The 72,089-nt window shown below is 40.4% G+C and overlaps 3 protein-coding genes across 5 annotated transcripts in view; all 3 read left to right on the top strand.

The window, feature by feature from the left end:
* The first annotated feature begins 650 nt into the window (after positions 1–650).
* Positions 651–7,446, top strand: LOC101390962 (serpin B4-like). Of its 2 annotated transcripts, none has more exons than XM_087438841.1 (7): positions 651–837; positions 1,438–1,494; positions 2,741–2,869; positions 3,637–3,754; positions 4,868–5,007; positions 5,364–5,456; positions 7,042–7,446. In XM_087438841.1, exons 1-7 carry the CDS (start codon positions 673–675, stop codon positions 7,444–7,446), a joined length of 1,107 nt encoding a protein of 368 aa, XP_087294967.1. In that variant the 5' UTR covers positions 651–672. The 2 variants fall into 2 exon arrangements, with proteins under 2 accessions (XP_087294967.1, XP_004422673.1); XM_004422616.3 differs by having other exon boundaries at positions 5,301–5,456.
* Positions 7,447–35,946: 28,500 nt separating this feature from the next.
* Positions 35,947–43,104, top strand: LOC101390716 (serpin B3-like). Its single transcript, XM_004422615.3, has 7 exons — positions 35,947–36,165; positions 36,767–36,823; positions 38,328–38,456; positions 39,229–39,346; positions 40,459–40,598; positions 40,900–41,055; positions 42,613–43,104. The coding sequence occupies exons 1-7, from the start codon at positions 36,001–36,003 to the stop codon at positions 43,015–43,017; spliced, it is 1,170 nt and encodes a 389-aa protein (XP_004422672.2). The 5' UTR covers positions 35,947–36,000; the 3' UTR covers positions 43,018–43,104.
* A 26,419-nt stretch (positions 43,105–69,523) lies between these two features.
* The window catches only part of LOC101389948 (serpin B3-like), a 7,173-nt gene continuing 4,607 nt past the window's right edge, over positions 69,524–72,089 (top strand). For both annotated transcript variants that reach the window (XM_087438839.1, XM_004422612.3), the window contains exons 1-3: positions 69,524–69,791; positions 70,392–70,448; positions 71,712–71,840. In XM_087438839.1, the coding sequence (XP_087294965.1) occupies positions 69,627–69,791; positions 70,392–70,448; positions 71,712–71,840 (351 nt within the window). In that variant the 5' untranslated portion in view covers positions 69,524–69,626. The remainder of the gene's footprint in view (positions 69,792–70,391; positions 70,449–71,711; positions 71,841–72,089) is intronic.

The raw sequence follows: 72,089 nt of genomic DNA, 5'->3' as shown, positions 1-72,089 counted from the left end.
CAGGCTCCCTGCTCACCTCTGCATCCTCTAGGAACACAGGTAAGTGCTTCACCTACTCAAGCTTAACAATATGAAGCATTTCTGAAAATTATAACAATGATTCCTTTTACATCGTGTACCTATGCATTCTGTATGATTGTATTTTACTTATTCTGCCCGGGCAAAATTGAAACACCCTCTTCATCTGATTTATCTTTTATCTGATATATTTCCTTCTGAGGAAGCAAATGCTCCTTTAGGAGCTCGTGTGGTGGAGAGGAGGCTGTCTGGCACCCATGGAGCACTGAAGGCAAAGGCAGAGAGGTGCCTCATGGAAGCCAGCTTGATGTTATCCACATGGATCATGGTCTAGCTATCTGTTATAAAACATTTTTTACTCACACCTAGGACAGCCAGTGAGGAAGGAAAGATGAAGACGTTCCATTAATTTTCTGCAAAAGTTTCTTTCAATAGCAATTTTGATAAGTTTCTAATTACGAATATTATACAAGTATATTGAAAAAGGCTTGAAAATGAAAAAGATGAAAAACTTTAGTTGCCAGAATCCCACAACCCAAATATAAGTCATTTCTTCTAAGAAAATTTCATTACACGCTAACCTTCCCTTCAGTAAAGTCATTCTTAAATGAACCTGATGCTTTTCCAGGAGTTCCAGATCACACCAAGGCCACCATGAATTCACTCAGTGAAGCAAACACCCACTTTGCAGTTGATCTGTTCCAACAGCTCAAAAAATCAGAGAAGGACAACATCTTCTACTCCCCTCTCAGCATCTCATTAGCGTTAGCCATGACCTACTCAGGGGCCCAAGGGAACACCGCACTCCAAATCGGCAAGGTAGGTGTCAGCTCCCTTTACGTTGACCAGTTTAGACTGAATTCTCTGTTGGCCTGTGTGCAGATGCTCACAGATCTGGCCGTCCCAGGGGTAGCACAGGAGGCTGAGCAAGATTCCCATGACCAGGTGAGCACAGGGCTGTGGGGGGCATACATCCTCTCCCAGTGCTCTACCCCGTCTGATTCCCTGTGCCTAGACTTCCTTTGGGAGCTGGGATGAACGCCTACAATTGCCCAACAATCAGAGGCGAGGCTTAAATGCAAGAGCACTGGGAGAAGAGATGCACTGATTTAGCTCCATGGGAAACACCTTCACTTGACTCCTCAGCCGTGAATCAGTAATGAATCAGGATTCTTTGCAGTGGCTGGTGACCCACCAGCTTTGCTGTAGTTTTTCAAGGAGGAAATGCTTACACTCAAGTTTCTTTCTTCTTTTTCCTTTGCTTCTATATTGTTTTTTTTAATTTTGGGTTTGTTTGGGGGTTTTGATTTGTTCATTAGTTTGGGTTTATTTCTGTTTTTCTTTCTTTATTTTGTTTTCCTCTAATGGAGACAGATCTTTTGAGTAAAGTTTTCTTGTCCCACTTCCTGTTCCTTCCAGGTCCTCCACTTTAATGACGTCACAGACAGCACAAGAGGAAGAGCCTCAACAGCTCACGTGAGTCATGGAGCACTGGGGTCTAGAAGGAGAGTCACATGTCCAAGAGGGTCACGGTTTAAACTGGGAATTTCAGTGAAAAGTCCATTTTTAGGGGAAATTTTGGGCAAAATACACTGGACAGGCAGAGTTGTTTCTCATTTCATGTTACGTACTTAATTACTTCATATTGTTGAGAGGAGATCAGGATAGTGATTAAGAGCATAGCTTCTAGAAGCAGAAGACTAGCTTCAAATGCCCGCGCTGCTGTTCATGAACAGGGAACATGGGCAGGCACAACTGCTCTGAGACACAGTGACCTCATGCCAGTAAACGGGCAATAATAGATCTGCCCCAATACATGCAAGTACATGCAAAACCTCACTACAGTGTTCAGATTACTGGATACCCTGTCACATGTTATGTATTAGTATCATAGAATAACAATATATAGTAATAACAATAAAGTTGATAAAATTATATAATTTTAACTAACTCATTGATGGGATTAAAAGGAATAAGTGTACATCCAAATACATTTTGCAAGATAATTGCATGAACTATATAGTTTATAGCCGTAATAGCATAAGTGTTAGCTAGCAAGTGGAAGGTTATGGATTCAGGCAGGCCTAGGTTCAAAAATTGGCTCTGCTACCTTGTGTCTCCTTGGTGAAGTTATTTAATTCTCTGAGCTTCCTTGTTTTCATCTGAATAGACTAAAGACTTAGAGATACCTATGAAAAGCCATAGAGGTGTACTAGGAACACACTATTCCTACACTTGGAGTATGACCATCATGAGTGAGGAGACAGATCACACTCAACAGTCTCACAAGAGAAAACCACCTAGGAGTGTACAGGGCTTCATGTCATAACCTTATTGAAATACACAAATTCAACATTCTCATACCACAGACAGCTATTAAAATGAAAATGTTTCTAGCCCTTAAGGACCTTATGTTTAGCTGGGAAGCTTAACCTAACCATACATACCAATTAGCAGACTTTCCAATGGTGGAATGGTGCTGCATCTGTACCTCAGAAGAGAAAACACTGGATTATTTAGAGCAGAGACAAAGAACTGTCTGGAAGAAATTAAATGTAAAACTTTTGAAGAATATTTGAGGCAAAATATACCAATATCAGGGAATAACAACAAATGTCATTCATGGGGTTACTAAACTTTAGAGATGACTCTAACAGAGTTACTTGGGTTTAGTATTTACATTGACAGAGAATGCAATGAGCTCACTTTTTGATATTTGAAGGTTGAAAAGTTGAGAAATGTTCATCAGCAATTTCAAAAGCTTCTGACTGAATTAAAGAAACCCACTGATGCCTATGACCTGAGCATTGCCAACAGGCTCTATGGAGAAAAGGAGTTTCAATTTCATCAGGTAAGTTTCACGGTCCTGCCACACCTTTCATCTGCATCCCAGGTCATCTGTTTGCCAATCACCAAATGGAGGAGAGTGAGCAGATGAGCCTGGCTGACCCACATGGGGAGCATTTTCCCAGGTGCAAGGATCCCTTGCCACAACTACACCCAATGGAGTGTCCTGAAGCCTGACAATCCACCAAGAAAGTGTGGGTTTAGGGGTTACTTTATGACCAAAGGGCAGATTCATTAGCAGAGTAACTCATGAGGTGCCCCTAATGATCTGACACCATTCAGTCACACGGTGTAAATTTTGGTGGGCAGTGACCCAGGAAATGTATGGTGAATGAGATACAGATGGCATAGGCAAGCTTGATGAGTCCCTGGGGAAAGCTGGGTAAGTACCAGGGAATACTGAATGCCAGGATGGAAGATATAAGCCAAGGTGAGAAGCTGAAGCATGGGTATTACTGGAGAGGAGTATGAGCACACCATCTCTTTCGGGGCATCAAGCTTTGCAGTTTGCAACCCACAGCGTCTTCTCCTCCAGGCTTTGTCAGGTGGTATTGCCCTTCAGAGACCTCATTCTTGCGCCAGCCTGTACTTGCCATTCACATTACCCCCGTAGGAGCTGTATAAAAATGCACAGGGGCAAGAAAATGTAGATTTCTTTAGAGTCTGGATTCCTGTGCTATATTTTGTTAAGATTGAAAACAACTCACTTGGGAATACATAGTTAATAAGAAATTACTCTTAATTCCTCCTTTCTTCCTTCCCATGTCAAAGGAATACATGGAAAACGTTAAGAAATTTTACCTTGCCAGTGTGGAATCAGCTGATTTTAGAAATGCTCCAGAAGAAAGCCGCAAGAAGATTAATTCCTGGGTGGAAAGCCAAACAAAAGGTAGAGTAAGAGGGATGGCCCATAAAGAAACACATTGAGTCCCCGCTGTGCGTGAACCCTGTGCTTGACACTGCATGGGGTGCTGGGAGAGGGAGATGACATGAGTTTTCAGAGAGGACAGAGGAGGGCACTGCAGATGGCGGAATGATCCAAGTCAATGTGGAGAGAAACAAGGGGAACCCGAGAGGGGGAACAGGACCAGCTACCAGGAATCACAGCTGTAGATCTGTGTTTGCTCATGGCCATGGATGACAGGATCTTTGTGGAACCCAAGTGTCTGCTCAGATGCCATTCTGGGTTCCCATGCTTTACTTTAAATCAGAGCCTTAACTTCTGTATGTGGTTCCCTAAGAGAAACATTAGAAAAGCTTCCCATCTCCTTTGTTAATTGGCAAACAAGAAGCTCTCCTGTAAACTACCCTCCTGGCCACCTGCAGCTGGAGCTGCCTGCCCACTTCTCCACCACCACATCCCGAGGGGTGATCTCAGCTGTCGTCCCCATCCAGGGCAGAGAGCTTGACAAAGTCTCCATCCTATGAACCCCTACCCTACCTCCCACGCCCATTATAGCCCAAACCTATAGCAATTCAAAGTGGAGAGTGAAGAGGAAGACCCCCCAGGGAATGGTTTCTGATAGCACAGGGAATGTGTTTCTGATCATAGAGTTCAAGCCATTTGTCCTAAAGAATTATCAAGGCCTCTTTCCTCTGAGTAGTGAGCCCAAAGGTAAAAAAAAAAAACAGAAAAGAAGGAAGGGAGGGAGGAGCGAGGCCTGGAGGTATGGAGAACTGCGGGAGGGAGGGAGCGAGGGAACTGATTATGTTGAAAGAGTAGCTGAAATCCATTTATTCATATCCAGTGTGAGATGGCTGAAGTCACCCACAGACAGAGACTCTGAGCACCTTTCCAGTGACAAGAAGGGGCATCCCCGTCAGGGGTAACTCCATCAGGCTGGTGCCATGAGGAAAGCTGCATCTCGTGAACTATTGGCCCTAGAGTCCCTGAAGTGGTGACTTGTGTGAATAATTAATGATTAGTTGTAACTTTCAAAGCACCTTCCAGACAAACCACTTGTACTTTTATTACGGACTTTTGTTTTTCTTTCTTTTGCAGGAAAAATCAAGGATCTGTTGCCCCCTGACTCTCTTGAGTCCGCCATCCTGGTTCTGGTGAACGCAGTCTATTTCAAAGGGTTATGGGATAAGAAATTTGATACAAAAAGTACTGGAGAGGAAAAATTTTGGCTGAACAAGGTATTGTTTATAATTTATTTATGATAATGTATTTATATATGGAGTGTTAAATTTAAACTCATATCTGATAGTTGTAAAACTGCAGATAGACATTAGGATTTGTCATGGCTGTATTTTCTTATTTTCATTTTTTTGACTTCATTTAGTTGGGAATACTCGAGGAAACTTTCCCTCCAATTCACAAATTTCCCAGATCATCTCTCAGAAAGAGGATGTGTTTGGTATCTCAACACTATTACCGTTTTTTGACTTATGCCTCACTTGGCATTTCTTTGCCACATTAATTACTGCAGGATATGAGCAAATCCGTGCAAATGATGAGACAAACCAGTTCCTTTAATTTCGCTGCACTGGAGGACATGCAAGCCAAGATCCTGGAAATACCATACAAATGCAAAGATCTAAGCATGATGTTGCTGCTGCCAAATGAAGTAGATGGTCTGAAGAAGGTGAAATCTTATACCTTCAATTATTCTTAGTATTGCCTGATTTCCTAGTAGTACAATGCTTTTATGGGCTGTTCATGGAAATGGTGCTCACAGATTGTTGGTGATGTGTGGCAAAGCTCAAGAACACAGTACTTTTCTTCTCTACATACAACCTAGAGGAGAATTCTTAAGGAGAACCTGACAACATGTTGCATTCCAAAAAACAAATATCTTAAGTAGCACAGTGTGATATGAAAGAATATATAGAAAATCTTAACATCATAGGTCCCATTGATATTCTGATGAAACTGTGAATTGACACTTCAGAAAAAATTATACTTAGGCACATACACTATATTTTGTGACCATAAGAACCTCTGATATATTCCAGTGTATTCATTTGAAGACAAGGAACTTAAGACTCAGATGAACGTGGCACACTGAAAATATATACAAATTCACTCATAAACAAGACCAAGCATATTAAAACAACGATGGGTACCATTTTGCATATTAAATTACAGTGGGTTTGTGGACAGTGGAAAAATAGATTTGTCTTGATGTGTACTTTTCAATATAGAAGTATTTAGCCCGTAGGAGCTCAAAAGCCATTTGGAGCCTCATTCCTGGGAGAAAAAAAGAAAAAAGGAATTTTCCCCTTAGCACTGTTATAATGGTTAAAGTTAATGTGAACAATACTAGTACCAATGTCTGGCATTTTAAGGACATTCCAAAAATGGCCATCTGCAATTACTATAATAGTTGATGATGATGCTGAAGTTGCAGTAAATGTGCCACAGTCAAAATATATATTGTGCTAATACTGGGACCTGGAGATCCTCAGGGAAAGTAATATGGCAATATATGTGAAGGGCCATCACATTATTAGTACTCCAGCTCAGCAATCCCCGTCATCAATGACCTCAGGAACCCCAGTCCTGGGATTTTATCCTAAGCTAACTGATGTAAACAAGGCAAAAGCTTTTGGACAGAAGCAGCTCAAAATAATGAAAAATTCAAAACAAAGAACAAGACTGCATCTTTGTATTGCCAATAGTTTAGCTTAGGGACTGGCACACAGTGAATGCTTAAACACTATCAAGTAAAGATATACACATTGAATATCAATTTAATGGTAGTGTTGTGGAATGATTTAAATTGATAAAGAAATACATATCTAGGTGGGGAAAGTTTACAAATAGGTCAAGCAAGAAAAAGGAATAAAAATAAGTTGTATGCTATAATTTCAGTATGTAAAAAATTATGTACAAAAGGACATTAACAAGAAAAGACTATTAAAAAATGAGACATGCAGTGGGCTGGCAGCTTAAGAAATGGAGATATATAGTTCATCTTTTATAAACTAATTTTATTTAAAAGTTCTTCTGTTTTATATATGTGTTTTATATGTATAATTATATATTACAGAAGATTCCATTGGTTCTATAGGTATAATACAGAAGACTCAGTTTATTATATAAATATAAATCTTCTGTATTTACAGTTACTGTTAACATAAAAGTTTCCATGTGATTCAATCCAACATTAAGCTGTGTTCAATGTCCACTGAGAATCACTTCATTGTTCCTTTTGTCCATTGTCACAGCTTGAAGATAAACTCACAGCTGAGAAATTAATAGAGTGGACAAGCTCACAGAATATGAGAGAGACACTCGTGGATTTATATTTACCTCGGTTCAAAGTGGAAGAGAGCTATGACCTCAAAGACACAATGATATCCATGGGGATGGTGGATGCCTTCAGTCCACAGGACGCCAACTTCTTGGGCATGGCAGATAGTCAGCGTCTCTTAGTGTCAAAAATTGTACACAAGTCCTTTGTGGAGGTGAATGAGGAAGGCACGGAAGCCACAGCTGCTACAGGCGTAGTAGTTGTTGAAAGAACATCACCCATTTATGAAACTTTCCATTGCGATCACCCTTTCCTGTTCTTCATCAAGCATAATAAGACCAACAGCATCCTCTTCTTGGGCAGAGTCTCTTCCCCTTAGATGCAGCTAACTAAGGGGGAAGTTCACAGTTGTTCCAATACGTTGATGGCTAGAAATAGCAGGTTCTCTTTACCTCTTTTTCCTTTCCAATCTCATACTCATCACTAAAAATGTAATGGTTGAAATAGCATGTTTGTCTATCTCTTTCTAAAAACACATGTAAACCCACTTTATTTCCCCATGATGATTTCCCACAGGACAAAATGTTCAAGATAAGATCAAAAGATATTTCAACACTCTATCTTCTCCCAAATTTGAAATATCCTTTCTGCTATCTCAAAAACCATATCTACAAATCAAACTTATTAACCTAGACACCCACATTTATTTGAATTTAGGTGATATCTGGAACCTTTATATGGCTAAACTTTTTAATTCTTTGACATACATTATCAATAAAGCAATGACTTTCTCGTACTGTTTCTTGATTTTACTTTTTTTTCTTTGTCTTCAATGAAGTATAAGTGGCCCACCACACATAGGAAAGGTAATTCAGAAATATATTATCACGTATAAAGAAAATTCAAAATAGGAGTAGGGCATGATGAGGCTGAAGTGTAGGTTGCTACCTGAATATAAAAGGTTTTGCAGCTCACGTTAAGAACTTCCAATTTTATCCTAAAATAAATGGAAAACCACTACAGCTTTTGTTTATATGTTGTGCAAAGAAGAGACTGAGAGCATCATTTGCACATCTCTAAAATACACCTCTGGCTATTATGGTGTAAAATGACTAGAGGAAAGAACAGTGCGGATATGGGGAGTAAATTAATTAGTAAACTATTACAGTGTCAGGAGTGGAGATTGAGAGAAACAGATATCTGTGAGAATTATTTAGGAAGAAAAATCCACAGAATTCTGGCAACACATGTGGCAGAAAGGTGAGATAGAAGCCAAGAATGATGCCCAAGTTTCTGGCCTAACGAACCGGTTGGATGGAAATAATTTTGTTTTGGAGAAGAGAAAAGACCTTGGATTTAGATTTCCACTTGTTGAATTTTCACTTCTTTTGAGACATGCAAATGGAATTGTCCAGTAAACACTTGAATATATGAATCTAGAGCTCAGCTACAGGATATGATCTGAAGCTCTAAACATGTGATGCTCAAAATGAAAGATTTAGAGTTACTGAATAAATATGCTAACTGTAAAAAATGGTAAAAAGAAAAAAAAAAGTGGCTAAAAGCAAGAATGGATCCTAGGGAGAGAGTATAAAGAGATAAGAAAGGAGCATCTAGAATTGACATTGAAGTATGTCAAGATATAAAGGTCAGGAATTGACAATTTTTATTTTCTAGAACACAGCTTTTCTTAGGGGACCATATTCATTACAAATCCTTTCCAGTCCTGAACCCAGCTGATTTCAGAAACCATGAAGTTTGGAGGATTTGAGCAAGATCTAAATTTTCTTCACCAGAATTCAGCAGCCCAAGAACAGAGCAAAGAGATGTTTCACCATATACATGTGAGACTTGGTCAAGGGATCTGACAGACTGGCAAAGAGTAGGTAACATGAGTAAACCATGCAGTGAACAGACTGAGAAGTGATGGTAAGGCAAGAGGCAGTGACCTTGTTGAATAGAGAAGCAATGGGGTACTTAATGAGGCTGAAGAACAGAAATGATGGGAATCAGTCTGTGAGACACATGAAAGGATCAGAAGTTTGGCCCAGGACCTGGGATTTGAAGTGTATTTTAAAATAAAAAATTTTAGGTAATAAACAAGCTCAGAGTGTCACTATGGTGTGAATTAATTTCTAATGGTTCAATGAAGTTGAAGCTGGTACAGAGTCTAGGGGATTTGAAGAATTGATTGTTAGAATGCCTTTAGACCATAAATTTCAACTACTTGTTAATTTACTTGGGTTTTCAAAAGGAGCTTTATAAAAGCAAACAAGTTAAGATAAAGGCTCATAAGCATTTGAGTCATATCAGGTAGAGGAGCTGGTTGACATCTAGTTCTGAGAACTGAGAAGCTTTGCCTATATTCTAGGTCAGTCAGAGAACCAACTACCCCTGCATTGTGGCCGCATGTAAGAGAAATTGAAGGCAAATTCAAATCTTGTATTTTTATTTTTAAAGTAATAGATTATAATTCATTGAATAACACAGAATACAATGAGCCCATACTGGCATAAAATAAATAAATGACTACGTTAAAAGTTTTAAAAGAAATGCATATTTAGGTGTTTTTAAAGCTCCTCTCCAAAGAATATCTCCTCACACTTGTTAGAGTGGCCACAATTATAACTAAAGAGACTGGCCACATAAGCGCTGGAGAGAGTGTGGAGCAACGAGAACTCTCAGACACCACTGCTGGGAATACGAAGGGTGCAAACAGCTGGGAAATCACTTTGGCAATTTCTTATAAAACTAAACCTTTACTTACTATATGATCTGGCAATTCCACTCCTTCATATTTTCCCAGGAGAATTGAAAATATGTGTCTCCAGAAGGACTTATATACAAAAGTTCACAGTAGCTTTATTCACAATGGTCAAACATGGAAATGAATCAGATTTGCATAAGCAAGGGAATGGATAGAAAAACAATGGAATAGTACTCAGCAATGAAAAGGAGGAAACTACTGATTCCTGCAGCACCACGGATGAACCTCTCAAACACTACTCTGTGCAAAAGAAGCTGGGCAGAAAGAGCACGTGTTATGTATCGCCACACATACGAAGTCCAGCCTGTGGGGACAGAAAGCTGAGTAGGGCTTTCCTGGGGCTGGAGTTGGGGGAGGAAATTGACTGTGACAGAGTCCAAGGGAAATTTCTGGTTGAAGTGAAGGCTCTAGAACTTGATTAGTTGGTGGTTACACAGGTGTTTGCATTTGAAAAGAGCCATGGACCTGTTCACTTACAATGTGTGAATTTGTTTTATGTAAATTATGTGTCAATAAAGTGGACAGAGATGTTGGAAGAGGAGGGAGAGAAAGAGAATAGTGCAAACGGACATCATTATTTTGCCTCTGGAAATATATGAGCACGTTGTCACAAATGGCTGGATTTCATCGTTTCTTATGGCTGAGTAGTATTCCATTGTGTATATATACCACATCTTCTTTATCCATTCATCCCTCGATGGGCACTTAGGTTGCTTCCAAGTCTTGGCTATTGTGAATAACGCTGCAATGATGCAAAGTGAAATAAGTCAGAGGGAGAAGGTCAAATACCGTATGATTTCCTTCATTAAGTAGTAGATAACAACAACAATAAACAAACACATAGGGACAGAGATTGGATTGGTGGTTACCAGAGGGGAAGGGGGGAGGGAGGAGGGTGAAAGGGATAATTCGGTACATATGTGTGGTGATGGGTTGTAATTAGTATTTGGGTGGTGAACATGATGTAATCTATGCAGAAATAGAAGTACAATGATGTACACCTGAAATTTTTACAATGTTATAAACCAATGTTACTGCAATAAACAAAAAATTAAAAAAAAAAAAGAAATATATGAGCAAAGAAAACTTCTTGATTAAATATGTTTTTAACAACTTCATTCTAACGAACTTCTCTCCAGTCTTTAATGTATTCATATAGATTTAAGCACATTTAATAATAGGCCAATATCCCTGTCACATGGAGGAAGAAGCATCATGAAATTGCAAGTTAGAAAATAAAGTTCTGTGATTTGGGATCTATCAACTTGTCTTTATCGATCAGGAGGTTAAAAATGACTATACTTAGGGGCCAGCCTGTTGGTGTAGTGGTTAAGTTCACAGGTTCCACTTCAGTGGTCCAGGGTTCGTGAGTTTGGATCCAGGGCACGGACCTACATCACTCATCAACCCACACTGTGGTGAGGTCCCATATACAAAATGAAGGAAGATTGGCACAAATGTTAGCTCAGGGCCAATCTTCCTCAAGCAAAAAGAAGAGGATTGGCGACAGATGTTAGGTGAAGGTGAATCTTCCTCACCAAAAATTAAAAAAATCTTTTTAAAAAATGACTATTTAAAATTTAGTTTGAAATTTGGAAGTGTTTAACAAGAAAATTCATTGCCAGATACTTTTCCATTAAATGTCATTGGACAAAATATGGTATTGAAAGCTATTTTTATGTCAATTTTGTATACAATTTTCAATAGTCAAAGATGAAAGTCAAGCATCACAAACTACTTATGTCATATAAATGGAAGGATAGATACCTTCTTCCCTTGGGAAAGGATATTTCCCTCTTCTGGGAAAAACCCTTAGTGTTTAATCTGGTTGGCTCCATCAGACCACAGCTCTGTCAGGATTATCTCTGTTGTGTACCTAGAGCACACAGGTTGTCAGCAACTATATGACGAATGAATGAATGATTGAGTCATTCCCCGTAAGTCACACAGCAGACTATCATTTGTTCTATAAGGACTCATTTGTAGTTCTATTACAAAAGACTTTCAAAAATTGCATTATTGGATTCACTGTGTGTAGTGTAGTGTAGACCATTCAACAAACAATTATTCTGAACCAACTATGTGCAATGCTGGATTAGGCAGTGAGTTCTCATATATAGGCTGACTAGAAAAAGAAAAATAAACCAAGAATCCAGAAGACCATAAGAGGGGAATGAAATGAAATGCAAGGAGGCCAGAATATGGAAGCATGCCCTAATGTTGACAGTCAAGGCAGACTTCAAGGTCTGGAACAAGAGCAGCAGTGTGGGTGCAATACAGACATGGAAGTACCTGAGATCAGTCAGAAAACAGCTGAGCTGCTGGGCAGTCAGAAATCTGCAACACTTAAGGATATAACAAAAGAAGCAAACTCAGAAATTTAGGAAGTCATTTGGCAACAGAAACAAGAGACCAGAACTCAGTGAGAATTCTGCCCTCCCAAGTGGCTGTCTACCTGTGTGTGTGATTTCCCAGATGGTAGAGATTCCCAGAGCATAGAAACCCAGGGCCAGGCCCTTGCCTTCTAGAATCTTAACATCCAAGGCTTTATTCTTTCTGTTCCTGATAATTATCTGCCCAAATGTGTGGAAATCAGAAACACTCATATTCCAAAATATTGCCTAAGATAATTCATGTTTCATTTGAGACTAATAATGCAGTTGCTTCCTTTCTAAGAAGAACTTTTTGACCTATATTTTTTGTCTAAAAACAATCTTAAGAAAAGAAAGCCATGCATTTTTTCTTACACTCTAAGTTAGACATTGATCAGACTAAAGTGAAGTTCACCTTTAGATAAACTGTACGTGACAATGGAGCGATGTCTGCATTTCCACCTCCCTGCAGTGATGTTGATGCCCATTCCAGGGGTGGCACACCAGGGACCGCAGAGGAAGTGCTGAAGCAGCTACTGCACAGGCTCCTGGCATCGCTCTACTTCCCACCACTGGGGATCTCTGCGTCCCGACACCCACGATCCATGCATCACATCATCCCTGATCTCTTATTCTCCAGAGCACATCCTGGATTGCACAAATGGTGGTGCTAAGGAGGCCATCCTCTCCATCCCAAGACCCCATCCTCCACATACACATCTGCACAAATACAGAGAGTTAGACAAGTGCTCAGAGGTCCTGGGACCTTCTGCTGATCCACAGAGAGGGGCGTGGTAAGGACGCAACTAAGTATGTCAAGTTTAAAACCGGTTATTCTGCTGATACCTCCTACAATGACAGACTCTGAGTGTGGCAGTGACATACAATCTGCTTGCAGATGCAGAATGCATCACAAATATAGGATCACGTGAGATTATTTTCAAAATCCAGAGGATGGGTCTATGCAAGCTTAGTGAGCCAGAACTTTTGAATACATTTGATGAGCTTCATACACACATTGGTCTACAGCTTCCGGGAACACTCACGTCCAAACACTGACATGGAGACATAAATCCAACAGGGGAAAAATGCCTCTCTGACCTGGAATCCACCAACATTTTAGAACTGGTAGAATAGCAGCTCAGATTCTAAAATGGAGGCTAAGGACAGGATGGCCATGATTTGGTTTCTAATTAAATTTAGAGGATGCTGCTGTTGAAGATGATGATGATGATGATGATGATGATTATATTGATGATAGAGGTGGTCGTGTTCGTAGTGGTGATGATACGACAGTGATGGCCAAGAAAACAGCCACTAAAATCCCATGGATGCATAACTTGTCCCTGATTCTTTAATAACCACATACTCTGTTTATCCTTACATAGCTCAATAAAGAAGTAACTCTTATAAAACCTACTTCTAAAATGAAGAAACCGAGGCTCAGAAAGATGAATTAAACTACCCAAAACCATATATCTATTCCCAAAGCCCAGATTTATATTCGGTTTGACTGATCCTAAAGTTGGCACATAGAAGGATGATTTAGAAAAGAACATGACAGAACCTGTTTTTGTTGCTTAAGTATTTGACCATAATTCCCTCTTCATGTCTGAATTAATTATATTCCATTATAATTAGATAATGGAACAATTCATAGGGAGTAGCCGCGAATTTAATGTTAGAAGTGATATTACAGATCATTTACACGATTCTCTACATTTAAGCAATAAAATAACAAAATTCCCAAGAAATTAACTGCCATCCTTGTGATCACAGTCACGCCAGGGCAGAGCTGGCATACAAACTCCAGCTTCCTGACTTCAGGCCTGGTGTTCTTCACTTCACTTCTTTCCCTCCACCAGGTTGATCAATTTAATGTTACATGTCATGCTGCCCGCACAGACACTGATCTGTTATCCTCAGAAAGCACTGACTGCACAGGCTGGGGGTATCCATTCCCTGGTCACTGTCCTTTTCCCATCATCAACAAGCCCACTGCTGACTGCACTGTAGTTCATGCCTCACAGGTTATGTGGGAGTTAACCATTTCCGTTTTCTTTAGAACACTTATATTCTCCTTTGATAACTTGCCATTAGATGCTTTCTTCTTGCTCCTCCAATAAGTTGATGGATAGAGCATGATATAGAAGATGTGGGGGAACCAGGAACTGAGCAGATTTTGAGCACTTGCATTTCCAGACATTGATGTAGATGCTGAGCAAGAAAAGACAACCACAGTTAGTGGTGGAGACTCATAACAACAAAAGACATCAGTACAATATAGTTAGTAGTATGAATGAGGTTCACCAAGCACTCTAGGAGTACTAGATTGGGTGAGACACTTTGGGAAGGGCAGGAAATGCTTCCTGAAAGAGGATTTCATGTGACTCAAACCCAGAAGTGTCCTATATATATATTTCAAATCCAGGATGTCAGTGTATTGATTTGTAAAGGGAATCATACCATAAATTTTTTCAAGTTATCCCTGGGAACTCCTTCCTCTTGCTGAAGTTCACAGATCAAGTTGTACATGAGAAGTTTGCTTGGTCAATGAAGGAAAAAGAAAAATTAAAATGGGATTTCTAGCATGAAGATACTCTGTACATCAGTACTTTCTCCTTCTTCTCCTCTGCAAGTCATAATAAGTAAAAATAAAAATAAAGAAATAAAAATATCTCTATAAATTCCTCTTTCAGTAAAGTTAGGAGGCAGGTATAATTCACATTCTCATGATTCACGTCAAGGCTGCCAAAGGGGAAAGCAGCTGGGGGTGAGCAGGAGGCCCTGGAGGAAGAGAAGAGAAAAGCAGGGAGAGAGACGAGAGGGCTCAGAGGCAGCAGATTTCAGAAAATCTCAGGGAGTGTACATTTCTCTCAGGAAAGAACCTCACCCTGAATACAGAAAACAGCACGCCTTCTCTGGACATAACTGGCACAGGACCTGGGCACACCAGGTCGGTGGCAGGCAGTTCCTGGACCTGCCAGGAGAACAGAGGAGGTGGGTCACCCAAGGACTCACACTGTTTCCAGCTTCTGCCGTGATGGAGAAAGCTGGGAAGAGTGCTGCTCCACTCTAACAGAAACATATGGATAATACAACGATTCTTGAAGCCATCAGAAAGCCGCAATTGCTAGGTAATGACTCAGCCTGAAATCTAAGGAAAGACAAGTCCCTCCAAGAAGAGAGACAAGCCAGCACTGTCCTGTCTGGGCCAGAATACGGAGGAAGACAGGACCCCAGACAGGTGTTGAATGTCAAGTGTGGGTAGCACAAGGGTATAGAACCCTGGGAGCTGCAGATTCGGGGACTTTATACCCACTGTCTTCTCCACAGTGGTTCTTGGGTGTTCAACAGAAAGACTGTGGGCAGGGCACCCTCAGTGGTGTGGGTCTGAAGGAAGGAGGGTCTGCCAAGGCAGAAAAGGAAAGAAGCCCCCCTGATTCTTCTCCCGAAGAAACAAATGTCTTTAGGGCTGAGATAGGGCAGCAAACCCTGTGACTCCCAGAGCAGAGGTGAAAACTCATGTGACTGAGTAAAAGAAAAAGAAAACACCCTCTTCTCCTGGGGGACTGGCATGAAACTGCCCCAGGTGCAGACAATAAGAAGTCTCCTGTCTCTGGGGAGAAACAGAAAACACCTCCTTCCCCTCAACCCAGGCTAGCCCCCTCAAGCACCAAGCAGGCAGAAAGTCCCCCTCTGAGGTCAAGGGGCATCAGGAAGGCTGAAAGTTGAGGGTGGAGCAAGAACACGAGGAAAACCTTCCAGAATTCAGGCTTCTACCCTGCACACAAGGTAACCCTGAGGAATTAAAGCCAGGACACACTGAAGGCCACCATTACAACAACAAAATCCAAACTCAGCTCAAATCCTGTCTAGAAAGACTCCATATCCCGCACTAACTGCACAGCAGAGGAGGATCGTGCCTCTTTAAGCTGTGCAAAAGGAGCTGGACAGAAAGAGTCCGCATATGTAATTCCACTTCTACAATGTTCTAGAACAGGAGAAACTAACTTGTGGTGACAAAGTTGTGATAACAGAAAGCTGATTAGCGGTTTCCTGAGGCTGGATTTGGGGAGGAAACTGATTGTAAAAGAGTCCAAGGAAAGTTTCTGGTTGAGATGAATGCCTGACAGTTTGACTGGATGGCGGTCACAGAGTGCTTACATTTGTCAGAAGTCAGTGCACTGTACTCTACAATGTGTGGAAGACAAGTACCTCCAGAAGAGAGACGAGCACTGACTTGCCTGGAGCAGAACCCAGAGGAGACAGGGCCCCAGACACGTGCTTCATGCTTTCATGTAAATTACACCTCAATAAACGTGGTAGAGAATGAGGAAGAAGCGAAGATTTGTATTAGCGCACATAGTAACTATTGTCTCTGGAAGTTTGTGTGTGAGGCAGACACGTCTTAATAAAACCTGTTTTTAAGAATAACCCCATACTTAGGAAGAAAAAATTTAAACGTTGCATTATGCATACATCCAGTTTCATCTCACCTAATTGTAAACAACGTGTACTCAAAGGTAGAGTCAATAAAATCTTCAATTAAATATTCTTACTGATTCATGAAGGACTTTAGTTGAAAATGGCGTGTGTGTGTGTGTGTGTGTGTGTGTATGGGGCAGTGGAAAATCCATAAATCAATATGATTTGGGGCTACAGCCTTGATTCGTGATGTTTCCAGAAGTTTTAAAAACCATTACATTTGCATCACAAGTGTGAATCTCAACACAGTGGGAAAGGCAGATGATGTCTTGGGTTATTATGAAATTGGCTCTGACCCTGTGGTCTGGGGAACTCCCAGAGTCTGCAGATCACACAATAGAATCCTTTGTTCAGATGTGATCCCTGGAAAAGTCTACTGGATGAGGAATTCAGAAAGTCTATAGGGAACTTAAGAGCAAACTCTACCACGAGAATATTGAGGAAGAAACCAGATTGCAGTGGGTGAACAAGGAGAAATATGGAGTCTACACTCTCAAAAACTTGAATGTCAAAGGAAGAAGTTTATATGCGTGGAGTGACTAGAAGAAAGTGGTTTGTTTGCTTGCTCAATAATGAGAGAGACTTTCGGTGTATTTACACCAGGAGAGGGCACCACTCTGCATAAAGAGGTTCATTTAGAAAAGGTGTGCTATTAATGAAGGAAGGTTCTAGAGAAAATGAAGATGGGAATAGGAGAACAGGGAGAAGAAGGAAGAGTGAAAGGGCACATAAGTCTAAGTTTAAAGGATGATGAAAAGTCTAAGTACAAAATAATATTCTTTTCTTTTTTTCTTTAATGAAATTGGGAAAAGACATTAACTGAAAGTGTTAAAGCTATGTGATGAGCAGAGAATTTGCAAAAGGGAAAGAAAGTTTAAGGAAACTTTGAGGGGAATGTAAAAAGGAATTGATAATAAAAAGACTGGGAAACACAGTTGTGAGAACAGCTTAAATCAGAAGTCATGGCTTGTGTGTGTGAGTGTGCTAAAATAGACATAAAATGAATTTACCATTTTAATCCTTTTTAGCTCTACAAATCAGGGGCATTAAGTACATTTACACTGTTGTGCAGCCACCAGTATGGTGGTTCCTCAATCTCATTTCCACAGTAGCTGCACCATTTTACATTCCCACTAGCAATGCACAAGGGTTCCATTTTCTACACACCTTTGCCACACTTATTTTCTGTTGTGGGCACTTGTATATCTTCTTTGGAAAAATGTCTATTCATATCATTTGCAGTTTTAAAATTAGGTTTTCCTTTTTTTGTTGTTGAGTTGAAGGAGTACTTGCTATATCACGGATGTTAATCCCTTATCAGGCATATGAATTGCAAAAGTTCTTGCCCATTCTGTGGGTTGCTTTGCACTCTCTAGATAGTGCTGTTTGATGAATAAAAGTTTTAAATTTTGATCAAGTCCAATTTATCAGTTTCCTCTTTGGTTGCCTATGTTTTGGGTGGCATATCAAAGAAATCAGTGCCAAATCCAATGTCATGGTTTTCCACTATGTGTTCTTCTAAAAATGTTAGGATCTTAGTTCTTACATTTGGGCTTTGGATCCATTTAGATTTAATATTTGTATATGTTATAAGGTAATGGCCCTAGCTGATTCTTTTCCATGTGGATATCCAGTTTTACCAGTATCATTTATTGAAAAGACTGTCCTCTTCCCACATTGAATGATCTTGGCATCCTTGTCAAAAATCATCTGACCATGTATGCAAGAGTTTATTACCAAGTTTTCTATCCTGTCCCATAGATATATACTCTGTCTCTCTGCCACACTGTTTGAATTACTCTCAGTTTGTAGGAACTTTTGAGATTGGAAAATGTAAACTTCCTAATGTGTACTTCTTTATCAACACTGTTTTGGCCACTGGAGAGGCCTTGACACTACACATGAATTTTAGGATGGCTTTTCTGTTTCTGAAAAAAAGAAGTTTCTTGGAATTTTGACAGGGATTGCATTGAACCTGTTCATGGATTTGAACAGTGTTGTCATATTAGCAATGTTACATTTCCAATCCATGAACACAAGATATCCTTCCATTTCTTTCTGTCTTCTTTCGTGTATTTCATGAACATTTTGAAATTTTCAGTCTACAGATCTTTTGCCTGCTAGTTAAGTTTATTCCTGGTATTTAATTCTTTATGATGCTATTGTAAATGGATATATTTTTCTTAATCTCTTTTTCAGATTTTTCTTGTTTAGGGTATTAAAATCAAAATAATTTTTGTTTGTTGATTTCATATCTTAGAAACTTTCTGAATTATTTGTCAGTTCTAGGAGATTTTGTGTGGATTCTTTAGGATTTTCTACATATAAGATCATGTCATCTGTGAATAGAGACCATTTTACTTCTTCCTTGCAAATTTGAATTTCCTTTATTTTTATTTCTTGCCTAATTGCTCCGGCTAGTACTTCCAATACTATGTTGAGTGGAAGTGGGAAAAGCAGGCATCTTTTCTTAGGGTAACAGCTCCCAATCTTTCACTATGCGGTCACCTGGGATATTTCATAAATATCCTTTATCATGTTGAGGAAATCTCCTTCTATTCCTGCTTTGTTGAATGTTTTTATTACAAAAAGGTGTTGAATTTTGTTTAATGGTTTTCTCCATCTTTTGAGATGATCACATGATGTTTTTGCACTTCATTCTGTTAATATGGTATAGTACATTGATTGATTTTCCTATGTTGATGGATCCTTGCATTCCAGATGTAACTCTAATTGCTAATGAGGCCTAATGTTTTTGGTATGCAGCTGAATTCACTTTCCTAGTATTTTATGAGGAATTTTGTGTCAATATTTATAAGAGATAGGGGTCTGTAGTTTTCTTACTGTAGTATCTATCTGGCTTTGACGTCAGGGAAAGGCTGTCATAAAATGAGTTATTCATTCCTATTCCTCTTCAGTCATTCACATTCCTCTTCAATTTTTTGGAAAGAGCTTGAGAAGGCTTGATGTCAATTTTTTAGATATCTTGTAGAAATCAACAGTGAAGCCATTTTACCAGTGCTTTTCTCTGTTGGGGGAAACCATGACTTTTCATTTTTTTCTTCTCAAAATTATTTTTTATTGATATCATAATAGTTTATAACATTGTGAGATTCCAGTTGTACATTATTATTTATCAATCATCATATAAATGCGCCTCTTCACCACTTGTGCCCACCCCCCAACCCCCTTTCCCCTGGTGACCAGCAAACTGTGTCTCTGTCAGTGTGTTAGTTTGTATTACACATATGAGAATGGTCATACAGTGCTTGTCTTTCTCTGTCTGGCTTATTTCACTTAACATAATACCCTCCGGATCCATCCATGTTGTTGCAAATGGGGAGATCTTGTCTTCTTTTATGGATGAGTAGTATTCCATTGTATATAAATACCACATCTTCATTATCCAATTATCTGTTAATGGACATGTGGGTGGCTTCCAAATCTTGGCTATAGTGAATAATGCTGCAATGAACATCATAGGGGTGCATAAACCTCTTTGGATTGTTGATTTCAAGTTCTTTAGATAAATACCCAGAAGTGGGATAGCTGGATCATAAGGTATTTCTATTTTCAATTTTTTGAGGTATCTCCATACTGTTTTCCATAGAGCCTGCACCAGTTTGCACTCCCACCAACAGTGAATGAGGGTTCCCTTTTCTCCACATCCTCTCCAACATTTGTTATTTTTTGTCTTGGTGATAATAGCCATTCTCACGGGTGTAAGGTGATATCTTAGTGTAGTTTAGATTTGCATTTCCCTGATGATTAGTGATGTTGAACATCTTTTCATATGCCTATTAGCCATCTGTATATCTTCCTTGGAAAAATGTCTGTTCATATCCTCTGCCCATATTTTGATTGGGTTATTTGTTTTTTTGTTGTTCAGATGTGTCAGTCCTTTATATATCATGGAGATTAATCCGCTGTCAGATATATGGTTTGCAAATATTTTCTCCCAGCTGGTGGGTTGTCTTTTCATTTTGATCCTGGTTTCATTTGCCTTGCAGAAGCTCATTAGTCTGATGAAGTCCAACTTGTTTATCTTTTCTTTTGAAACCATGACTTTTTTAGTGAATACAAAATAAGACCACATTCCTTTTCATCATCAGATGAAATGGAATCCATCCACCATCCTGTCTATTCAAGATGGCATTCTCTCTCCCTGGATCCTCCCTCTCTTATAAGTTTAAGAACCCAGGGTGTTTACTACTTGGGGTCTGAAGAGGGATGGTCAGCCTTACACTTGCTTTAAAGAGGAAAAGCCACCCATCTATGTGTCCCCAGGAAATCTTGTACTACCAAGTTGCTGTTGAAGACATTGCCACATGGTGTCACTAGCGGTGTGGCCTGAATGTGCTGCACTTGGTAGCACACAGCAACAGCAGGGCCTGGATCTGGACCTTGCAACAGTGATCTCCAAACCTTCACTCAAAAATAACTCATAACTTTTGTTCAAAACCTCAAACATTTTTTAGTTGATATCTAAAATTTGTCCATAATACAAATAGATATAAAGGATATAATTTATGTCATATTATGAGTGTTGCTATTTTCAAGTATACTATTACAAAACTCTTTTAAAGGCATCCAATGAAAATAACCATATGATACCCACTATAATTCATTTTTAAACACACAAACAAGCCTTTTAACATTTTAATATTTTACATCAATCCTTTCTACCTGGAAATTATATCTCCAATCCACTTTCTCCAAGAATTTCATCCTAATTTAGTATTTGTATATTTAAAGTATTTTATTGATAATTTTGTCATTCATCTCTCCAAGGAAAATGTTTATAAATTTAAAATATTAAATATTCTTTTTTCTGATGATCATATTGCTCTAAACATTTAAAATATCTTTCGGATTGAGTTATCCTTACACTTACTGCTCGTATAAAGTTGAAAAAACTCAAAATATCTACACTGAAAATTTGATAAGTAATTATTAAGCTCAAAAGCTAATTTTTTTTCAGAGCAGCATCTCTTAATGAGATGAAACAGAATAAGATTTCTCTGTGCTTTTTTAATTAAGATAAAAATGTATACTGCTAAAGGTTCATGGGTTCTGCATCTAACATAGAATTTATTTGGATATGGTTAATAGCAAACGTTAAAGATTTTTAGAGATGAGGTAAAATAAGGAGTCACTATCATAGTAGGAAATATTCATGATGACATTTGATAAAACATATTTTATATACTAAGTGAATAATTTCTTCAAATCTGAAAAATTTCATAGTTTTTATCCAATGTATCTTAAAAATAAATAACTCAGTAAAACATTTCAGTGGTTTGGTGTTTTCTTGTGCCTGAGATAAGTATTAGGAATAGCAGAAAACAATTTGTCATGTGTAAATTCATGAGTAGAAAAATTGTGTTTAGTGTTGAGTAGCTCTTGAGATGTTTTTCTGCTTTGGACTCTAGAAAAACACAATCTTGACAATAGTCGAATCTTCAAAGAGGCTGTGTTATTATTTAAAAATTGTCACTGTTCTCATTGTCAATTGTCACTTGCCTTAATTTATATATATTTGTAATTCAGAAGAACTCAATACGAGCTAAAAAATGTTCCCACCTGACACTCTGTTCTTCACAATTTATAGGAGTCAGTAGACAACAGTGGACGCAGAAGCCCTAGGAGTGGGCCTGGGGTATCTTGATTCATCATGAAATGAGGTTTTGTCTTTGCTGCACCTGGGCATCTCACTAAAATAAGATTTGAGGGAGATGACAAGTTTTCTTTGCTTTCCTGAAATGTGGAAGAATTGGGGAACCTGCCACTGTGAACACAGAACATTTTCACGCAGATAAATTTTGGAGAAAAGAACACATGCATTTGAGATTTAGCAATTCACAGACATTGGAAAAAGCCTCTGTGGACACCTTTAGCTTGACTCTAATTTGAAGACCAACGTGTTAGAAGATGTTTCAGTTAGAGGAAGCTTCTCTTCCCCCAAATACTGTCAGCTGTACAGGTTACATGACCCACCATCGACTTAAGTGCTATTCCTTCTCTCTTTCTCTCTCCATCTCTCTCTGCCTTCCTCCCTTCTACACTCTCACCCTCTCTCTCTCTCCTTCCCTACTTACTTCCCTGTCTCTGTCTTTCCTTCCTTCCCTGCCTCCCTACTCTCATCCTTCTGTGATCTTCCTTCCCTCCTCTCTCTCTCTTTCTTTCACTAACCACACACACACACAAGATCAGACCAAGGGGGCTGGTATAGAAGAGGTCCATCATCAAAACATCTTGCCTTTGGAACTACCCCTCCTTAAAGTCTTGAAAAGAGCCACTCACTTGACATACCAATTTCTGGTACCCTCCTCTCAGTCTCCACCATTGAAACTAGGACATAACCTCCATTATCTCTCAACTGCTGCCATCAGAAGTGATCCACACAACAATGAAGAAGCAAGAGTGCAGCTTCCCTAAGCTCATTTCATGAGGTCTACGATGGATAAGCACCACAGGAACCATACACTCAGTCACTCTATACTATTCTGGCTGGCTCTTGAAGGCTGTGGAATGTCCCACCTACTGACAGAACCATGGCATGCCCATTTGCTGCTCCAGAATGATTGGCAGTTTTAATACAGGCATACCTCGGAGATACTGTGGCTATGGTTCCAGTCCATGGAAATAAAGCGAATATCACAATAAAGTGTGTCACAGGAATTTTTTGCATTCCCAGTCCATATAAAAGTGATGTTTACACTAATATTGAAGTCTATTATGAAGTTTGGAATAAGATTATGTCTAGAAAAACAATGTACATATCTTATTAAATTAACTTTATTGCTAATAAATGGTAACATTATCTAAGCCTTCAACAAATCATCATGTCTTTGCTGGTGGAGAGTCTTACTTCAATGTTGAGGGCTGCTGACTGATCAGGGTGCTGGTTGCTAAAGGTTGGGGTGGTTATGGCAATTTCTTAAAATGAGACGACAATGAAATTTGTTGTATCCATTGACTCTTCCTTTCATGAACAATTTCTCTGTAGCATGGGATACTGTTTGATAGCGTTTTAGCCACGATACAACTTCTTTCAAAATTGAGTCTATCCTCTCAAACCTTGCCATTGTTTTATCAACTAAGTTGATGTAATATCCAAAATTCTTTCTTATCATTTCAACAACCTTCATAGCATCTTCACCAGGAGTAGATTCTATCTCAGAAAACTATTTTCTTTGCTCATCCGTAAGAAGCAACTCCTCATCCATGCAAGTCTTATCATGAGATTGCAGGATTTCAGTCAGATATTTAGGCTCCACTTCTTTTTTTTTTTTTTTTTTTTTTATTTATTTTTCCCCCAAAGCCCCAGTACATAGTTGTCTGCCATAGCTGCACATCCTTCCAGTTGCTGTATGTGGGACGCGGCCTCAGCATGGCCGGAGGAGCGGTGCCTCGGTGCGCACCCGGGATCCGAACCCGGGCCGCCGGCAGCGGAGAGCACGCACTTAACCGCTAAGCCACGGGGCCGGCCCTAGGCTCCACTTCTAATTCTAGTTCTCTCGCTATTTCTGCCACATCTACAGTTACTTCCTCCACTGAAGTCTTGAACTTCTCAAAGTCATCCAAGAGGGTTGGAATCAACTTCTTCCAAACTCCTGTTAACATTGATATTTTGACCTCCTCCCATGGGTCATGGATGTTCTTAATGGCATCTAGAATGGTGAATCCTTTCCAGAAGGTTTTCAATTTACTTTGCCCAGATCTGTCAGAGGAATCACTCTTTATGGCAGCTATAGCCTTATGAAATGTATTGCTTAAAGAATAAGACTTGAAAGCTGAAATTACTCCTTGATCCCTGGGCTAAAAAATGGACGTTGTGTTAGCAGGCATGAAAACATTAGTCTCCTTGTACATCTCCATCCAAGCTCTTGGGTGACCAGGCGCATTGTCAATGAACAGTAATATTCTGAAATAAACCTTTTTTTCTGAGCAGTAGTTATAAAAAGTGGGCTTAAAATATTCAGTAAACCATACTATAAACAGATTTACTATCACCCAGGCTTTGATATTCCATTTACAGAGCACAGGCAAGTAGTTTTAGCATACTTCTTAAGGGCCCTAGGACTTTTGGAACAGTAAGTGGGCTTTGGCTTCAACTTCAAGTCACCAGCTGCATCAGCCTCTAAGAATAGAGTCAGCCTATCCTTTGAAGCTGAAACCAGGCATTGACTTCTCCTCTCTAGCTATGAAAGTCCTAGGTGGCATCTCTTCCAATATGAAATTCTTTTCATCTACCTTGAAAACCTGTTGCTTAGTGTAGCCACCTTCATCAATTATCTTAGCTAGATCTTCTGGATGACTTGCAGCAGCTTCTACATAAGCACTTACAGCTTCTACATAACCATTTTTATGTTATGGAGATGGCATCTTTCCTCAAACCCCATGAACCAACCTCTGCTGGTTTTAAACTTTTCTTCTGCAGAATCCTCACATTTCTCGGCCTTCATAGAATTGAAGAGACTTAGGGCCTTGCTCTGGATTAGGCTTTGGCTTAAAGGAATATGGTGGCTGGTTTGATCTTCTATCCAGATCACTAAAACTTTTTCTGTACCAGCGATAATGCTGTTTCGCTCTCTCATCATTCATATGTTCACTGGCATAGCACTTTTAATTTTCTTCAAGAACTTTTGGTTTGCATTCACAACTAGGCTAAGTGTGGGTGCAAGAGGCCTAGCTTTCCACCTATCTCAGCTTTCGACATGCCTTCCTCACTAAGCTTAATCATTTTTAGCTTTTGATTTAAAGTGAGACACAAGCGGCTCTTCCTTTCACTTGAACACAGAGGCCAGTGTAAGGTTATTAATTGGCCTAATCTCAATATTGTTATGTCTCAGGGAATAGGGAGGCCTGAGCAGAGGGAGAGAGAGGAGGAAACGGCCAGTCAGTGGATCAGTCAAAACACACACAACATTTACCAGTGAAGCTCAATGTCTTATACGGGCACAATCAGTGGTGCCCCAAAACAATTACAGTGGTAACATCAAAGATCACTGGTCACAGATGCCCATAACAATACGATAAAATGAAAAAACTTGAAATGCTGTGAGAATTACCAAAACGTGACATAGAGACACCTAGTGGTCAACTGATATTGGAAATATGGCACCAATAGACTTGCTTGATGCAGGAGTGCTGCGAACCTTCAATTGCTAAAAGAAGGCAGCTTCTGTGAAGCACAAGAAGATGAATTATGCCTGTACCTGCCCTCTTGGCCCCATCACACTCAATAGATAACCATGAAGAAGTACAGTCTGGTGTCAATGGATTTCCCAGTATCTGGGCGGCTCAGATCACAAGATTCATGATCACATGGATACAAATACATGTCTTACAGTTATGGAAAATTAGCTCAACGGTTTCTCCTCAAACCGTGAAAAGTGATATAGTTTTGGCTAAAGGGATTGCTGATTATAGTGGGTTGAAGAGAACCGCTCAAAAATTCATGTCCACCAAGAATCTCAGAGTATGAGCTCATTTGGGAATAGGTCAGAGGCATAATAAGTTAAGATAAGGTCACAATGGGTTAGGGTGGGTACTAATCCAATGATTTGTGCCTTTATAAGAAGAGAAGAGACACACAGAGAAGAAGGTCATGTAAAGATGGAGGCAGAGGCTATATACAGGAGCCCAGGAAGACTAGGAAACACCAGAAGCTGGAAGAAGCAAAAAAGGATTCTCTCCTAGTGCCTTCAGAGGGAGCGTGGTCGTGATGACACCTTGATGATAGGGTTCTGGCTTCCAGTAATGTGAGAGAATAAATTTCAGTCATATCAAGCCCCAGTTTTTGGTACTTTATGATGGCAGTCCTGGGAATCTAGCACACTGCTTAAGAGTGGAAGAGGAGTCCCCAGTTGTACTTTCCTCCCTACATTTCAGAATTATCTGAATTTACTAAAGAAAGCATCCAGTATTTCAGAAATTTTGTCCAAAAAATACTTTCAAAGAAGTAAAGATAAGCATCATAGGAACAATATTGTAAATCAAAATGAATATTAACCAAATATTTAATTTAAGCTCCGGATTTCAGGAACAATTATTTTACATGAAGTACAGTTAATTAACACGTGTTGTCAAGTGAGCTCCTAGTGTAGGAAAGATATTACTGGGACAATTTTAGGTCAGGAATTTCTTGTGCCCTAACAGATAACTACTGGTACAAAAGGGAGTAGAGTTTATCAACCTTGGGCAGCTGGGAGACTGAAGGAGGTGATGATAAATGATCCTGGCTGTCCTGGAAAGACACATGTTAAAGACAGGATCATTTCCAGGAATACAGAGGCTGGGTCCAGAGGCAATGAGAGGGGAAATATATGGTGATGAGATGGGCTGGGAACTTTGATTCAGGAGATGAGTCTTAGCAAGTCAACTGTCACCTAAAAGTAAAGGAACTTTGGCAAACGTCCCTTGTCCATAAGTCCCTGCTTCTGGCACTGTGCTAGAGACCTCTCCCTTAGCCCACTACCAAGTCATTGTACAATTAATTGTACTTCATGTAAAATAATTGTTCCTGAATCCATTGTATGGAGAACGGAATCGCTGAAGAAGCCTTAAAATATGATGATCAAACATATGATGTAACTATCCCTAACTTCAAAATGAGTCTTCAAGAAGCGTTCATCCCAACATAAGCAGCCAACAGGCATTCATTCCTGGTTACTGTCAACTTGGTGCATAGAGTAAAATATCTCACTTTGTGTCCCAAGGACATGCCTATTCTACTGAAATGTTAACATAGATGCATAACAGAAGTGGTGAAAGGCAGTGTAATTTTTCTAACATAAGAAGCTATAGAATAAAATTTTAACTAAAAACTGATTAAAACAATGTAAAATATCAACAATCATGTGTTGAATATCACTCCAAACTACTAGAGAGGAAGGGCTGTATGAATGGCCCTAGAGATGGGAGATGTCAGAGGAAGGGTAGAGCAGAGAGCTGGGAGAGAAGGAAGGGAGGAGCCTTAAGCTGAGAGAACTGGACTAGGAAACTCCTGGATTGATGCTGTACCGGTGGATAGATGATGAGGTAGAATGCAGAGAGAAGAATTTCTGGGGTAGACACTAGGAAAAGCATAGCCTGCACTTCAGGGGTCACAATGGAAAGGGAGTTGAAGACAGGAAGTCAGAGAGGTAGAGGAGAACTAAAGATAGAATTCCAAGGAAGACAGGTCAACAGTGACAAATAATGCAGAAAATTCCCAGGTAAGGACTGAAAAAGGAGCTTTCAGGAGGCTATTAGGAACACACCGATGGGCTTTAACAGGAATGTTTAAGAGGTATAATGGGGTTAGACCACAACGTGTGCAGAAATAGATGTGGAACCTGCACTCATCTGGCTAAACCTCAAACCAGAAAGGATAAACCAGAGACACTCTCGATGTGACTCAGTGTTTCTAAGGACAAATCATATATAGAGTCGATGGCCCTTGAGGCTCATTATCATCAATCACAAACAGGCACCACAGAATATCCAGCAACGTTTCTACATTTCTCAAGCGACCATGCCCTCTAGTTCCCCAGAATTACATTCCAATCATCACTCTCCCTACTTTCCCCACTCACATCGAACAAATGATAGTTACACATATTCTTTCAACATGTTTTTCTCCACTGGACATTATGTTTGGATGTCTATGCTTTCTGATACATTAATTTCTGGGTCATTTATGTTCACTGCTGTAGGATATTCTATTGTATGAACACAGTATAATTTATTCTGCATGTTCATCTATTAATACACATCCAAGTTGTTTGTAATTCTTGCCATTGCCGACAGTACTGCGATTAATGCCCTGTAATGTGATTAATGCTCAAGTCTCCTTGAGCACAGCATGTGAATACATCAAGGGTATATATTTAAAGAGAGAACTGTTGAATCTTAACCACACACTGCTAAATATTCCCAACTAAGTTGTACTAACAATCTCAGTAGCATTTCATCAGTAATGCTCTTCTTCCACATCACACCAATCCTAAGTATTGAAGAACTGTCAGTATTACTGGAGTTAATCTCACGGTTGTTTAATTGCATTTTGCTGACCTAGGAAGATCAATCATCTTGTCACTGTAAATGTATAGAAGTCTTCAGAATTTATTTGTCAAGATCCACGAAAAATGTTTGTCAAATTTCAGTTGGAATTGAATTTCCCTGGCCCCTCATAAATATTCAGCAGATGCCACAGTCTTTGTAATCATTACTGTCACTATAGCAAGGAAGCAGCACAGCCACTTGATGTCCCAACATCTTGTCTCCTACCCACACTGCACATTTTGCCTCCATCACTGATAATCTGGCGCTACTATCTGCTGATACCAATGCTCCCTTTCCTCTCAGCATGTGCTTCTCAATATGTGAGCAACTTGATTCCAGAATTCCATTTGAAGATGTTTTCCCTAAAGCAATTTACTTATGGTATTAGTCAAGGGCCTAGCAGAAAACAAATGACACAGTCAAAATGAGGAATTAAGGAAAGTATAATACGGGGACTGTACAAAGTATGGTTGGGGCTAAGAGTAACCAAGAAAGGCTGGTGACGATCCCAGGGCTAGCAACAGTTGGGACACATTGCTACCCATAGACCTAAATGGCAAAAGAAGAGTCATTGCCAAAATCCAGAGAAAGTGGCTGTAGCTGCAGAAAAGGCCGCCCAATAGGATCTGTGGCCTTTGCTAAAGGAAGGCAGCCACCCCTTGGCAACCGAGCTGAGAGAGAGCTGGGTGACTAAGCACCCTGAACTCCCTCAGCTGAGGATCTACTCATGTTGCCTCCCACGGGACAAATGCAAATGTCTGTCAGAGGACAAGACCTTGATTATGTCTCCCTGCAACTCAGCCTCCAGGGGTAAATAGGAGGTTCAAAGAGTGAAGGATGGAACTGGGGAAGCAAAACAAAGTCCCCAGCAAACACACATCCCATGGAATCAAATTTCTTTACCCCTCTAGAACTTTCATCTCCATGGGTTACAGAGACAGTCATCCACAGTCAGTATTACCTTTATATAAAGAGCATATTCAAATAGATAAGGAAGCATCATGGATCCAATGAAAAAAAGGGCAAAAAAATATAACTTTTTTCACAAAAGGGGAGATTCAGCTAGAATAGAGATGTAAAATAAAACAAGAATGGAGTCCATCTGTTGCCTAGGAAATGAAAGTTTTGAAGTCACCCAGAATACTGGAAGCAGCTAGGATGAAGACAAAAGCCATAATACGGTGAAAAGGCAACAGATTGAATATTAAGGAATAACATACAAGATAGTAGGTGGGCACGTAGTGATACACCTGTAATGGCCCAAAACTTGAAGTAAAGCATTGAAGACAAGGAAAGAACAATGGATGGAAAAGTCAGTGGGATAAACGAAAGAGAAGGCCAGTTTCCTGCTTCAGAGTTTGAAGACGGGGGAGTGAGGAGCTGCCCCTGCGAACAGATGGAGAGACCTGCAGTCTAGGAGAAATTCCACGTTTCAGATAAAGGAAAGAGGAAGAGGGAGAGTTCTAGGAATAAGGAGAGCCAACATTGGTCTTTCTTGGTCACAGAACAGAAATACCAAGATGAATCGTGGCGGTGGGGTGGGAGTTATAAGAGATCAGAAGGAACAGGGTTGGATATAGTTGAAAGCATCAAGTAGGAGGACTGCCCTGGCTGGTTTGGAGGCATGGGAATGGGGTAAGGGTGGAGGTAATATGCATCTGTCTCAGTCTTCCGTGATTTACCTACATATGAGACCAATTCCCTAACTAACACCTTTCAAATCTTCATGCAACGAGTTCTCCTCTACGAAAATTAAACAAAATAAATTAACCCCATTCTCACATGATTCAATGTGCACATATGTATATCTACACCTATATCTGTAGGGAATAAAGTAATTGACAGATATTCTATTATTGGATGCTTGAAGAATCTTCTCCATTACCCATTTTCCATATAGACAGACACAACCACATACCTGGTAAGAAAGAAGAAATAAAATGTCCCCTAAGATTTGCAACTTAACAATGCTGATAAATCTTCACGCCCTTCACAAGGAAGCACAGTTCAGGGAAGCCAAGGAGATATTTCTTAACCAACCTACAAAGGTATTATTAGTAGCAGGGTGGTTCCTGAAAATGTAATTTCCTCTTGGCTTTTATTGGGTATCTGGATTCCTGGAACCAATGGTGTTGGTTGTATATTTAGAAATAACTAAAGACATAAGCTGGCAAGTACTCACATGTAAAACCTCCTGAAAATTGCTGAGTCTTCTGTGACACTGTATGACATCAGGATGTCACAACCCTCCCTAGTAAATGCCAGGAGCACTTTTCAGAAACAGAAGAAAAGTATGAAATAATTTCTCATTTGAACAAACCCCAGCTCTTCTTCCACGCCCAGGCTGGGCTTCTTGGTTCTGTCCTACGGGGTTCGGGTCCCTTTCTCTTCGAGCCCAAAGAAACTCATCCTGTTCCTGTTCCGGGAAACTCTGCTCTATTTGGAGACAGTGGCCTGTGACGCAGCCTTCACTGAGAAGCTCCTCTTCCTCATGTTTGTAAGTTTTCTTCCTGCACCTTTTCCCTCGTCATTTTCTTCTCCCTTTCAACTTACTCCTTAGTTGATCGAAACTCCATTAGTCTACATCCTCCTCACCCCATCCAGTCTCAATGCAAAGATGTTTTATATAACAATCCGATTCAGGGATCACTATGCATATATTGTCAGAGAAGACCTAAGAGCAGCATGGCCTGGGGATGGGGGATCAGGCAGGGAAAATCTTTCAGCTTTAGAAACACAGATCATCTTCTCCCTTCTGCCTCCTACCTCCATCCTCTCTGCATCTGGGACCTTGTTGTTGGGGAATCTTCTAGTGGATTCTTGATGTTCTGGGACTGGAGACCCTGCTTATGCCTGATGTTAAAAAGGGCCACGACGATATCAAGTGCTGGAGAGGCGTAGAGAAATCGGAACTCTCATACATATTCCCACCACATTCTGGTGGGAACATAAAACAGTCTGGCAATATGTCCACACAGATGGATCTAAAAAAAAATAATAATAACACAATATTTAAAATAAATAAAAAATGTAAAATCAAACTTAGAGATACAGAGAACAGATTAATGCTTGCCAGAGGTAGGGGGTGACTGGTGGGCGAAATGGGTAAAGGTGATCAAAAGGTAAAATCTTCCAGTTATAAGGTAAATAAGATCTGGGATGTAACGTGCAGCAAAATAACTATGGTTAACCCACAAGGCATTGTGTATTTGAAAGTTGAGAGTGGATCTTAACGTTTTCACCAAAAGAAAAAGTTTGAACTTCATGTCGTGATGGATGTTAGTTAAACTTATTGTGGTAATCATTTTGCAAAATATACATATGTCAAATCATTACGCTATACACCTTAAACTAATACAATGTTATATGTCAGTTATATCTCAATTTAAAAAATAGTAGTAACCAAATAAATTTGTGCACATGAGTTCGTGTCAGCATTATTCACATATCCAAAAATTGGATGCCACTAAAATGTCCATTGATTCATGAATGGTTAAAAAAAAGTGTTATATCATACAAAAGAATATTATTTAGCCATAAAAAGAAATAAAGCACCGATACATGCTATAGCATGGACGAACCTTGAAAACATTATGCTAAGTGCAAGGACCTTGATACAAAAGGCCACAAACTGTACAATTCCACTTATAGGAAAAGTCCAGAGCAGACAAGTCCAGAGCGACAAGAAAGAGACAAGTGGTTTCCAGGGACCGGGGTGAGGGACAACTGTGGGGGGGTTTCTCTGAGGAGCTATAAATTTTTCTGGAACTAGGCCATGGTGACGTTTGCACAACCTGGTCAATGTACGAAAACTAGTGACTGGTACATTTTATAAAGATGAAGATTACCGTGTATGAATTATATCTCAAGTAGAAAGTCGGTCCCAATACCCACACTCCTGTGATGGAGGAAGGGGACATATGGGGCTAGAAGACCTGGAAGAACAGCCGGCTCCCCGGCCACAGCCAGGACTCAGGGACAGTACACCATGGGAGAAACAGTTCTTCTGTCCACCTCCTTTCCCTCTCAGAGTTTCTCATCTACTAAATCCCAGCTTGATACAGCTGTTTGGGGGAATGGAGGGTTGGGCATGATTTCTCGCTCTTTCTGAGTCCCATGCTCAGAGGAAATCACCCCAATTCCATCCTCACTCACTGTTCTTGGTTGTCTCATGATGGAGCCCTAAGACAGTGTCTGAAAGGCCAGCCTTCTCTCCTGGTGACTGTGGGGCCCACAGAGGGGAGTTTGGGGGCTTAGTATTTGACCCATTCTGGCCGTTTTCCATTCTGGAGACTTGAAACAGGATTAAGAAGTTAAAATTTCCCTGGATTAGGCTGAAACTGTGCCTTGTACCCACAAGGTTAACATGGGAAACAAAATAACCAAAGTTTCTGAGTCTGCCTTGCAGAACAGCAGGAAGACCGCTGATAAGAGAGGTACTTGCTGACAGCCCCTTCACCTGACTAATAAGCATCTTGTAGGAGCATTGAGAAGCTAAAATGCCTGATTGTAAACTTTAGATGTCAAAGACTAAAAATCCACTGGATGCAACACAGAGAACACACAGTCACACCTGTGCGGAGGACTCTTAGAATATCAGCCACCAGGGCCACATGCTCCCCCGCGTCTATCTAAAATCCCAAAGAAAAATCCTTGATTCTAGCTTTTGGGAGGATTTCGGGATTACAGCCTTAGCTGAACATTCTCCTTGCTCTGCGCTTTGCAATAGAATTCCTACTTTCTTCCACTACACCCGGGGTCAGAGACTGGCTTACTGTGCGATAGGTGAGGGAACTCATTTCAAGTCCAATAAGATGAAGGACAATGCAGAAGAAAAAGTTTTTTTGCATTTAAACATAAGGAGGTACGTCTTTTTAAACCAAGACGCTGTCTGACACAGCCTGGGTAGTGGATACACAAGCAGGGTCTGAGCCAGACTATCTGCCTGGATATCTCACTGTGCAATTCCCTACCCATAGTAACCTGGGCTTCTATTCAACCGCTCTCTGCCTCATTTCTGTTATCTGTGAAATGGGGACAACAAAGGGACTGCCTCAATGAGTTGTTAAAGATGTAAATGAAAAAGTATGTGTCCCAGTTTTTCATATTATTCTACCTATTGGAACACCATGCACATGGAGACAATAAGCCTCCAGTGATAAGAAATTTAACCACATATTTATCCAAAGAACATGAAAACACTAATTGGAAAAGAAATATTCATCTCTATGTTCATAACAGCATTATTCACAATAGCCAAGACTTGGAAGCAACATAAATGCCCAACAACAGATGAATGGATAAAGAAGTCGTGGTAAATATACACAATGGAATACTACTCAGCCATAAAAAAGACAAAATCATGCCATTTGCAACAAAATGGATAGACCTTGGGAGCATAATGCTAAGCAAAATAAGTCAGATGGCGAAAGACGATTACCATCTGACTTCACTCATATGTGAGGATAAACAAACACATCGATACAGAGAACTGATTTGTTGTTACCAGAAGAGAAGGGGTGGTGGGAGGGTAAAAGGAGTGAAGGGGCACATATGTGTGATTGCAGATGGCAGCTAGACTTTTGGTGCTGAATACAATGCAGTCTATACAGAAGTCTGAACACCTGATCGCCTGTACACCTGAAACTTACAAAATGTTATAAAATAATGTAACCTCAATGAAATAAAGAAAGAAATTTAACCAGAGCATTCAAAGAACACATTGTTCTCATTTTTTCTAACAGGTATTTGAGCCAAACATTCATTCGATGAATCTGGAGGTGATGTGCTGAAGGGCAGGGTGACAAATATCATGATTCTGGAGCTCAAACAATTTATTTCTACCTCACATTGATACAAAATTTGGACTGCTGCCACGCAAAATGGCCCGTTTGTAACAATTGTTCTTCTCATTGTGAGCATGTTAACATTGCAAGGTAAAACAGCTTCCCGCTGACCTTAAAAAAAACAGGGAAAATCGGTCACTGGCTGCAAGGGGGCAGGGGAGGTAACGAGGAGGACCTCTGTCAAGGCACAGCCTTTAGGGGAAGGCAATAGATTCCTCTTCTCTGTGTTCTGCTGCAACACCTCGTCAGTATCTCTCTAGACTCAGAATTCCAGCTATTTTCCTGGTTATAGAGAATAATTACTACAGAATTTGACGGGTGGAACAGCCCTTTAAAAACATTAAATAGAAAATGTAAGTTTTGTGATTGTGTTTGAATTAGGCCTTAAAGACAATTCAACATCCAAGAGAAGAAAGAGGGTTATTTTGGGGGTATTACTGGGTGACTGTAGCTCTGAGCACATGAGAAAGTTGGATTTTAACTTAATTCTCATTGATACTGGAAAGGCACCTCCATGCATTTCATATGAGCCAGTGATTGCAGGGCCACAATTTTCTCTGCAGGTGAAAAGGAATACAGTAATAGAACAATAAGCGTGTTTTTCTCTCATAAATATTTCATGTTCATGAAGGTGACGGTTAGCCTGGTTAAGAAATCAAAAGTTGATTTACTTGAAATACCAGCTGCTCTGAGCAATGGGAGGTGGGCAGAGAGAGGTATATATTCAGGATCTCACTATTCACCTCACACAGGCTTCCAGGCTCCCTACCCACTTCTGCTTCCTCCAGGAACACAGGTAAGTGCTTCCAGATGCTCCACTTAACAACATGAAGCATTTTTGAAAATTATAACAATAATACCTTTTACATCAAGTACCTGTTTTACTTGTTCTGAGGGGGCAAAATTGAAACACCCTCTTCGTCTGATTTACCCTTTATCTGATGTATTTCCTTCTGAGGAAACAAATGCTCTTTTAGGAGTACCTGTGGTGGAGCTGAGGGTGTTGGCACCCACGGAGCCTTGAAAGAAAAGGCACAGAGGTGCCTCATGGGAGCTGGCTGGACGTTATCCACATGGATCATGGTCCTGCTATCTGTTACAAAACATTTTCTACCCACATCCAGGACAGCCAGTGAGGAAGGAAATATGAAGATGTTCCATTAATCTTTCACAAATTTTCTTTTAAATAGTAATTTTGATAATCTTCTAATTATGAAATTTATACAAGTATATTGAAAAAGACTTGAAAACTAAAGAGATGGAAAACTTTAGTTGCCAGAATCCCACAACCCAAATATAAGTCATTTATTTTAAGGAAATTTCGTTACAGACTAACCTTCTCTTCAGTAAAGTCATTCTGAAATGAATCTGATGCTTTTCCAGGAGTTCCAGATCACACCAAGGCCGCCATGAATTCACTCAGCGAAGCAAACACCCACTTTGCAGTTGATCTGTTCCAACAGCTCAGAAAATCAGAGAAGGACAACATCTTCTACTCCCCTCTCAGCATCTCATCAGCTTTAGCCATGACCTACTTAGGGACCCAAGGAAACACTGCACTCCAAATTGGCAAGGTAGGTGTCAGCTCGCTTTGCGTTGACAGGTTTAGACTGATTTCTCTGTTGGCCTGTGTGCAGATGCTCACAGATCTGGCTGTCCCAGGGGTAGCAGAGGAGGCTGAGCAAGTAATCCCATGACTGGGTGAGCACAGGGCTGTGGGGGGCATCCCCCTCCCCCAGTGCTCCGCCCCATCTGCTTCCCTGTGCCTAACCTTCCTTTGGGAGCTGGAACGAACTCATGCAATTGCCCGACAACCAGAGGCGACGCTTAAATGCAAGAGCACTGGGAGAAGTGATGCACTGACTTAGCTCCATGGGAAACACCTTCACGTGACTCCTCAGCCGTCCATCAGTCATGAATCAGGATTCTTTGAAGTAACTGGTGATCCACCAGCTTTGCTGTAGTTTTTCAATAAACAAATGCTTACCCTGAAGCTTTCTTTCTTCTTTTTCCTTTGCTTCTATATTGTTTTTTTTGGAGGGAGGGTTGGTTTGGTGGTTTTGTTTTGTGTATTAGTTTGGGTTTAGTTCTGTTTTTCTTTCTTCCTTTAATTTCCTCTAATGGAGACAGATCTTTTGAGTAACGTTTTCTTGTCCCTCTTCCTGTCCCTTCCAGGTCCTTCACTTTAATGACGTCACAGACAGCACAAGGGGAAGAGCCTCAACAGCTCACGTGAGTCACGGAGCACTGGGGTCTAGAAGGAGAGTCACATATCCAAGAGGGTCATGGTTTAAACTGGAAATTTCAGTGAAAAGTCCATTTTTAGGGGAAATTTTGAGCAAAATACACTGGATAAGCAGAGTTGTCTCTCATTTCATGTTACGTACTTAATTATTTCATATTGTTGTTTCCTGAGAGATCAGCATAGTGATTAAGAGCATGGCTTCTGGAACCAGAACACTAGCTTCAAATTCCTGCCCTGTTCTTCACGAACAGGGAGCGTGGGCAGGCACAACTGTTCTGAGACAGTGTGACTCGTGCCAGTAAACTGGCAGTAATAAAAGATCTGCCTCAATACAAGCAAATACATCCAAAACATCACTACAGTGTCTGGATTACTGGAAATCCTGATAAATGATATGTATTATTATTATTATAGAATAACAGTAATTACAGTAATCCCAATAATGTTGATAAAATAATATAATTTTAATTAAGTCATAGATGGGATTAAGAGGTGTAACCATACATCCAAGTATATTCTGGAAAATAATTGCATAACTGTATAGCTTATAGCCTTAATGGTCCAAGAGTGTTAGCTAGCAAGTGGATGGTTCTGGATTCAGACAGGCCTATGCTCAAAAATTGGCTCAGCTACCTTTCTTCTCTTAGGAAAGGCTATTTAATTCTCTGAGCTTCCTTGTTTTCATCTTAATTAGACTAAAGACTTAGAGATACATGTGTAAAGCCATAGAGGGTACCGGACATACACTGTTCCCACACTCAGAGTATGACCATCATGAGTGAAGAGACATAGATCACAGTCAACAGTCTCACAAGATAGTACCACCTAGGAGTGTACAGGGCTTCATGTCATAACCTCATTGAAATACGCAAATTCAACATTCTCATACCCTTGAGGGCTGTTAAAATGAAAATGGTTCTAGCCCTTAAAGATCTTATGTTTAGCTGGGAATCTTGTCCTAACCATAGGTACCAATTAGAAGACATTCCGGGGCCGCCCCGGGGACGCCAGCAGTTAAGTGTGCGTACTCTGTTGCAGCGGCCCGGGGTTCACTGGTTCGGATGTCAGACACACACCGAGGCACCACTTTTCAAGCCATGCTGTGGCTGCGTCCCATATAAAGTAGAGGAAGCTGGGCATGAATGTTAGCCCAGGGCCAGTTCCACAGCAAAAAGAGGAGGATTGGCAAATGTTATCTCAGAGCCGATCTTCCTCACACACACAAAAAAAGACATTCCGATGGTGGAATGGTGCTGCATCTGTATTTCAAAGAAAACTGTAGATTATTTAGAGCAGAAACAAAGAATTGCCTGGAAGAGATTGAATGTAAAACTTTTGAAGAATATATGAGGTAAAATACACTGATATCAGGGAATAATTAAACATCATCTGTGGGGCTACCGAAATTGAGGGATGGATCTAACAGATTCACAGGGGTTTAGTATTTACATTGACAGAGAATACAATGAGCTCACTTTTTGATGTTTGAAGGTTGAAAAGTTGGGAAATGTGCATCAACAATTTCAAAAGCTTCTGACTGACTTAAAGAAACCCACTGATGCCTATCAGCTGAACATCGCCAACAGGCTCTATCGAGAAAAGAAGTTTCAATTTCATCAGGTAAGTTTCACTGGCCTGTCACACCTTTAATCTGTGTCCTAGGTCCTCTGTCTCCCAATGACCAAATGGAGGAGAGTGAGCAGATGAGCCTAGCTGACCCACATGAGGAACATTTACCCAGGGTGCAAGGCTCCCTTGCCAGAACTATACCCACTGGAATACCCTAGAGCCTTACAATTCACCAATACAATGTGGGTTTAGGGATTACTTTATGCTACCAAAGGGCAGGTTTTATAGCACAGTAAGTCACAAGGTGCCCCTAGTGATCTGACACCATTCAGTCACATGGCTTAAATTTTGGTGGGCAGTGACTCAGGAAATGTATGGTTAATGGGATACTGATGGGCTGGGCAGACGTGATGGGTCCCTGGGGAAAGCTGGGGAGGTACCAGGGAATACCGAATGCCCAGGATGGAAGATACAAGCAAAGATGAGAACCTGATGGGGGGATATTACTGGAGAGGAGTCCCAGAAGCACACCATCTCTTTCGGAGCACCGAGCTTTCAGTTTACAGCCCACAGCTTCTTCTCCTCCAGGCTTTGTCAGGTGGTACTGCCCTTCAGAGACCACGTTCTTGTGCCATCCTGTACTTCCCTTTCACATTACCCATGTGGGAGCTGTATAAAAATACACATGGGCAAGAAAATGAGGATTTCTTTAGAGTCAGGATTCCTGTGATATATTTTGTTAAGATGAGAGTAATTAACCTGGGAATACATAGTTAATAAGAAATTACTCTTAATTTCTCCTTTCTTCCTTCCCACGTCAAAGGAATACATGGATAATGTTAAGAAATTCTACCTAGCCAGTGTGGAATCTGCTGATTTTATAAATGCTGCAGAAGAAAGTCGCAAGAAGATTAATTCCTGGGTGGAAAGCCAAACGAATGGTAGAGTATGGGAGATCGCCCATAAAGAAACACACTGAGTATCCACTGTGCTAGAACCCTGTGCTTGACACTGCGTGGGGTGCCAGGAGAAGGAGATGAGACAAGTTCGCGGAGAGGACAGAGGAGGGTACTGCAGCTGCTGGAATGGTCCAAATCAATGTGGAAAGAAAAAAGGGGAACCCTAGAGGGGTCACGGGACCAGCTACCTGGAAATATAGCTGCAGGTCTGTGTTTGACCATGGCCATGGATGGCAGGAACTTTTTGGACTCCAACTCTATGCTCAGACCCCATCTTGGGCTCACATCCTGTACTTTAAATCAGAGGCTTCATTTCTGGATTAAGATCCCTTAGAGAAACATTAGAAAGGTTTCCAATCTGCCTTTTCAACTGGAAAACAAGCAGCTCTCCTGTAAATTACCCTCTTTGCCATCTGCCGCTGGAGCTGCCTGCTCACTTCTCCATCCCCAAATCCCGAGGGGTGATCCCAGCTGTCACCCCCATCCAGGGCAGAGAGCTTGACAAAGTCTTCACACCATATGAATCCCTATCCTACCTCCCACCCCCGTTATAGGCCAAACCTACAGCAATTCAATGTGAAAAATGAAGAGGAAGACCCCCCAAGGAATGGTTTCTGATAGCACAGGGCATGTGTTTCAGATCATAGAGTTCATGCCATTTGTCCTACAGAATAATCAAGACCTACTTCCTCTTAGTAGTGAAATCAAAGTTAAAAAAACAGAAAGGAAGCAAGGGAGGGAGGAGTGATGACTGGAGGTATGGTAAAACAAAGGAGGGAGGGAGGGAGCGAGGGAATGGATTTGCTGAAAAAGTAGCTGAAATCCCATTATCAATATTCACTCTGAGATGGCTGAAGTCACCACAGACAGAGACTCTGAACACCTTTCCAATGGCAAGAAGGGGCGTCCCCGTCACGGGTAACTCCATCTGGCTTCTGCCATGAGGAAAGCTGTACCTCATGAACTATTGGTCCCAGAGTCCCCAGAGTGGTGCCTTGTGTGAATAATTAATGATCTGTTATAACTTTCAAAGCATCTTCCAGACAAACCACTTGTACTTTTATTATGGACTTTTGTTTTTCTTTCTGTTGCAGGAAAAATCAATAACCTGTTTCCCGATCACTCTCTCGATTTAGCCATTCTGGTTCTGGTGAACGCGGTCTATTTCAAAGGGCAGTGGAATGAGGAATTTAATAAAGAATATACAGTGGAGGAAAAATTTTGGCTGACCAAGGTATTATCTATAATTTGTTTATGATAGTAGTGTAGTTATATATGGAATATTAAATTTAAACTCACCTCTGATAAAATGTACAACTACAGGTAGAAAATAGAACTTGTTATGGCTGTATTTTCTTCTTGTTTTGTTTTTTTTTACTTTATTTTGTTTGGATTACTTGAAGAAACTCTTGTCTCTAGTTCACAAATTTCCCAGATCATCTCTTAGAAAGAGGATGTTTTTGGTATCTCAATAGTATTATCTTTGTTTGACTTATGCCTCTCTTGGCATTTGTTTCCCACATTAATTACTGCAGGATACCAGCAAATCTGTGCGGATGATGAAACAAAGAAGTTTCTTTAATTTCACTGCACTGGAGGACATACAAGCCAAGATCCTGGAAATACCATACAAATGCAAAGATCTAAGCATGATCTTGCTGCTGCCAAATGAAGTAGATGGTCTCAAGAAGGTAAAATCTTGTACCTACCATTATTCTTCCTATTGCCTGATTTCCTAGTGGTACAATGCTTGTACGGGCTGTTCATGGAGGTGGTGCTCACAGATTGTTGGTGATGTCTAGCAAAGCTCAAGAATACAGTACTTTTCTTCTCTGCATACAGCCTAAAGGAGAATTGTTAAGGAGAACCTGGCGGCTGTCACATTCCAAAAAATAAATATCTTAAGTATCACAGTGTGATATGGAAGACATATAAAAATCTTAACGTCACTTGTCTCATAAATATTTTGATGAAATTATGATATGTCAGTTCAGAAAAAATTATACCTAGGCACATACATTATATTTTGCAACCATAAGAACTTCTGATATAGTCCAGTGTATTCATTTGAGGACAAGGAAACTAAGACTCAGATAAACGTAACACAAGGAAAATATACGCAAATTCACTCATAAACAAAACCAAGCAAATTAAAACAATAATGAGTACCATTTTGCATACTAAATCACAGAAGGTTTGTGGACAGTGGAAAAGAAGATTTATCTTGATGGCCACTGTTCACTTTAGAAGTATTCTGTCCCTAGAAGCTCAAAAGTCATTCAGAATCTCATTCCTGTGAGTAAAAAGAAAGAAATTTTCCTCTTAGCACTGTTATAATGGTTAAAGTTAATGTGAAAAATACCAATAACAATATCTGACATTTTAAGGACATTCCACAAATGGCCATCTGTAATTACTGTAATAGTCGATGATGATGCTGAAGTTGCAGTGAACTTGCTGCCTGCAAAATACACATTGTGGTAACACTGGAACTTGGAGATCCTCAGGGAAAGTAATTGGGCACTGTATATGAAGGGTGGTTACAACATTCACACTCCAGCTCAGAAATCCCCCTTATCAATGACATCAAGAACCCCAGTCCTAGGATTTTATCCTAAGCTAACTAATGTAAACAAGGCAAAAGCTTTTGGACAGAAGTGGCTCAAAATAATGAAAAATTCAAAACAAAGAACAAGACTGCATCTTTGTATTGCCAATAGTTTAGCTTAGGGACTGGCACACAAGGAACGTTTAAAAAATATCAAGTAAATATATACACATTGAATATCAATTTAATGGTGGTATTAAGTAAAAATGAAACCTGATGGACAAATATACAGTTATATGGGGAAAATTTACAAATAGGTCAAGCAAGAAAAAGGAATAAAAAGAGATTTATGCTAGAATTGCAGTACGTAAAAAAATATGTACCAAAGGACATTAACAAGAAAAGACTAGTAAAAAATGAAATACGCAGTGGGCTGACAGCTTAAGAAATGGAGACATACAGTTCACCATTTACAAATTAATTTTATTTAAAGTTTCTTTTGTTTTATATATAAAATTATATATTACAGAAGATTCCATTTATTTTATAGGTATAGTACAGAAGATTCAGTTTATTATATATATAAATCTTCCATATTTACATTTCCTGTTAAAGATTTCCACGTGATTCAATCCAATGTTAAGCTATGTTCAATGTCCACGGAGAATCACTTCATTGTTCCTTTTGTCCATTGTCGCAGCTTGAAGATAAACTCACGGCTGAGAAATTAGTAGAGTGGACAAGCTCACAGAATATGAGTGAGAAAAAAGTGGATTTACATTTACCTCGCTTCAAAGTGGAAGAGAGCTATGGCCTCACGGACACATTAAAGTCCATGGGGATGGTGGACGCCTTAAGTTCACAGGACGCCAACTTCTTGGGCATGGCGGAGAGACGGGATCTCGTGCTGACAACAATGGTACACAAGTCCTTTGTGGAGGTGAATGAGGAGGGCACGGAAGCCGCAGCCGCTACAGGCATAGGAATTGGTGTCACATCAGCACCAATTTATGAAAGTTTCCGTTGCGATCACCCTTTCCTGTTCTTCATCAAGCACAATAAAACCAACAGCATCCTCTTCTTGGGCAGAATCTCTTCCCCTTAGATGCAATTAGATGCCACTAATTTAGGGGGAAGTTCACAGTTTTCCAGTAAGTTGATTGCTAGAAATAACAGGTTCTCTTTACCTCTTTTTTCCCTTTCCAATCTCATACTCATCACTAAGAATGTAAAGGTTGAGATAGCATATCTGTCTGTCTCTCTCTACAAACACATGTAAACCTACTTTATTTCTCCATGTTGATTCCCCACTTACAAAATGCTCAAGATAAGATAAAAAGATATTTCAACTCTCTATCTTCTCTTAAATTTGAAATATCATACCTGTTATTTCAAATATTACATATATTAATCAAACTTATTAACCTGGAAACCCACGTTTATTTTAATTTTGGTGATATCTGGGACCCTTACATGTCTAAACTTTTTAATTTTATGAAATACATTATCAATAAAGCAATGACTTTCTCGTATTGTTTGTTAATTTTCCTTTTTTCTTTCCCTTCAACGATGTATAAGTGGCCCACCACACATAGGAAAGATAATTCAGAAATATATTATCACATAAAAAGAAAATTCAAAATAGGAGTAGGCCGGCCCTGTGGCTTAGTGGGCCCGCTCCGCTGCTGGCGGCCCGGGTTGGGATCCCGGGCGCGCACCGACGCACCGCTTCTCCGGCCATGCTGAGGCCGCGTCCCACATACAGCAACTAGAAGGATGTGCAGCTATGACATACGACTATCTACTAGGGCTTTGGGGGAAAATAAATAAATAAATAAAATCTTTAAAAAAAAAAAATAGGAGTAGAGCATATTGAGGCTGAAGAGTAGGCTGGTACCAGAACATGAAAGGCTTTGTGGATCACGTTAAGATCTTTCAATTACATCCTAAAATAAATGGAACGTCTTTACAGCTTTTGTTCATTTCTTGTCCAAAGAGGAGACTGAGAGCATCATATCTGCATCTTTAAATACATCTCTGGCTATAATAGTGTAAAATGACTAGAGGAATGAGCAGTGTGGACACAGTGACTTTAATTTGTAAACCATTAGAATGTCAGGAGTGGAGACTGAGAGAAACAGATACCTGTGAGAATTATTTAGCAAGTAAAATCCACAAAATTCTGGCAACACATTATATATGGTAGAAGCCAAGAATGATGCCCAGATTTCTGACCTAACAAACCAGTGGGATGGAAAAGATTTCGTTTTGGAGAGAAGGCCCTGGATTTCAATTCCCACTTGCTGCATTTTACCTTTTTTGAGACACCCAAATGGAGTTGCCTAGTAAGCACTTGACTACCTGAATCTAGAGCTCAGATGTCAGATGTGATCTGGAGCTCTAAACTTGTGATGCTCAATATGAAAGATTTAGAGTTAGTGAACGAATATGCTTACCGTAAAAAATGTTAAAAAAAAAAAAAAGTGGCTTAAGGCAAGAATAGATCCTAGGGAGACACTATGAAGAGATAAGAAAGATACACCTAGAACTGACCTTGGAGTATGTCAATAAATAAAGGTCAGGAATGGACAATTTTTATTTTCTAGAACACAGATTTTCTTAGGGGGTTGTATTCATTCCAAATCCTTCCCCGTCAGTCCTGAATCCAGCTGATTTCAGAAACCATGAATTTTGGAGTATTTGAGCAAGGTCTAAATTTTCTTGAGCAGAATTCGGCATCCCAAGAAGAGAACAGAGGAAGGAGATGTTTCACTAGATAAGTGTGAGACTTGGTCAAGGGAACTGACGGACTGGCAAGAGAGTGGATAACACGAGTAAACCATGCAGTGAACAGGTTGGGAAAGGAAGGCAAGGCAGCAGGCAGTAGCCTTGAAGAACAGAGATGCAGTGGTGTACTTAAAAAGGCTGAAGAACAAAATTGATGGGAATCAGTTTATGACAAATATGAAAGGCTCAGAAGTTTGGCGCAAGACCTAGGATTTTGAGGTCTATTTTAAAATGAAAAATTTTAGGTAATAAACAAGCTCAAAGTGTCATTATGGGTGTGAATTAATTTCTAATGGTTCAATGAAGTGCATTGGTTTAGAGTTTTGGGGGATTTGAAGAATTGATTGTTAGAATGCCTATAGACCATAACTTTAGATGACTTGTTATTTTAGTTGGGTTTTTAAAAGGAACTTTATAAAAGCAAACAATTTAAGACAAAGGCTCATAGGCATTTGAGTCATATCGGGTAGAGGAGCTGGTGGACATCTAGTTATGAGAACTGAGAAGCTTTGCCTATATTCTACACCAGTCAGAGAACCAACTACCCCTGCATTGTAGCCACATGTAAGAGAAATTGCAGGCAAATTCAAATCTTGTATTTTTATTTTTAAAGTCATAGATTATAATTCATTGAATTAAACAGAATACAACGATCTACACTGATATAAAATAAAAAATGACTACATTAAAAATTTTGAAAGGAATGGATATTTGTGTGATTTCAAAGTTTCTGCCCAAAGAATATCTCCCCACACCTGTTACAGTGGCTACAATTGTAACTAAGAAGACTGGCCACATCAAGCGCTGGAGAGAGTGTGGAGCAACGAGAACTCTCAGACACCACTGCTGGGAATATGAAGGGTGCAACCAGCTGGGAAATCAATTTGGCAATTTCTTATAAAATTAAATCGTTACTTACCATATGATCCAGCAATTCCACTCCTTCATATTTACCCAAGGGAACCTGAAAACATGTGTCTCCAGAGGACTTGTGTACAAAAGTTCACAGTAGCTTTATTCACAATGGTCAAACACTGGAAGTAAATCAAATTTGCATCAGCAGGTGAATGGATAGACAAACAGTGGAATAGTACTCAGCAATGAAAAGGAAGAAACTACTGATTCCTGCAGCACCATGGATGAACCTCTCAAACACTACTCTGTGCGAAAGAAGCTGGGCAGAAAGAGCACGTGTTATATAACTCCACACATAAGAAGTCCAGCCTGTGGGGACAGAAAGCTGAGTAGGGCTTTCCTGGAGCAGGAGTTGGGGAGAAAATTGTCTGTGACAAAATCCAAGGGAAATTTCTGCTTGACATCCATGCTCTAGAACTTGATTCAGTGGTGATCACACAAGTGTTTACATTTGTCAAAAGTCAATGACCGTTCACTGACAATGTGTGAATTTGTTTTAATGAAGTGGACAGAGAAGGAGGAAGAGGAGGGAGAGGAAGAGAATGGTACAAAACGCACAGAGTTACTTTGCCACTGGAAATAGTTGAGCAAAGAAAACTTAATTAAACACGATTTTAACAATCTCATTCTAACGAACTTCTGGCCAATCTTCAATTTATTCATATACATTAACCACACAATAATAGGCCAATATCCCTGTCACATGGAGCAAGTCTCATAAATTGCAAGTTAAAAAATAAAGTTCTGTGATTTGGGATCTACCAAGTTGTCCTTATCAATCAGGAGGTTAAAAATGACTACATTTAGCGGCTTGCCAGGTGGTGTAGTGGTAACTTCCGGCAGCCCAGGGTTCGCAGGTTGGGATCTCGGCCATGGACCAACACCAATCACCAAGCCGGGCTGTGGTAGTGACCTACATACAAGTAGAGAAATACTGGCACAGATGTTAGCTCAGGGCGAATCTTCCTCACCAAAAATAAAGAAAATTATCAAAAAAATTTAAAATATCTTTTTATATATATTTAAAATTTAGTTTGAAATTTGGAAGAGTTTTACAAGATAATTCATTGCCAGATATCTTTCCATTAAATTGGATTGGATAAATTGGTCATTAGATAGAAAATGATATTGAAAGCTATTTTTATGTCAATTTTTGATATAATTTTCATAGTCAAAGATGAAAGTCAAGTCTCACAAACTACTTAGGTCATATAAGTGGAAGGATAGACACCTTCTTCCCTTATGAAATGATATTTTCCTCTTCTGGGAAAAAACCCTCAATGTGTAACGTGGTCGGCTCTTTCTGGCTCTGTCAGGAGTATCTCTGTTGTGTACCTAGAGCGCACACAGGTGGTCAGTAACTATGTGACAAATGAAGGAATGATTGATTCATTCTTCCTAAGTCACACAGGAGCCTATCATTTGTTCTAAAAGAACTCGTTTGTATTTCTATTACAAAAGATATTATAAACATTGAAAAACTGCATTATTGGCTTCACTGTGTGTAGTGTAGTGTAGGCCATTCAACAAACAATTATTCTGCACCTACTATGTGCAATGCTGGATTAGGCAGTGGGTTCTCAGATAGAGAGTGACAGGAAAAAGAAAAATAAACCAAACATCCTGAAGACCAGAAGATTGGAACAAAATTCAGAACACAAGCAGGCCAGAACTTGGAAACACGCTCTAACGTTGACGGTCAAGGCAGACGTCAAGGTCTGGAACAAGAGCAGCAGTGTGGGAGCGATATATACGCGGAAGTACCCGAGATCAGTCAGAAAACAGCTGAGCTGGAGGGCAGTCAACAAACCAGAAATCCACAAAACTTAAGGATCTAATAAAAGAAGCAAACTCAGAAATGCAGGAACACATTTGGCAACACACAAGAGACCAGAACTCAGGGAGGATTCTGCGCTCCCAAGGGGCTGTGTGTGTATGTGTGTGTGTGTGTGTGTGTGTGTGTGTGTGTGATTCCCCAGAGGGTAGGGCTTCCCAGAGCATGGAAACCCAGGGCCAGGCCCTTGCCTTCTAGAATCTTAATGTCTAAGGCTGTAATCTTTCTGGTCCTGATAATTGTCTGCCCAAATGGGTAGAAATCAAAAACACTCATATTCCAAAATATTGTCTAAGATAATTTGGGACTAAGGCAATTGCTTCCTTCCTAAGAAGAACTTTTTTATCTATATTTTTTGTATCACAATAATTTTAAAAAAAAAACCCTTGCATTATTTTTACACTCTAAGTTAGATGCTGATCAGACTAAACTGAAGTTCACCTTTAGATAAACTGCACATGACAAATGGAGCGATGTCTGCCTTTTTAACTACCTGCAGTGATGCTGATGGCCATTCCAGGGGTGGCACATCAGTGACCTCACAGGCAATGCTGTGGCAGCTACTGCTCAGGATCCTGGCATCTCTCTACTTCCACCACTGGGGATCTCTGCATCCCAACAACTGTGATCCACGCATCACAACATCGCTGATCCCTTATTCTCCAGAGCACATCCTGGATTGCACAAATGGTGGTGCTGGGGAGGCCATCCTCTCCATCCCAAGCTCCTACCTTCCAAATACACATCTGCACAAATACGAAGAGTTAGATAAGTACTCGGAGGTCCTGGGAACTTCTGCTGATCTCCAGAGAGGAGCATGGACAGGACGCTGGTATATGTGTCAGGTATAAAAACAGTTATTCACCTCCTGCAGTGACAGATTTTAGGTGTGGCAATGACATAAAATCTGCTTGGAGAAGCAGAATGCATCACAAATATAGGATCACAGGGGAATATTTAACAACCCAGAGGATTTGCCTGTGCAAGCCTAGTGAGCCAGAGCTTTTGACCACTTTGAAGGGCTTAATACACACATTGGTGTACAGCTTCCTGGACCACTCACTTCCAAATACTGACCTGGAGGCATATATCAAACAGGGAGAAAAATACCTCTTTGACCTGGAATCCACCAAGAGTTTAGAACAGATAAAATAGCAGATCAGATTCTAAAATGGTGGCTAAGGACAGGATGGCCATGATTTGGTTTCCAAGTAAAGTTAGAGGATGCTGCTGTGGATGACGACGATGATGATGATTCTATTGATGATAGAGGTGGTGGTGGTGGTGGTTATGACATGACAGTGATGGCCGATATGACAGTGATGATATGACAGCAGCTAACATCTCAGTGGATGCATACCTTGTTCCAGATTCTTTTTTGTGTGTGTGTGAGGAAGATTGGCCCCGAGCTAACATCTGCCAATCCTCCTCTGTTTTTGCTGAGGAAGACTGGCCCTGGGCTAACATCCATGCCCATCTTCCTCTACTTTATATGGGACACCACCACAGCATGGCTTGACAAGCGGTGCGTTGGTGCACGCCTAGGATCCGAACCGGCGAACCCCGGGCCGTGGCAGCGGAGTGTGCACACTTAACCACTTGCGCCACCAGGCGGGCCCCCAGATTCTTTAATAACCACATACTCTATTTATGCTTGCATAGCTCAATAAAGAAGTAACTCTTATAAAACCTACTTTTAAAATGAAGAAACCGAGGCTGAGAAAGATGAAGTAAACTACCAAAAACCATATATCTTTTCCCAAAGCACAGATTTACATTCAGTTTCACTGATCCTCAAGTTGGCACATAGAAGGATGATTTAGAAACGAACATGACAAAATTTTTTTTTGTTCCTTAAGTACTTGACCTTAATTCCCTCTCCCTGTGTGAATTAAGTATATTCCATTATAATTAGATAGTGGATCATTTCTTAGGGAGTAGCCACCAGTTTAATGTTAGAAGTGATATTAGAGATCGTTTATACAATTCTCTTCATTTAAGTAATAAACAAACAAAATTACCAAGAAATCCACTGCCATCTTTGAGATCACAATCAGGTCATGGCAGAGCTGGGATGGAAATTCCAGCTTCCTGACTCCAGGTCTGGTGTTCTTCACTTTGCTTCCTCCCCTCCACCAGGCTGATCAATTAAATGTTACATGTCGTGTTGCCCACTCAGGCACTGATCTGTTATCCTCAGAAAGCACTTACTGCACAGGTTGGGGTATCCACTCCCAGATCACTCCCCCTTGCCCATCATCAACAAGCCCACTGCTGACTGCACTGCAGTTCAGGCCTCACAGGTTATGTGCGAGTTAACCATTTCCGCTTTCTTCAGGACACTTGTATTCTTCTTTGATAACCTGCCATAGATGTTTTCTCCTTGCTCCCCCAACAAGGTCATGGATATAACACTGGATATAAGATGTGGGGGAATCAGGAACTGATCAGATTTTTTAACACTTGCATTTCCAGTTATTGATGTAGATGCTGAGCATGAAAAGATGACCACAGTTAGTGTCGGAGACTCATAAAAACAGAAAACATCAATACAATATAGTTAGTAGTATGAATGAGATTCACCAAGCACTCTGGGAGGACTGGCTTGGGAGAAACACTTTGGGAAGGGGAGAAAACGCTTTCTGAAGACGATTTAAGGTGACTGAATCCCAGAAGTGTCTGATTTACATATTTCAAATCCAGGATGTCAGTATATGATTTATAAAGGGAATCATACCACAAACTATGTCGAGTTATTCCCGGGAACTCCTTCCCGTTGCTTAAATTCACAGATCAAGTCGTGGATGAGAACTTTGCTCGGTCAATGAAGGAAAAACAAAAATTAAAATGAGATTTCCAGCATGAAAATGGCTCTGTATATCAGTATCTCTCTCCCTCTTCTCTTAAAGTCACAAGAAGCAAAAATAAAAATAAATAAAAATATCTCTGTAAATTCCTTTTTCAGTAAAGTTAGGAGGCAGGTATAATTCAGTTCTCATGATTCATGTCAAGGCTGCCAAAGGGGAAAGCAGCTGGGGGTGAGCAGAAGGCCCTGGAGGAAGACAAGAGAAAAGCAGGAAGAGAGACAAGAGGGCTCAGCAGCAGCAGATTTCAGAAAGTCTCAGTGAAAATACATTTCTCACAGGAAAGAACCTCACCCTGAATACGGAAAACAGCACGCCTTCTCTGGAAATAACTGGCACAGGACCTGGGCACACAGGGCAGCAGCAGGCAGCTTCCTGAACCTGATCTGGTTCAGGAGCACAGAGGAGGTGGGTCACCCAAGGACTCACTCAACTTCACCTTCTGCTGTGATGGAGAAAGCTGGAAAGTGTGCTGCTCCACTCTAACAGAAAAATGTGAATAACACCCAATTTCTTGAAGCCATCAGAAAGCTGCCATTGCTGTCCAACCACCCAGCCTGAAATCTAGGGAAACACAAGTCCCTCCAAGAAGACAGATATGCAAGCACTGACTGCCTGGCGCAGAATATGGAGGGACAGGACCCCTTCAGCTGAGTGCTGAAGGTCAAGTGTGGGTGGGACAAGGGTACAGAATCCTGGGAGCTGCAGACTCCGGGACTTTATGCGCACTCAGTCTTCTCCACAGAGGTTCCCTAGATGTTCAAGAGATAGACTGGGGGCAGGGTACCCTCAGTGGTGCGGGTCTGGAGGAGGGAAGGGGCTGCCAAGGCAGAAAGGGCAAGAAGCTCCTCTGATTCTTTTCTCCAAGAAACAATGTCTTTAGGGCTGAGATAAGGCAGCAAACCCTGTGACACCCAGAGCAGAGGTGAAAACTCATGTGACTGAGTAAAAGAAAAAGAAAACACCCTCTTCTCGTTGGGGACTGGTGTGAAACTGTGCCAGGCCCACCAGGAGAGGTCTCCTGCCCCCAGAGAGAGGCAGAAAACCACTCCTTCCCCTCAAACCCGGCTAGCCCCCTCAAACACCAAGCAGGCAGAAAGACCCCCTCTTAGGTCAAGGGGCATCAGGAAGGCTGAAAGTTGAGGGTGGAGCAAGAACACGAGGAAAACCTTCCAGAATTCAGGCCTCTACCCTGCACACAAGGTAACCCTGAGGAATTAAAGCCAGGACACACTGAAGGCAACCATCACAACCACAAAATCCAAACTCAGCTCAAATCCTGTCTAGAAAGACTCCATATCCCACACTAACTGCACAGCAGAGGAGGATCATGCCTCTTTAAGCTGTGCAAAAGGAGCTGGACAGAAAGAGTCCGCATATGTAATTCCACTTCTACAATGTCCTACAACAGGAAAAACTAACTTGTGCTAACAAAACATGATAACAGAAAGCTGAATAGTGGTTTTCTGAGGCTAGATTTGGGGAAGAAATTGATCGTAAAAGAGACCAAGGAAAGTTTCTGGTTGAGATGAGCGCCTGACAGCTTGACTGGGTGGTGGTCAGAGAGTGCTTACATTTGTCAGAAGTCATTGCACTGTACTCTAAAATGTGGGGACAACAAGTGTCTCCAGAAGAGAGGCGAGCACTGACTTGCCTGGAGCAGAACCCGGAGGAGACAGGGCCCCAGACACGTGCTTCATGCTTTCATGTAAATTACACCTCGATAAACCTGGTAGAGAATGAGGAAGAGGAGAAGACTTGTATGAGCACACGTAGTAACTATTGTCTCTGGAAGTTTGTGTGTGAGGGACACATCTTAATAAAATCTGTTTTTAAGAGTAACACCATACTTAGGAAAAAAAAATTTAAACGTTGCATTATATACACTTCCCGTTTCATCTCACCTAATTTTAAATGATGTGTACTCAAAGGTAGAGAGTCAATGAAATCTTCAGTTAAATATTTTTACTGATTCATAAAGGAAATCAAGCCAAAATGGTGCGTGTGTGTGTGTGTGTGCGTGTGTGTGTGTGTGTGTGGCAGTAGAAAATCTATACAGAAATATGGTTTGGGGCTACAGCCTTGATGCATGCTAAGTTTCCAGTAGTTTTAAAAACCATTTCTTTTGCATCACCAGTGTGAATCTCAACACAGTGGGAAAGGCAAATAATGTCTTGAGTTATTATGAAACTGGTCCGGACCCTGTGGTTGGGGGAATTCCCGGGGTCTGCAGAGCACACAAGAAGAATCCTTTGTTCAGATGTGACCCCTGGAAAAGTCTACTGGATGAGGAATTCAGAAAGTCTATAGGGAACTTAAGAGAAAACTCTGCCAGGAAAATATTCAGGAAGAAGCCAGATTGCAGTAGATGAACAAGGAGAAATATGGAGTGTAGACTCTCAAAAACTTAATGTCACAGGAAGAAGTTTATATGCATTGAGTGACTAGAGGAAAGTTGTTTGTTTCCTTGCTTACGAATGAGAGAGCATTTCAGTGTACTTATGCCAGGAGAGGGCTCCACTAGACATAGAGAGGTCCATCTAAGAAAGGTATGTTATTAATGAAGGCAGGTTCTAGAGACAATGGAAGATGGGAATAAGGACAGGGAGAAGAAGGAAGAGTGAAAGGGCGTGTAAGTCTAAGTTTAAAGGATGATGAAAAGTTGAAGTACAAAATAATATTCTTTCTTTTGCCTTTAAGGAAACAGGGAAAAGACATTAACTGAAAGTGATAAAGCTATAGAATTAGGAGAGAATTTGAAAAGGAAAAAAAATTTAAAGAAACTTTGAGGGTAATATTACAAAGAGTTTATAATAAAAAGACTACAAAACATAGTAGGGAGAACAGCTTAATCAGTAATCATGGCTTGTGTGTGTGCGAGTGTGCTAAAATAGACATAAAATGAAATTTACCATTTTAATCTTTTTTAACTCTACAATTCAGGGGCGTTAAGTACATTCACATTGTTGTGCAGCCATCACCAGTACGATGGTTCCTCAATCTGTTTTCCACAGCAGCTGCACCATTTTACACTCCCACTAGCAATGCACAGGGGTTCCATTTTCTGCACACCTTTGCCACACTTATTTTCTGCTGTGAGTACTTGTATATCTTCTTTGAAAAAATGCCTATTCATGTCTTTCCCAATTTTAAAATTAGGTTTTCCTTTTTCATTGTTGAGTTGAAGGAGTACTTGATATATCATGGATATTAATCCCTTACCAGGTATACGATTTGCAAATATTCTCTCCCCTTCTCTGGGTTGCTTACACTCTCTAGATAGTGCTGTTTGATGCACAAAAGTTTTGTTTTGATCAAGTCCAGTTTCTCAATTTCCTCTTTGGTTGCCTATGTTTCAGGTGGCATATCAAATATATCACTGCCAAATCCAATGTCATGTTTTTACACTATGTGTTCTATTAAAAATGTTAAGAGTTTTAGCTCTTACATTTGGGCTTTGATCCATTTTGATTTAATATTTGTATCTGGTGTAAGGTCAGGTCCAGGCCAATTCTTTTCCACATGGATATCCAGAGTTACCAGCACCATTTATTGAAAAGACTGTCCTCTTCCCACATTGAATGATCTTGGCATCCTTGTCAAAAATCATCTGACCATGTATGCAAGAGTTTATTGCCAGGTTTTCTGTCCTATCCCATAGGTATATAGTCTGTCTCTATGCCGCACTGTTTGAATTACTCTAAGTTTGTAGGAAGTTTTGAAATCAGGAAATGTAAACTTCCAAATGTTTTCTTCTTTATCAACATTGTTTTGGCCACTTGAGATGCCTCAAGACTACACATGAATTTTAGGACGGCTTTTCTATTTCTGAAAAAAAAAATGATTGGAATTCTGACAGGGATTGCATTGAACCTGTTCGTGGATTTGAACGGTGTTGTCATATTAGCAATGCTATGTTTTCAATCATGAACACAGGTTATCTTTCCATTTCTTTCTGTCTTCTTTCATTTCTTTCATCATCATTGTGAAATTTTCAGTCTACAGATCTTTTGCCTAGTAGTTAAGTTCATTCCTGGTATTTAATTCTTTATGAAGCTATTGTATGCGGATATATTTTTCTTAATCTCTTTTTCAGATTTTTCTTGTTTAAGGTATTGAAATCAAAATAATTTTTGTTTGTTGATTTCATATCTTAGAAACTTTCTGAATTATTTGTCAATTCTAGGAGATTTTTTTGTGGACTCTTTAGGATTTTCTACATATAAGATCATGTCATCTGTGAATAGAGATCATTTTACTTCTTCCTTTCCAATTTGAATTCCTTTTATTTTTATTTGTTGCATAATTGCTCTGGCTAGAACTTCCAATACTATGTTGAGTAGAAGTGGGAATAGCAGGCATCTGTTCTTAGGGTAACAGCTTCCAGTCTTTCACTATACAGTATGATATTCCCTGGAGTATTTCATAAATTTCCTTCATCGTATTGAGGAAATCTCCTTTGATTCCTGCTTTGTTGAATATTTTTATTATAGAAAGGTGTTGAATTTTGTCTAATAATTTTCTACATCTTTTGAGATGATCACATGGTGTTCTTCCCCTTCATTCTGTTAATGTGGTGCAGTACATTGATTGATTTTCCTACGTTGAACTGTCCTTGCATTCCAGGTATAGGTCTTACTTGGTCATGAAGCATGATGCTTATAGCATCCTGCTGAATGAAGTTTGCTAGTATTTTATGAGGAATTTTGTATCAATATTTATAAGAGATATGGGTCTGTAGTTTTCTTACTACACTACCTATCTGGCTTTGACATCAGGGTAACGCCGTCCTCATAGCATGAGTTGTTCATTCCTATTCCTCTTCATTCATTTGTATTCCTCTTCAATTTTTTGGAAGAGTTTGAGAAAGATTGGTGTCAATTTTTTAAATATCTGGTAGAAATCAACAATGAAGTCATTTTACCAGGGCTTCTCTCTGTTGGGAGAAACAATGAGTTTTTAGTGAATACAAAATAAGACCACATTCTTTTTCATAATCAGATGAAATGGAATCCATCCACCATCCTGTCTATTCAAGATGTCATTCTCTCTCCCTGGATCCTCTCTCTCTTAATAAGTTTAGAACCCAGGGCGTTTACCCAGTTGGGGCGTGAAGATGAATGGTGTCCTTACACTGGCTTTAAAGAGGAAAAGCCACCCATCTATTTGTGCCCAGGAAATCTTGTACTACCGAGTTGCTGTTGCAGCCATTACCACATGGTGTCACTAGTGGTGTGGCTTGAATGTGCTGCACTTGGTAGCACACAGCAACACCATGGCCTGGACCTGGACCCTGCAACAGTGATCTCCAAACCTTCACTCAAGAACAACTCATAACTTTTGTTCAAACCTTCACACATTTTTTAGTTGACAACTAAAATTTTGTCCATAATATAAATAGTTATAAAGGATGTAATTTATGTCATATCACAAGTCTTACTGTTTTCAAATATACTGTGACATCACTCTTTTAAATGCATCCAATGAAAATAACAAGATGATATCCACTATTAATCCATTTTTAAAACACAAGAACAAGCCCTTTAGCTTTCTAATATTTTACACCAATGCTTTTTACATGGAAATTATATCTCCAGTCTACTTTCTCCAAGAATTTCATCCTAATTTAGTATTTGTATATTTTAAAGTCTTTTATTGATAATTTTGTCATCCTTCTCTCCAATGAAAATACTTATAAACTTAAACTAAGAAATATTCTTTTTTCCAATGATCATATCACTCTGAAAGTTTAAAATCTCTTTTGGATTGAGTTATTACTACATGTACTGTTAGTATAAAATTGAAAAAAAATCAGAAGAAATACATTAAAAATTTAATATGTAATTATTAAACTCAAAAGCTATTTTTTTTCAGAGCAGCATCTCTTAATGAGATGACTCAGACATAAAATTTCTCTGTGCTTTTTTAACTAAGATAAAAATGTATTCGGCTAAAGGTTCCTGAGTTCTGCATCTAACATAGAATTTATTTGGATTTTGTTAATAGTAGCCATTAAACATTTTTAGAGACGAGATAAAATGAGGAGTCACTATCACGGGAGGACACACTTATGATGACATTTGATAAAATAGATTTTATATACTAATTGAACATTCTACATCAAATCTGAAAAATTTCATAGGTTTTCTCCAATCCATCTTAAAAATAAATAACTCAGTAAACATTCCAGTGGTTTGGTGTTTTCTGGTGTCTGATATAAGTATTAGGAATAGCAGAAAAGAATTTGTCATTATGTAAATTCATGGGTAGAAAAATCATATTTAGTGTTGAGTAGCTCTTGAGATGTTTTTCTGCTTTGGACTCCAGAAAAACACAATCTTGACAATAGTCAAATCTTCAAAGAGGCTGTGTTGTTATTATTTAGAAATAGTCGCTATTCTCATTGACAACTTGCCTTAATTTATATATATTTGTAATTCTGAACAACTAAATATGAGCCAAAAAATGTTCCCACCTGACATTCCTTTCTTCACAGTTTACAAGAGTCAGTATAAAACAGGGAATGCAGAAGCCCTAGGGGTCGCCTGGGGTATCTTGATTCATTGGTTTTGCCTTTCTTATTCCTGGGCATCTCGCTGAAATATAATATGAGGTACATGAAAAACTTGCTTTCCTTTCCTGAAATGTGGAAGAATTGGGAAACCTGCCACTGTGAACATAGAACATTTTCAGGCAGACAAATTTTTGAGAAAAGAACACATGCATTTGAGATTTAGCAATTCACAGACAATGCAAAACTCTCTATGGATAACATTAGCTTTACTCTAATTTGAAGACCACTGTTTTAGTGGGTGTTTTGGTTAGAGGGAGCCTCTCTTCCCCAGATACAGTCAGCTGTAATGGTTCCAAGACCCATCATCCACTTAAGTGGCATTCATTCTCTCTTTCTCTCTCCCTGACTCTCTCTGTCTTCCTCCCTTCTACAGTCTCTCTCACACTCTCTCTTTCTCTCTCTCCTTCCCTCCTGACTTCCCTGTCTCTGTCTTTCCTTCCTTCTCTGCCTCCATACTCTCATCCTTCCCATGGTCTTCCTCCCCACCTCTCTCTTTCTCTCTCTTTCTCTTTCACTAACCACAAACACACTTCATCAGACCAAGGGAGTTGGGTGAGAAGTGGTCCATCAATAAAACATCTTGCCTTTGGAACTAGTCTTCCTGTAAGGTCTTGGAAAGAGCAGCTCATGTGACATGCCAATTTATGGTACTGTCCTATCAATCTCCACCAGTGAAACTAGGTCGTAACCTTCATCATCTCTCAACTGCTGTCATCAGAAGCGATCCACAAAATAATGAAGAAGCAAGAGTACAGCTTCCCTGAGCTCATTTCACAAGGTCTAGGATGGATAAGCACCACAGGAGCCACAACCTCAGTCACTCTGTACTATTCTGGCTGGCCTTTCAAGGCCGATGAATGCCCCACCTACTGCCTGAGCCATGGCCTGCACATTTGCTGCTCCAGAATGATTGGCAGTCCTAATACAGGCATACCACAGAGATATTGTGGATTCTGCTCCAAACAACCAAAATAAAGCGAATATCACAATAAAGTGTGTCACATGAATTTTTTGGTTTCCCACCCCATATAGAAGTTATGTTTACACTATATTGAAGTCTATTATGAAGTTTGGAATAGCATTATGTCTAAAAAAACAATGTACATATCTTAGTTAAAAAATACTTTATTGCTACGAAATGGCAACCATCATCTAAGCCTTCAACAAGTCGTAATCTTTTTGCTGGTGGAGGGTCGTACCTCAAGCTTGACGTCTACTGACTGATCAGGGTGTTGGTTGCTGAAGGTTGGGGTGGTTACACCAATTTCTTAAAATAGGACAACAATAAAATTTGTCATGTCCACTGACTCTTCCTTTCATGAACGATTTCTCTGCAGCATGGGATGCTGTTTGATAGCATTTTACCCACAGTAGAACTTCCTTCAAAATTGGAGTCAGTCCTCTCAAATCTTGCCATTGCTTTATCAACTAAGTTTATCTAATATCCAAACTTCTTTCTTATCATTTCAACAATCTTCACAGCATCTTCACCAAGAATAGATTCTATCTCAAGAAACAACTTTCTTTGCTCGTCCATAAGGAGGAAGTCCTCATCCATGACAGATTCATCATGAGATAGCAGCAATTCAGTCACATCTTCAGGCTCCACTTCTGATTCTAGCTCCCTTTCTATTTCCACCATATCTGCAGTTACTTCCTCCACTGAAGTCTTGAACCCCTCAAAGTTATCCAGGAGGGTTGGAGTCAACTTCTTCCAAACTCCTCTTAATGTTGATTTAGTGACCTCTTCCCATGAATCATGGATGTTCTTAGTGGCATCTAGAATGGTGAATCCTTTCCAGAAGGTTTTCAATTTACTTTGCCCAGATCCATCAGAGGAATCACTCTCTATGGCAGCTATAGCCTTACAAAATGTATTTCTTAAAGAATAAGACTTGAAAGTTGAAATTAGTCCTTGATCCATGGGCTAAAAAACGGATATTATGTTAGCAGTCATGAAAACAAGAGTAGCATCATTGTACATCTCTATACAAGCTGTTGGGTGACCAGGCGCATTGTCAACGAGCAGCAATATTTTGAAAGAAACCTTTTTTTGAGTAGTAGGTCTTAAAATTGGGCTTAAAATGTTCAGTAAACCATGTTATAAACAGATGTGCTATCATCCAGGCTTTGATATTCCATTTACAGACCACAGGCAAAGCAGATTTAGAATAATTCTTAAGGGCCCTAGGATTTTTGGAACGGTAAATGAGCATTGGCTTCAACTTCAGTCACCAGCTGCATCAGCTTCTAACAATCGGGTCAGTCTCTCTTTTGAAGCAGAAGCCAGGCATTGACTTCTCCTCTCTAGCTATGCAAGTCCCAGATGGCAACTCTTCCAATAAAAGATTGTTTTCCTCTACCTTGAAAACCTGTGGCTTAGTGTAGCCACCTTCGTTAATTACCTTAGCTGGATCTTCTGGAGAACTTGCTGCAGCTTCTACATCAGCACTTGCTGCTTCACCTGGCACTTTTATGTTATGGAGATGGCTTCTTTCCTTAAACCCCAGGAACCAACCTCTGTCAGTTTTAAACTTTTCTTCTGAAGCATCCTTACCTCTCTCAGTAATCACAGAATTCAGTAGGGCTAGGGCCTTGCTCTGGATTAGGATTTGGCTTAAAGGAACATGGTGGCTGCTTTGATCTTCTATCCAGACGACTAAAACTTTTTCTGTATGAGAAATAAGGCCATTTCAGAGGCATAATTAGTTAAAATAAGGTCTCATTGGCTTAAAGTGGGTCCTAATACAATGAATTATGTCCTAATAAGAAGAGAGGAGACACACAGAGAAGAAGGTCATTTAAAGACGGAGGCAGAGGCTATACACACAAGCCAAGGAGACTAGAAAACACCAGAAGCTGGAAGAGGCAAGAAATGATTCTTTCGTAGCGCTGTCAGAGGGAGTGTGGTCCTAATGACACCTTGATTTTAGAGTTCTGGCTTCCAGAAATGGGAGAGAATAAATTTCAGTCACATTAAGCCCCAGTTTTTGGTACTTTATTTCAGCAGTCCTGGGAATCTAGCACAGGGCTTGAGTGTGGAGGAGGAGTCCCCAGTAGTACTTGCCTCCCTACATTTCTGAATTATCTTAGTTAACTAAAGAAAGCATTCAGAAATTTTTACCAAAAAATACTTTCAAAGAAGTAAAGATAAGCATCCTGGGAATAACATTGTAAATCAAACTGAATATTGACCAAATATTCAATTTAATGGCCTGAATTTCAGGAATGATTCTTTTACATGAAGTACAATTACTTAACATGTGTTGTCAAGTGATCCTCCTAGTGTGGGGAGGACATTACTGGGTCATTTTCAAGGTCTGGAATGTCTTGTGCCCTAACACATAACTACTGGTACCGATGGGAGTAGAGTTTGTCAGGCTTGGGCAACTGGGAGACTGAAGGACGTGATGATAAATGCTCCTGGCTGTCCTGGGAAGACACGTGTTAAAGGCAGGATCATTTCCAGGAAGACAGAGGCAATGAGCTGGGAAAGCTATTGTGATGAGATGGGCTGGAAACTTTGGTTCAGGAGATGAGGCTTAGCAAGTCACTTGTCACCTAAAAGTAAAGGAACTTTGGAAAACCTCCATTGTCCATAAGTAAGTCCCTGCTTCTGGCACTGTGCTAGAGACCACTCACGTAGCCCACTAGTAAGTCATAGAAAATAACCAAAAATCCATTGTATGGAGTATGGATCACTGAAGAAGCCTTAAAACATGATGATCAGACATATTATGTAACCATCTCTAAATTCAAAATGAATCTTCAAGAAGCATTCATCCAAACATAAGCAGCCAACAGTCATTCATTCCTGGTTACTGTCAGAGTTGGTGCATAGAGAAAAACATCTCTCTTTGTGTCCCAGACACGCCTATTCTACTGAAAGGTTAACACAGCTCCATAATAGAAGAGGTGAAAGACAGTGTAATTTTCTAGCAAGAGAAGTTAGAGAAGAAAATTTTAACCAAGATCTGACTAAAACAATGTAAAATATCAACAATCATGTGTTAAATATCAGTCCAAACTAATAGACAGGAAGGGTTTTATGAATGGCCCTAGAGATGGGAGATGTCAGAGACGGGATGGAGCAGAGAGCTGGGAGAGAAGGAAGGGAAGAGCCCTAAACTGAAAGAACTGGGCTAGGAAACTCCTGGACTGATGCTGTACCGATGGATAGATGATCACATAGAATGTAGAGAGAAGAACGCCTGCGGTAGACACAAGGAAAAGCAAAGCCTGCACTTCAGGGGTGGCAGTGGAAAACGAATTGAAGACAGGAAGTCAGAGAGGTAGAGGAGAACTAAAGACAGAATTCCAAGGAAGACAAGTCAACAGCGACAAATAATTCAAAAAATTCCCAGGTAAGGACTGAAAAAGGAGCTATCTAGAGGCTATTGGGGGGCCGGCCCCATGGCTTAGTGGTTAAGTGCACGCGCTCCGCTACTGGCGGCCCGGGTTCGGAATCGACGCACTGCTTCTCCAGCCATGCTGAGGTCACGTCCCACATAGAGCAACTAGAAGGATGTGCAACTATGACGTGCAACTATCTACTGGGGCTTTGAGGGGGGGGGGGAGGATTGGCAATAGATGTTAGCTCAGAGCCGGTCTTCCTCAGCAAAAAGGGGAGGATTAGCATGGATGTTAGCTCAGGGCTGATCTTCCTCACAAAAAAAAAAAAAGAGAGAGAGAGAGGCTATTGGGAAGACACTGATGGGCTTTAACAGGAATGTTTAAGAGGTATGATGGGGTTAGACCACAAACGTGCAGAAATAGTTGTGGAATCTGCACTCATCTGGCTAAGCTCAAACCTGAAAGGACAAACCACAGACACTCTCCGTGTGGCTCAGTGTTTCTACAGACAAATCATATGCAGACCAGATGGCCCTCGAGGCTCATTATCATCAGTCACAAACAGGAACCACAGAATACCCAGCAATATGTCTACATTTCTCAAGCAACCATGCTCTCTACTTCCCCAGAATTACATTCCACTCATCACTCTCCCTACTTTCCCCAGCCACACGGAACAAATGACGGCTACACATATTCTTTCAACATGTTTTTCTTCACTGAACATTGTGTATGGCGATCTGTGCTTTCCGATACATTAATTTCTGGGTCATTTATGTTCACTGCTCTAAGATATTCTATTGTACGAACATACCATAATTTATTCTCCCTATTCTTCTATTAATGCACATCTAAGTTGTTTCTACTTCTTGCCATTGCCAACTATATTGCGATTAATGCCCTTATATTGCAATAATGCCCCATAAAGTGACTAATGTTCAAGTCTCCTTGAGCACAGCACATGAGTCTATAAGGGGATACATTTAAATAGAGAACTGCTGAATCTTAACCACATACTGCCAAATATTCCCAAATTAGTTGTACTAACAGTTTCATTAGCATTTTATCAGTAATGCTCTTCTTCCAGATACACCAATCCTAAGTATTGAAGAACTGTCAGTATTACTGGTGTTAACCTCGCTGTTGTTTTAATTGCATTTTCCTGACCTAAGAGTATCAAGCATCTTATCACTGCAAACCTATATAAGTCTTTAGGATTTATTTGTCAAGATCCATGAAAAATGTGTTTCAAATTTCAGTTGGAATTTAATTTCCCAGTCCCAGCATAAGTAATCAGCTGATCCCACAATCTTTATAATCATTGTTGTCACTATAGTAAGGAGCACCACAGCCACTTGATGTCTCAACATCTTGTCTTCTACTCACACTGCATGTTTTGCCTCCATCACTGATAATCTGATGCTACTTTGTGCTGATACCACTGTCCCATTTCCTCTCAGCATGTGCCTCTCAAAATGTGAGCAACCTTATTCCATAATTCCATTTGAAGATGTTTTTCCTAAAGTCACTTAGTTTCTGTATTAGTCAAGGGCCTAGCAGAAAACAAACGACACAGCCAAAACAGGGATTAAGGTACGTTTATTACAGGGACCATACAATGTACGGTCAGGGCTAAGAGAAACCAAGATAGGCTCGTGACCATCCCAGGGCTAGCAACTGTGGGGAGACGTTGCTTCCCCAAGACCTAAATGGCAAGGAGAAGAGTGATTCCCAAAATCCAGAGAAAGTAGCTATAGCTGAGGAAAGAAAGTCCAATAGGATCTGTGGCCTTTGGTAAGGGAATGCAGCCAGGCCTTGGCAATGGAGCTGAGAGGGAGCTGGGTGACTACTGCTGTTGCAGATCTACTCCTGTTGCATCCCATGGGAGAGATGCAAATGTTTGACAGAGGAAAAGACCCTTATTATGTCTCCATGCCACTCAGCCCCCTGAGATCCATTGGAGGTTGATAGAGTGAAGGATGGACCTCGAGAAGCAAGATAAAGTCCCCAGCAAATCCACATCCCATGTAATCAAATTTCTTTATCCTTCTAGAACATTGCATCTCCACTGGTACTCCAGAGACAGTCATCCACTGTTAATATTAACTTTATACAAAGAGCACATTCAAATAGACAAGGAAACATCATGGATCCAATGAACAAAAGGGCAAAAAAAATGACTTTTTCCACAAAAGAGGAGATTCACCTAGAATAGCAATGTAAAATGAAACAAGAATGGAGTCCATTTGTTGCCAAGGAAATGAAAATTTGAAGTCACTCAGAATACTGGAAGCAGTTAAGATGAAGAGGAAAACCATAAAAGGGAGGAGAGACAACAGATTAGTGAATATTAAGGAATAACATACAAGTTGGTAGGTGGGCATGTAGTGATATACCTGTATGTCACAAATCTTGAAGTAAAGCGTTGAGACAAGAAAGAACAATGGCTAGAAAAGTCAGTGGGAATAAAAGAAAGAGAAGGCCAGTTTCCTGCTTCCTAGTGTGAAGATGGGGGAATGAGGAGCTGCCCTTAAGAACAGATCAAGACTCATGCAGTCTTGGGGAGAATCTGTATTTCAGATAACAGAAGAAGGAAGAGGGAGAGTTCTAGGAATAAGGAGAGCCAACATTGGTCTTTCCTGGCAATAAATCAGAAATACCAAGATGAATTGTGGAAGGGGGGGTGGGAGTTATAAGAGATCAGTGAGGGACAGAGTTCAATTTGGTTGAAAGCATCGAGTAGGAGGACTGCCCTGGCGGGTCTTGGAGGTGTGGGAACGGGGAAATGGAGGAGGTAATATGAATTTGTCTCAGTCTTCTATGACTTACCTACACATGAGACCAATTCCCTAACTAACATCTGTTCAAATCTTCATGCAATGGGTTCTCCTCTGTGAAAATTAAAGCAGTATTAGTTAACTCTGTTCTCACATTATTCACTGCGTACATATCAATATCTACACCTGTATCTGTAGGGAATACAGTAAATGGCAGATATTCTATTACTGCATGCTTGAAGAATCTGCTCCACTAACCAGTTTCCTTGTAGACAGACACAACCACATATCTAGTCAGAAAGAAGAAATCAAATGTCCCCTAAGACTTGCAACATAACAGTGCTGACTAATCTTCACACCCTTCACAAGGAAGTACGGTTCGGGAAAACCAAGGCAATATTTCTTAACCAACCGATAAAGGTATTAGAAATAGCAGAGAGGTTCCTGAAAATGTAATTTCCTCTTCACTTTTATTGGGTGCCTGGATTCCTGGGACCAAAGATGCTGGTTGTATATTTAGAAATACCCAAAGACATAAGGTGGCAAGTACTCACTTGTAAAAAATCCTGAAAATTGCTGGGTCTTCTGTGACACTGTATGACATCAGGATGTCACAACCCTACCTATTAAATGCCACGAGCACTTTTCAGAAACAGAAAAAAAGTATGAAATAGTTTCTCAGTTGAACTAAGCCAAGCCCTCTTTAAATGGAAGCAAACTCCTGGTCCTTATCAATTAGTGCGTTTGCCTCAAACTCAACCTCTGCCTGACAAATCTTGGCAGCTTAGTCTCAGGAGGATTCAGTGCTAGTCAGAAGCTTTCGTCCATAGCTCTGTCCCCCTGAAGGCCATTATCCTACTTTGTCACCCTATTTCTTCTTCCACGCCCAGGCTGAGCTTCTCGGTTCTGTCCTATGGGATTTGGGTCCGTTTCTCTTTGAGCCCAAAGAAACTCATCCTGCTCCTGTTCCAGGAAACTCTGCTCTATCTAGAGACAGTGGTCTGTGATGCAGCCTTCACTGAGAAGCCCCTCTCCTCATGTTTGTAATTGTTCATCCTGCACCTTTTCCCTCGTCATTTCCTGGTATCTTTCTACTTACACCTTAGTCGATCAAAACTCTATTAGTCTACATCCCTCTCAGCCCATCCACTCTCAACTCAAGGAGCTTTTACATGACAATCCCATTCAGGGATCACTATGCATATATTGTTAGAGGAGACCTAAGAGCAGCATGGCTTGGGGATGGAGGATCAGGCAGGGAAAATCTTTCAGTTTTAGAAACACAGATTATCTTCTTCTTTCTGCCCGCTACCTCCATCCATCTGGGACCTTGCTGCAGGTGAATGTTCCTGTGAATTCTTGAAGTGCTGCGACTAGAGACCCTGCACACGGCTGATATTAAGACGGATGAACAACAATAACAAGTGCTGGAGAGGTGTAGAGAAATCAGAACTCTTATACATGTTCCCGCCATATTTTGGTGGGAATGTAAAACAGTCTGGCAATATATCCACACAGATGGAATCTAAAAAAAATAATAACAATAAAACTTTTAAAATAAATAAAATTTTTAAAAATTGAACTTAGAGAAACAGAGAATAGATTAAGGTCTGCCAGAGTTAGGGGATAGGGGGTGGGTGAAACAGGTAAAGGTGCAAACTCCCAGTCATAAGACAAACAAGATCTCGGAGGTAATGTGCAGCACAATGACTATAGTTAACCCATACTGTATTGTTTATTTGAAAGTTGTTAAGAGAGTAGATCTTAAAGTTTTCATTAAAAGAAAAAATTTGAACTATGTGTCGCGATGGATGTTAACTAAACTTACTGTGGTAATCATTTCTCAAAATATACATATCTCAAATCATTATGTTGTACACCTTAAGCTAACACAATGTTATATGTCTATTACATCTCAATTTAGAAAATAAAAATAAGCAAAAGAAATTTGTACACATGAGTTCATATCAGCATTATTCACATATCCAAAAATAGGATGCCGCTAAAGTGTCAATTGATTCGTGAGTGGATAAAACAATGTGTTACATCATACAAAAGAATATTATTTAGCCATATAAAGAAATGAAGCACCGATACATGCTACAACAGGAGTGAACCTTGAAAATATTACGCGAAGTGCAAGGACCCTGATAGAAAATGCCACACACTGTGCAATTCCACTTATAGGAAAGGTACAGAGAGCCAAGAAGTAGATGAATGGTTTTCAGGGACTGGGGTGAGGGGAGAACTATGGAGGGGGTTTCTTTTGGGAGCTATGAATTGTTCTGGAACTAGATCATGGAGACAGTTGCACAACCTTGTCAATGTACTAAAAATTAATGACTGGTACATTTTAAAAAGGTGAATCTTATGGTACATGAATTATTTCTCAAGTAGAAAGTCAGTCCCAGTACACACACTCCTCCCCTTGAGGTAGGGGACATATGGGGCTAGATGCCCTGGAACAACAGCCCTCTCCCCGGCCACAGCCAGGCCTCAGGGGATAGTGCACTCTGGGGAAAAACACTTCTTCTGTCTGCCTCCTTTCCCTCTCAGAGTTGCTGATTTATGAAATCCCAGCTTGATAGAGCTGTTTGGGGGAATGGAGGGTTGGACATGATTTCAGGCTCTCTCTGAGCCCCATGCTCAGAAGAAATCACCCCAATTCCATCCCCACTTACTGTGCTTGGTTGTCTCAGGATGGAACCCTAAGATGGTATCTGAAAGGCCAGCCTTCTCTCCTGGTGACTGAGGGGACCACAGAGGAGAGTTTGGGGCTTAGTATTTGACCCACTCATGCCCCTTCGGATTCTGTGGGATTGAAACTGAGGATGAAGGATTTAAAATTTCCCTGGATTAGGCTGAATCCTAATCCTGAATCCCTGAATTAGGTGCCTTGTGCCCTAAAGTTAACATGGGAAACATAATAACCAAAGTTTCTGAGTCTGCCTTGAAGAACAGCAGGACGACCACTGATAAGAGAGGTACTTGCTGACAGCCCCCCACCTGACTTAGCATCTTGTAGGAGCGTTGAGAAGCCAAAATGACTGATTGTAAACTTTAGATGTCACAGACTAAAAATCCACCGCATGCAACACGGAGAACACACAGTCACCCCTGTGCGGAGGACACTTAGAACTTCAGCCCCCAAGGCCACATGCTCCCCCGCCCCTACCTAAGATCCCAAGTAAAAACCCTTGCTTGCAGCTTTCCAGGGAGTTTGGGATTACAGCATTGGCTGAACATTCTCCTTGCTCAGCGCTTTGTAATAGAATTCCTACTTTCTGGCAATATACCCGGGGTCAGAGACTAGTTCGCTGTGCAATAGGTGAGCAAACTTACTTCAAGTTCGGTAACTGGAGGACCTTATCTCTTCCTAGAATGCAGAAGAAAAAGGTTTTTGCATTTAAGCATAAGGAGGTATGTCTTGTTAAACCAAGTGTCTCTCTAACACAGTCTGGGTAGTGGATACACATGCAGGGTCCTGAGCCAGACTATCTGCCTGGATATCTCACTGTGCAATTCCCTACCCCTAGTTACCTGGGCTTCTGTTCAACTGCTCTGTATATTTCTGTCATCTGTGAAATGGGGACAACAAAGGGACCTGCCTCAGTGAGTTGTTAAAGATGTAAATGAACAAATATATATCCCTGCTCAAAGTAGGTATGCACATGAATACAATAGAACAGCATGCACATGAATACAATAAGCCTCCATTGATAAGAAATATAACCACTGGGCGGGCCCGGTGGCTTAGCGGTTAAGTGCACGCACTCCGCTGCTGGCAGCCCGGGTTCGGATCCCGGGTGCGCACCAACCCACCGATTCTCCGGCCATGCTGAGGCCACATCCCACATACAGCAACTAGAAGGATGTGCACCTATGACATGCAACTATCTACTGGGGGGCTTTGGGGAAGAAAGAAAAAGGAGAAGGATTGGCAATAGATCTTAGCTCAGAGCCTGTCTTCCTCACCAAAAAAGAGAAGTATTCAGCATGGATTTTAGCTCAGGGCTGATCTTCCTCACAAAAAAAAAAAAAAAAAAAAAAACAAAGAACACCTTGTTCTCATTTTTTCTAATACGCATTTGAGCCAGATGTTCATTCACGAATCTGGGTGTGATGTGCTAAAGGGCAGAGTGACAAAGAAATGTTATGATTCTGGAGCTCCAACAATTTATTTCTATCTCATATTAATACAAAATTTAGACTACTACCATGCAAAATGGCCCCTGGTTGTATCATTGTTCTTCTCTTGTGAGCATGTTCACACTGCAAGGTAAATCAGCTTCCCACTGACCTTAAAACAACAGGCAAAATCGGGGACTGGTTGCAAGGGGGCAGGGGAGGTAACAAGGAGGACCTCTGTCAAGGGACAGCCTTTAGGGGAAGGCGATAGATTTGTCTTCTCCAAGTCCTGCTGGAACACCTCGTCAGTATCTCTCTACACTGAGAATTTGGGCTATTTTCCTGTTTATACAGGATAATTACTACAGAAATTGACAGGTGGAACAGCCCTTTTAAAACATTCAATAGAAAATGTAAGTTTTGCCATTGGTTCGACTTAGGCCTTAAAGACAATTCAACATCCAAGAGAAGTAAAAGGGTTATTTTAGGAGTTATTTCTGGGTGACTGTAGTTCAGAGCATGTGAGAAAGTGGGTTTTCACATTTATTCTCAATGGTACTGGAAAGGCACATACACGCATTTCATATGAGCCAGTGATTGCAGAACTACAATTTTTTCTGCAGGTGAAAAGGAAGTGCAGTAATAGAACAATAAGCATGTTTTTGTTCTCATAAATATTTCATGTTCCTGAAGGTGACGTTTAGCCTGATTAAGAAATCAAAAGTTGATTCACTTGAAATACTAACCACACTGAGCAATGGGAGGTGGGGAGAGAGAGGTATATATTCAGGATCTCAGCATTCACCTCACACAGGCTTCCAGGCTCCCTGCCCGCCTCTGCCTCCTCCAGGAACACAGGTAAGTGCTTCCAGATGCTCCACTTAACAACATGAAGCATTTTTGAAAATTATAACAATGAGGCATTTTACATCATGTACCTATTCATTCTCTATGATTGTATTTTACTTGTTCTTCCAGGGCAAAATTGATATACCCTCTTCATCTGATTTATCTTTTATCTAATGTTTCCTTCTAAGGAAGCAAACGCTCCTTTAGGAGCTCGTGTGGTGGAGGGGAGAGTGTGTGGCAGCCGCGGAGCCTTGAAGGAAAAGGCAGAGAGGTGCCTCATGGAAACTGGCTGGACGTTACCCACATGGATCGTGGTCTTACTATCTCTTATAAAACATTTTCTACCCATACCTAGGACAGCCAGTGAGGAAGAAAAGATGAAGATGTTCTATTAATTTTTCACAAAATTTCTAGTAATACTGATAATCTTCTAGTTATGAAATTTGTACAAGTATATTTAAAAAGGCTTGAAAAGTAAAAAGATGAAAATCTTTAGCTGCCAGAATGCCACAACCCAAATATAAGTCATTTCTTCTAAGAAAATTTCATTACACACCAACCTTGCCTTAAGTAAAGTCATTATCCAATGAACCTGATGCTTTTCCAGGAGTTCCAGATCACACCAATGCCGCCATGAGTTCACTCAGTGAAGCAAACACCCACTTTGCAGTTGATCTGTTCCAGCAGCTCAAAAAATCAAACAAGGACAACATCTTCTACTCCCCTCTCAGCATCTCATCAGCGTTAGCCATGACCTACTCAGGGGCCCAAGGAAACACCGCACTCCAAATTGGCAAGGTAAGTGTCAGCTCCCTTTACGTTGACCGGTGTAGACTGATTTCTCTGTTGGCTTGTGTGCAGATGCTCACAGATCTGGCTGTCCCAGGGGTAGCACAGGAGGCTGAGCAAGATTCCCATGACCGGGTGAGCACAGGGCTGTGGGGGGCATATGCCCTCCCCCAGTGTTCCGCCCCATCTGTTTCCCTGTGCCTAGACTTCTTTCAGAGGTGGGACGAACTCCTACACTTGCCCAACAACCAGAGGCGAGGCTTAAATGCAAGAGCACTGGGAGAAGTGATGCACTGACTTAGCTCCATTCGAAACACCTCCACATGACTCCTCAGCCGTGAATCAGTAATGAATCTGGATTCTTTGATGTGGCTGGTGATCCACCAGCTGTGCCGTAGTTTTTCAAGGAACAATGCTCACACTGAAGTTTTCTTTATTCTTTTTCCTTTGCTTCTATATTGTTTTTTTAGGAGGCAGGGCTGGTTTGGCTGTTTTGTTTTGTTTATTAGTTTGGGGTTATTTCTGTTTTTCTTTCTTTCTTTTAATTTCCTCTAATATAGACAGATCTTTTGAGTAAAGTTTTCTTGTCCCTCTTCCTGTTCCTTCCAGGTCCTTCACTTTAATGACGTCACAGACAGCACAAGGGGAAGAGCCTCAACAGCTCACGTGAGTCACGGATCACTGGGGTCTAGAAGGAGAGTCACATATCCAAGAGGGTCATAGTTTAAACTGGGAATTTCAGTGAAAACTCCATTTTTAGGGGAAATTTTGGGCAAAATACGCTGGACAGGCAGAGTTGTTTCTCATTTCATATCACATACTTATTTATTTCATATTGTTGTTTCCTGAGAGGAGATCAGCATAGTGAATAAGTGCATGCCTTCTGGAACCGGAAGCCTGGCTTCAAATTCCTGCCCTGTTGTTCATGAACAGGGACCATGGGCAGGCACAACTGCTCTGAGACCTGGTGCCCTCATGTCAGTAAACTGGCAGTAATAAAAGATCTGCCTCAATACATGCAAACACACGCAAAACAGCACTGCAGTGCCGGGATTACTGGGTACCTGATACATGTTATGTGTTATTACTATAGAAGAGTAAGTAATTAAAGCAATTACAATAAACTTGATAAAATAATATAATGTTTACTCAACTCAAAGATGGGATTAACAGGAATAAGTGTACATCCAAGTATATTTTGCAAAACAATTGCATGAACTGTATAGTTTATACCCTTAATAGCATAACAGTGTTAGCTAGCAAGTGGAAGGTGCTGGATTCAGACAGGCCTAGCTTCAAAAATTGGCTCTGCTACCTTATGTCTCTTTGGAAAGGTTGTTTCGTTCTCTGAGCTTTCTTCTTTTCATTTCAATTGGACTAAAGACGTAGACATACAGATGTACAGCCTTAGCAGTTTACCAGGAACACACTGTTCCTACACTTGGAGTATGACCATCATGAGTGAAGAGACATAGATCACACCCAACAGTCTCACAAGAGAACACCACCCAGGAGTGTACAGGGCTTCATGTCATAAAGTCATTAAAACACACAAATTCAACATTCTTATACCATTGATGGCTGTTAAAGTGAAAATGGTTCTAGCCCTTAAGGAACTTATGTTTAGCTGGGAAGCTTAACCTAACCATACGTACTAATTAGAAGACTTTCTAATGATGGAATGATGCTACATTTGTACCTCAGAAGAGAAAGGACCAGGTTATTTAGAGCAGAGAAAAAGAATTTCCTGGAAGAGATTGAATGTAAAACTTTTGAAGAATATTTGAGGTAAATTACACCAATATCAGGGAATAACAACAAATGTCATTCATGAGTTACCAAACTTTAGGGATGGCTCTAACATAGTTACTTGGGTTTATTATTTACACTGACAGAGAAAGCAATGAGCTCACTTTTTGATGTTTGAAGGTTGAAAAGTCGGGAATCGTGCATCACCAGTTTCAAAAGCTTCTGACTGAGTTAAAGAAACCCACTGATGCCTATGAGCTGAACATCGCCAACAGGCTCTATGGAGAAGAGAAGTTTCAATTTCGTCAGGTAAATTTCACTGGCCTGTCACAACTTGAATCTGCATCCTAGGTCCCCTGTCTCCCAATCACCAAATGGAGGAGAGTGAGCAGATGGGGCTGGCTGACCCACATGGGGAGCATTTTCCCAGGGTGCAAGGCTCCGTTGCCACAGCTATACCCAATGGAGTGTCCTGGAGCCTGACAATTCACCAAGAAAGTGTGGGTTTAGGGGTTACTTTATTGTCAAAGGGCAGATTCAGTAGCAGACTAAGTCGTG

The sequence above is a fragment of the Ceratotherium simum genome, chromosome 14, assembly GCF_057802395.1.
Source record: "Ceratotherium simum simum isolate JZ-2026a chromosome 14, ASM5780239v1, whole genome shotgun sequence".
Taxonomy (NCBI): domain Eukaryota; kingdom Metazoa; phylum Chordata; class Mammalia; order Perissodactyla; family Rhinocerotidae; genus Ceratotherium; species Ceratotherium simum.
The sequence above is the reverse complement of the archived record's forward strand: the minus strand, read 5'-3'. Positions and strand labels throughout refer to the sequence as shown.

Excerpts from the sequence above, each read along its gene's own strand:
- LOC101390962 (XM_004422616.3), top strand. The coding sequence starts at position 673 with ATGAATTCACTCAGTGAAGCAAACACCCACTTTGCAGTTGATCTGTTC. Across the intron at positions 838-1,437 it reads CCGCACTCCAAATCGGCAAG|GTCCTCCACTTTAATGACGT; the intron begins GTAGGTGTCAGC and ends TGTTCCTTCCAG. Across the intron at positions 3,755-4,867 it reads GGTGGAAAGCCAAACAAAAG|GAAAAATCAAGGATCTGTTG; the intron begins GTAGAGTAAGAG and ends TTTCTTTTGCAG.
- LOC101390716 (XM_004422615.3), top strand. The coding sequence starts at position 36,001 with ATGAATTCACTCAGCGAAGCAAACACCCACTTTGCAGTTGATCTGTTC. Across the intron at positions 36,166-36,766 it reads CTGCACTCCAAATTGGCAAG|GTCCTTCACTTTAATGACGT; the intron begins GTAGGTGTCAGC and ends TGTCCCTTCCAG. Across the intron at positions 41,056-42,612 it reads AAGTAGATGGTCTCAAGAAG|CTTGAAGATAAACTCACGGC; the intron begins GTAAAATCTTGT and ends CCATTGTCGCAG.